This window comes from Ranitomeya imitator, chromosome 2 (genome assembly GCF_032444005.1).
Source record: "Ranitomeya imitator isolate aRanImi1 chromosome 2, aRanImi1.pri, whole genome shotgun sequence".
Taxonomy (NCBI): Eukaryota; Metazoa; Chordata; class Amphibia; order Anura; family Dendrobatidae; genus Ranitomeya; species Ranitomeya imitator.
The window spans coordinates 393925505-393997593 of NC_091283.1; the positions used below are offsets into that span (position 1 = coordinate 393925505).

The window sequence follows — 72089 nt, forward strand, 5'->3', positions numbered from 1 at the left end:
GTTCAGTTTTTGTCCCCTTTTTGAATATTGGCACCACATTTGCTATACGCCAGTCCTGCGGCACAGACCCTGTTATTATGGAGTCTTTAAAGATTAAAAATAATGGTCTATCAATGACTGTACTTAATTCCTGCAGTACTCGAGGGTGTATCTCATCCGGGCCCGGAGATTTGTCAATTTTAGTGATTTTTAGACGCCGACGTACTTCCTGCTGGGTTAAGCAGGTGACATTTAATTGGGAATTTTTATCACTAGTCATTTTGTCTGCCATGGGATTTTCTTGTGTAAATACTGATGAAAAAAAGTCATTTAGCATATTGGCTTTTTCCTCATCCTCATCCACCATCTCACCCAGACTATTTTTAAGGGGGCCAACACACAGCATTGCTACATACACATTGTACATACATGGCTCAGCTACATACACCTCATACACGCACTACTTCGCTCCGTACACCTCGTACACACGGCACTGCTCCATACACACTGTAAACACCTCCGGACCCCACACATAAATTTCCCCTCATCCACCAGCACCATGACAACCAGCAGAGTCCTGCAGACACTGAGAGGCCCCTGATCATGTGATCCCTGACTCCTCCCCTCCAGTGACCTCATCACAGGTCCTGTGCGCACAGAACAGCCATATATGTGGAGTGCGGCTCTGCAGGTGGAGGTAGGTGCTGAAGATTCCCCATTACTGGGCGCAGGGGACATTAACCCCCTCAGTGCTGAGCCTGTGATAAATCTCTGTATGTGACTATAATGGGACTATGTGTTATACCGGGGGCAGGACGGGGCCATGACTGGATGTAGTGATCATGTGACGCCGGTAACAGCTCCGGAGATTTCTTACATGGGATCTTTATGATGTTCCATCATCATCTTCTCCCCATTCAGGTCCCTACAATATCGGATCCTCTCAGTGGAGATCTTCTATATAAGAGAATTCTCCTGAGTGACGCTACAAGGATGGATAGGGACAGGGACAAGATGGCGGAGAGGATATTACACCTCACCCTAGAGATCCTCTTCCGGCTTACTGGAGAGGTGAGAGATTCTGATGACGTCACATTACATCATTCTTATCTATGGGAATAACAGATGGACAGAACTGGAGAGGTGAGGACTCTGGAAATGTCTGTAGTGAGGTTTATTAATGTGTCTCTCCATAACCAGGATTACACAGTAGTGAAGAAGACCTCTAGTGAGCGCTGTCAGGCCCCTGTGTATGAGAGACAGGGAAGACCCCTGAGCCCAATCACGGTGCCTCCACCTCACCCCCTGACACATGAGGACATCAATGACCAGAAGATCCTAGAACTCACCTACAAGATGATTGAGCTGCTGACTGGAGAGGTGACACTGCTGGGAATACTGGGACATTATACAGTAACGCTATGGAGGGATCTGGGGATGACGGTATCATTGTATGTGTCAGGTTCCTATAAGGTGTCAGGATGTCACCGTCTATTTCTCCATGGAGGAGTGGGAGTATTTAGAAGGACACAAAGATCTGTACAAGGACGTCATGATGGAGGTTCCCCAGCCCCTCACATCACCAGGTAATAGACAGCACTAAATACACACGGCCTATAATTATCTGTATGTAAAGAATGAATTCAGTCCTGTATGTGTTTCCTCCAGTTCAATCCAGTGAGAGGACAACACCAGAGAGATGTCCCCGTCCTCTTCTTCTACAGGACCGTAAACAAGAAGATCCCGATGTTCCTCAGGATCATCAGGTAGATGGAGAGAAGGTGTCATGAGATCTTTCCTATGATGTGTAGAAGGCTGCTGTGAAGGTCTTGTGTTCAGTTTTGTTTTATCCAACAGTATTTTACACTGAATGGACAATGTATTAGAGACACCGGCACTTTCCAGATTTGATCTTCATTGTGTGGAATGAGACCTGTGATCCCGCAGTGTAGTATGAATTAAAGTGATGAATTTCTATTAAAACTGGAAGACAGAGTGATCTGAGCGACTTCCAACACGGGCATTGGTGCTGTATTAGCCAGGACCAGTATTTAAAAAACTACCAACCTTGTGGTTATTCTCCTTGCAATGTTATCAAGGCTATACTATGAATATTGTGATTATATATAAACATTCAGCATCAAAATTTAAGGTTGGTGTAGGATACATTAATAATGTGTGAATGATATTTAAAGAAGTTGTCCACTAATTGGACAACCTCTCCTCATACCCCTCGCTTCACCCCCATTACATAGTAAAGCCTATACTCCCGTCACATGGCATCGCCATTCCCGTAGTGTCGGCACCCGCTCTCTCCGGGGCTCTCATGCAGTTTTGCAACACATGACGATAGCGCCCAATCAGTGGTGGCGTCACTGTCCTCACCTTTGTGCGTTTTCAGCCGGAACAGGAAATCGGTGGGGTCTCAGGACCCAGACCGGCACCTATCTGCTCAATATTAAAAGGCTCAAAAAGCATATTAGATGTCCCCAAACGTTAAAAAGTACTCCTAGTATGCATTTCATTTATTAAATGTTTGTGTATATAATAATAATAATTTTTATCTTTATAGCACCAACATATTCCTCAGCACTTTACAATTTTAGGAGAGACTTGTACAGACAATAAAGACCTTACAGAATAAGCATAACTCGGATATCAAAAGGAGTGGGGGCCCTGCTCGCAAAGCTTACAATCTATGAGGAAATAGGGGAGACATGAAAGGTCACTGGTAAAATGCGCTTATACTGTACAATAGAGCCATAGTATACTAAATAGCGTATGCACATAATGCTGCATGAACTGTTCGCCAGCCAATATATGTACAGTACAGACACACAGGGCTATTAAGTGCATTAATTGCAGGGTATAAATATACTCACCACCTGCTGCTCTCTCTGGTGTCCATCGCCGTTCTTCTCTGATTTCCAGTGATGTTAACGTTCTCCAGACTGTCCAAGTCACACTGTGCTCTGCAGGATCCGGAAGTAACCTTTCTCAACAGAAACCTTTGGAGCATCAAAACAAAGCTTCATTAGCTTTCATTGTAAAAGATGCTTTAGGCTCACACATAGAATATATAGTAGTTGCAAGTGCGGTCACTGAGAAGCAGATAATATCGTCATTAGAGTTAGACACCGGAGAAATCAGTAGGTGACTATATTAGTACACTCACACTACATTGCATGCACATATACACACAATTCATGAATAAGAAATGTAGTAGAAGTGCTTCATAGTCTGATGTTGAATGGTAACTACAACTCTCATCATCGCCTTATCATTGTTAAAGGGAACCTGTCACCCCGTTTTTTCGATATGAGATAAAAATATGGTTCAATAGGGCCTGAGCTCAGCTTTGCTGCCAAAATACCTTAGTAATCTCTCTGTTTTCATATGTCAATCACGCCAGTCCGGTCCGATGGGTGGGGCCTAATCGCTGTCTCTTCCCACCGCTCCTCATCGTGTCAGACGTAACTAGATCTGTGAATACCACAGATCCCGGTCAGTTTCTGCAGTTGCGCATTCAATTAGCCTCAGCGCCTGCGCAGTATACTTTGACCAACTGTGGGCAAAGCATGAAATTATTATTGCGCATGCGCCGGCTTCTGACCCTATGCTCTGTGCCCCAGAAGCACAGAAAGACTTCCGGGGCACAGAACGTCAAGGAAAATGAGTTGAATGCTTTGCCCACTGTTGGGCAAAACATACTGCGCACTCGCGAAGAAGATTCGTAGAGCAAAGCCGGAGGTGGGGAGAATTGGCGATTAGACACCGCCCATCGGACTGGAGCGGGGTGATTGACATATGAAAACGGAGAGATTACTAAGGTATTTTGGCAGCAAAGGTGGGGAATCCGGGGATATGAAAGGTACTGATGTAAAGCTGAGCTCTGTCCCTATTGAACCTTATTTTTATTTCATATCGAAAAAACGGGGGTGACAGGTTCCCGTTAAGGACATAATGCGAGTTGCAAGTTCATGCTATGCAATTGTATATGCCGGAGGCTAAGCTGACATTGAATTTGGTTTATGTACTAAGATTGGTGCTATATTCCTGTACTGATCATGATTCCGATGCTGTATTTATGTTCTGACAATGGAAGTGGAGATGCATTAAAATATTGCTCTGTTAATCTAGACATGTACTGATGATGGATCTGGTGATCTATACATGTGCTGCTTGTTGTTCTGATGCTGTATTCATGTACTGATGACTCTCCTGGTTCTGTATTTATATTGTGCTGGTGGTTCTGGTGATGAATGCATGTCCTGATGTTGGTTCTCATCCTGTATTAGTGTTGATTTAGTAATCTTTAAATTACTGATACAAGATCATTATAGGGTCAGTGTGCTGTTCACCGCACACATGAACAATACAAAGACTAAAAATACAACTGTCTGTATGAGGCCAGATATATCAACAGGATCTGTATTCTGCCATCAGATATTATCTACACTGACGTCATCAGTCAGAGGCATCAATACACATTAAACTGTCAGTGATACCCCTTGGAATCAGCAGGTTAGGCCGACATTACTCTAATGTGTATAGGGGACTTTACTACCTAATAAAGGGTATGTGCAGCCTTAGGGTATGTGCTCACGATGTCTTTTAGCCGTCTGCAGACCCGTTTTGCAGATGGGTTCCAGACAGAATTCCCCTTAAAAATACAGTGTATGCACATACCCTTATTCTGACTACCCAGTTGGGAACATGACCATTTAAATTGCTAAAAGGCACTATGATGTCATTTTTGGTTGCCATTTTCATTTACTTTTTTTTAACTCAATTTATGCAACTTCTCTATCTTTCAGGGACTTGTCCAATATTATTTTCAGGGTGAAGATCTGGCCCATATTAATACTACAGAGACATATGTGAGGGGTGATGAGCGGGGTAAGGAGATTCCTACAGATAACCGCACAGGTGAGTAGTGACCATTAAATGCAGAGAAGTCGCTGGATGGTATAATTATCTGTAAAATTTTTCAGGGTCTGTTATAGGTAGGTTTTTTTTATGTGGATTTTACACCTAATGATTTATCACTAGAGATGGGCAGACACCTGGATGTTCGGGTCTGGCGGGTTTGGCCAAACAGTTACAAAAAGTTCATGTTCGGGTGCCAGAACAGTACCCGAACCCAGATCCCATTAACTTGAATGGGGGGCCCGAACATCCAGTGTTTGCGGCTCTGTAATGTGCAAGACAGCGCGCAAACACCACTTCTGATTGGCTTTGAAATCATCCCCGCCGGTCAGAGAGCTGCGGTTCCCACGCTGTCAGAAGACAGCGTGAACGCTCACCTGTGATCGGAGGTATAAAGATTACCTCCTGTCACTGGTGTCAACTGGTGGGACAACTGCTCCCATTATCCTACACCCGCTGCCGCTAATTTCAGCGAGAGCAGGAGCAGCGGATAGGAGTATTCATCAGCCGCTCCTGCGCTGTAAAAAATAATTAAAAAAAAACAGCATGGGTTCCCCTCTGTTTTTGTTAACCAGACAGGCAAAACTCACAGCTGGGGGCTGCAATCCTCAGTTGTCAGCTTCAGCAAAAGGCTAGTTATCAAGAATAGAGGGGTCCCCATGCTGTATTTTTTGATTATTTAAATAAATATTTAAAAATATGGCGTCAGGTCCCCCCCATTAATGACAACCAACCGTGCTAAAGCAGACAACTGGGGTTGGTATTCTCAGGCTGGTAAGGGGCCATGGATATTGACCCCCCCCAGCCTAAAAATAGCAGCCCGCGGCTGCCCAGAAAAGGCACATCTATTAGATGCGCCCATTCTGGCACTTTGCCCGGCTCTTCCCACTTGCCCTGTAGCGGTGGCAAGTGGGGTGATAGTTTGGGGGGTTGATGTCACCTTTGTATTGTCCGGTGACATCAAGCTCCGAGGTTAGTAATGGAGAGGCGTCTATAAGACGCCCCCATTACTAACCCCATAGTCACATTGTAAAAAAACACAGACACCCAATAATTGAAAATATCAAACAGATTCCTTTAATAATCTTAATTAAACCATACTTGCAACCTCGCAAAATTCAACCAAAGCCCTCGTTCTCCTGTAATAGACCAAAACTAATAAAACAACAATATACCATACCTGTCTGTCGTTCTCTCCCACGCCGTAATCTATGTCTGGGGGAAAAACAGTTTTCAACCTGGACGGTGCCAAGATGAGACTGTCCAGGCTGAAAACCACTGGGAAATGAACTGCTGCGAATGCAGCATCAGTGACTAGCGGAACTGCGGTGACCTCTGTGAGATTCCTGTTAGCACTGTGGGGGAAAACTCTCACGGTGTTGGCGTGATGTCAGCAAGGTCACCGCAGTTCAGCCCAGCTGGGAACGGAGCCTCGGTGACTGTAGGTACCCGTGATGGCGTCACTTCCAGTCACTGAGGCTTCGCTCGCAGCAGTTAATTCGGTGGAAGCAGGCAAGGTCGTAAGTATGGTTTAATTGAGATTATTAAAGGAGTCTATGTCATTTTTTCAATTAAAGGATTTTATTCTGGCTGTGTCTTTATTTGCCATATAACTATAGGATTAGTAATGGATAGGTGTCTTATAGATGCTTCTCCATTACTAAGCCGTGAGCTTGAGGTGACATCAATCCCACAAATTTGAACCCCACTTGCCACCGCTAAAGGGCAAGTGGGAAGAGTCGGGCAAAGCGCCAGAATTGGCGCATCTAATAGATGTGCCTTTTCTAGGCAGCTGCAGGCTGCTATTTTAGGCTGGGTGGGGCAATATCTGTGGCCCCTTACCAGTCTGGGAATACCAGCCCTCAGTTGTCTGCTTTAGCAAGCTTGCTTGTCAAAAATGAGGGGGACCCCACACGGTATTTTTAATTATTTATTTAAATAATTAAAAAATACGGTGTGGTGACCCGTCTATTCTTGATAACTAACCTTGCTGATGCTGACAGCTTATGGTTGCAGCCCCCAGCTGTGAGTTTTGCCTGGCTTGTTATCAAAAATAGGGGGAAACCCGCACCATTTTTTTTTTTAAATTTATTTACAGCGCAGGAGCAGCTGATCAATACTCCCATCCGCTGCTCCTGCTCTCGCCGTTATTAGCAGCAGGTTTTGGATGATGGAAGCAGTTGTCCCATCAGCTGATACCTGTGACTGGAGGTAAACTTTATACCTCTGATCACAGCTGAGCGCTCCCGCTGTCTTTTGACAGCGTGGGAACAGTGGCTCTCTGATCGGTGGGGATGATTTCACCGCCGATCAGAAGCGGTGTTTGCCGAGCTGTCATGTACATAACAGCACGACAAACACCCAGTGTTCGGGCAGACGAACTCGAACATTAACACGGACTTCCAGGTGAAGTTCAGTGTCCGTGCCCAAACAGTAGGTGTTTTTTATGGACGATGAACTTTACTGTTCGAGTTCGCCCATCTCTATTTACAGTGGCGTAACTACAAAGTGAGGGGCCTCGATGCGAACTTTCAAATGGGCCCCCCCCCCCCCCCCGCGCCAAAATACTTCCCACCGAAATTCACATTTTCCCTATTCATTTCGCACACTATAGTTGTGTTGCAATGTTGTATAGTCTGCCCTGTAATCGCTGAGAAAAATGATTTTATAACTAACCTGTCCCTATAGTAATATGTCCTCCCTCGCTCTAATTCCAAGCGCACTCCCGGCGTTTGAAATCTGTGTGCTGTTTCTTTCTGGTATGACGCTGTAGTGCATCATTTCCGGACCTGTGCAGTGTGGGGGTGTATTGGGTGTACTGGTTGGCTCCGGAGCATGCGCACTGCACATTCTGACGCTGGCGAGTACACGCAATACTCCCCCACATTGCACATGCTGGGCTCTGCCCACAGCCGTGTACCATTCTTCCCAACTCGGAAATTTACAGCCTGTACACACACGGCTTCGCTCCGAGAACCCGTACACACACGGCTATGCTCCCTACACCTTGCACACACGGCTTCGCTCTGAGAACCCTGTACACACGCGGCTCTGCTCCGTACACCTTGTACACACGCCGCTCTGCTCCGTACACCTTGTACACACGCGGCTCTGCTCCGTACACCTTGTACACACGCGGCTCTGCTCCGTACACCTTGTACACACGCGGCTCTGCTCCGTACACCTTGTACACACGCGGCTCTGCTCCGTACACCTTGTACACACGCGGCTCTGCTCCTTACACCTTGTACACACGTGGCTCTGCACCTTACACCTTGTACACACACGGCTCTGCTCCTTACACCTTGTACACACGCGGCTCGCTCCTTACACCTTGTATACACACGGCTCCGCTCCGTACACACGGTTCTCCGCTCCGTCCACCCCGTACACACGCGGCTCCGCTCCATACACCTCTAAAACACGCAGCACCACTCCATACATACACGAATCCGCTCACCTCTTTCACCCTCGGCTCAGCTTTGTAGACCTCGTACACACCTGACTCCGCTCCGTACACCTCGTACACATTGCTCCACTACACACATACACGGCTCCGCTCTGTACACCTTGTACACACACGGCTCTGTTACATAAACATCCCCTCATTCAGCACCATGACAATCAAGCACAGCAGAGTCCTGCATACACTGAGGCCACTGATCATGTGACCCCTGACTCCTCCCCTCCTGTGACCTCATCACAGGTCCTCTGCGCACAGAACAGGTAGGTGTGTGTGTGGGTGTGTCAGGTGTAAGCAGCACATCAGCACTTTACAGCTGCAACTGCACTTCACTCACCAGCTGCTACCTTCCATCTCTCAAGCTTCAGTCAGTGACACGCCCTTCTGCTAGGTCACATGTCCTTCACGGACATGCCCACTCGCCGCACACTGCTGAAAGTCTGGGGAAGCTGTGGGCGTGGCCAGCAGGATGCGTGCCTGACTTGTCTCCTTTGTTTCCCCTGCTACTTGTTTGCTGGACTGGGCGGGCCCTGAACCGCAGTTATTACGCCCCTGTCTATTGATCACTAAAGCAGAAAAAAGCCTTTTTGCACTAGTTAATATAATTGTCTCTCTTCTTTAGAAAGGAATCTTCTGTGTTCAGAGTCCTGATGTCATGCATCTGGGTTCAAACCCCTGAGCTAGTGTTCAGGGCTGCCACTAGAAATTTCGGGGCCCCATACTGGCAAAATTTTCGGGGCCCCCTTGAGACTCCGCCCAGGCTCCACCCCAGCCCCGCCTCCACACTCCACCCCTCGAACTGTCCACAGACCCACCGCTCTCTCTTGGAAAATCTCCACTTCTCACCTATCACACATTAACAGTTCCCATCACCAGATCACACATATAGCTGCAGCTTTTGTTTTGGTCAAAAGATTTTTTTAAGCCGCCACCATAACACGGTAGACACTTTTGGCCGGGCCCTACTCTGCTGTAACCTATTAAATATTTGTTAAAATATGCAATACAATTTAGGTATATTTTTATTTATTTTTCAATTTTTAAAATGACCAATAATATCACATACAAAGAACAAATACCACTACACCATGACCAGATGACATATTACCACCACAGTGATCGAATAATATCACATACAAGGAACAAATACCACAACACCATGGCCAGACCACATATTACCACCACATAGTGACTGAATACTACAATTCTGATCAGTAATTAAAAAAAAAGCACCATACTATCACCATAAGTGCCATTATACACAGGAGATCTGTACTTGGTATGCAGTGTATGTGTACAGATAATACAGTGATCACTAGTGAAATTATACACAGGAGCTCTGTATATAGTATACAGTGTATAGTGTCAGTGTATAGGAAACACACTGACTCACCAGTGACGTCTCTAGGTGAAGTCCTTCATCCAGCACAGACCGCCATCATTTCATCCAGCCAGGGCTCGTCTCTGCAGGAAATAACACAGTTATCTCGAGCTCCGCTTGTAGAATACATTACTTACTTTTTCACAACTTCTACATTACACCACATGAAGAAAAAGAGGCGACATAGTGTCACTCTATACACTAACAGGACCGCCCCCTCATTTAAAACAGTATACTCAAAAAATAAAATAAATACATCACTGCAGTAATAATATCCCTAAATTAGCCCCTATGGTAATAATATTCCCCATCCTGGCCACCGTGTGTCTCATTCCTGGCGTCAGCCATATGTTCTCCCATCCTGCCCTCATGAGTATCCATTCTACCCCATGTGATCTCTCCATCCGGCCCCATCTGTCTCCATCATATCCATCCTGCCCCATGATCCTGCACGATCTGTCTCGAATCATGCCCCATGTCTCCATTCTGCCCCCTATGTCTCCAACCATGCCCCCGTGTCTGCAATCCTGCCACTTGTCTCCATTCTGCCCCATCTGTCTCCAATCCTCCCCCATCTGTCTCCAGTCATGCCCCCATGTCTTTCATCCTGCCCCGTGTCTCCAATCATGCCCCGTATCTCCATTCTGCTCCATGTCCAGCATTCTGCCCCCGGGTCTCACAGTCTGCCCCTGTGTCCAGCATTCTGCCCCTGTCACTGTGTCCAGCATTCTGCCCCTGTCACTGTGTCCAGCATTCTGCCCCTGCCACTGTGTCCAGCATTCTGCCCCTGCCACTGTGTCCAGCATTCTGCCACTGTGTCCAGCATTCTGCCCCTGCCACTGTGTCCAGCATTCTGCCCCTGCCACTGTGTCCAGCATTCTGCCCCTGCCACTGTGTCCAGTATTCTGCCCCTGCCACTGTGTCCAGCATTCTGCCCCTGCCACTGTGTCCAGCACTCTGCCCCTGCCACTGTGTCCAGCACTCTGCCCCTGCCACTGTGTCCAGCACTCTGCCCCTGCCACTGTGTCCAGCACTCTGCCCCATCTGTGTCCAGCACTCTGCCCCATCTGTGTCCAGCACTCTGCCCCATCTGTGTCCAGCACTCTGCCCCATCTGTGTCCAGCACTCTGCCCCATCTGTGTCCAGCACTCTGCCCCATCTGTGTCCAGCACTCTGCCCCATCTGTGTCCAGCACTCTGCCCCATCTGTGTCCAATCCTGCCTCATCTGTGTCCAGCACTCTGCCCCCCCCCTGTGTCCAGCTTTACTGCCCCCCCCTGTGTCCAGCTTTACTGCCCCCCCGTGTCCAGCTTTACCCCCCCGTGTCCAGCTTTACCCCCCCGTGTCCAGCTTTACCCCCCCGTGTCCAGCTTTACCCCCCCGTGTCCAGCTTTACCCCCCCGTGTCCAGCTTTACCCCCCCGAGGTCCAGCTTTACCCCCCGTGTCCAGCTTTACCCCTCTGTGTCCAGCTTTACTGCCCCCCCGTGTCCAGCTTTACCGCCCCCCCGTGTCCAGCTTTACCCCCCCTGTGTCCAGCTTTACCCCCCGGGTCCAGCTTTAACCCCCCGTGTCCAGCTTTACCCCCCCGTGTCCAGCTTTACTGCCCCCCCGTGTTCAGCTTTACCCCCCCCCCCCCGTGTTCAGCCGTGTCCAGCTTTACCTCCAGCCGTGTCCAGGTTTACCCCCCCACCTGTGTCCAGCCGTGTCCAGCTTTACCCCCCACCTGTGTCCAGCCGTGTCCAGCTTTACCCCCCCACCTGTGTCCAGCCGTGTCCAGCTTTACCCCCCACCTGTGTCCAGCCGTGTCCAGCTTTACCTCCAGCCGTGTCCAGCTTTACCCCCCCACCTGTGTCCAGCCGTGTCCAGCTTTACCCCCCCACCTGTGTCCAGCCGTGTCCAGCTTTACCTCCAGCCGTGTCCAGCTTTACCCCCCACCTGTGTCCAGCCGTGTCCAGCTTTACCCCCCACCTGTGTCCAGCCGTGTCCAGCTTTACCCCCCCACCTGTGTCCAGCCGTGTCCAGCTTTACCCCCCCACCTGTGTCCAGCTTTACCTCCAGCCGTGTCCAGCTTTACCCCCCCGCCTGTGTCCAGCTTTCTGCCCCGGATCGCCGCTCTCGATAAAAAAAAAAAAGGTCTACTTACCTGCCGCGCTCCTGCTCTCTCCAGTCCACGCAGCTGCACGTGCAGTCGCCGGCGACTGACAATGACGTCAGACGCCGGCGACCTGCACGCTGCGGCTGGCGGCTGTTAACTATTGACGTGCGGGCGCGGGCCCGCACGTCAATAGCGTTATACAGCTGTAGCGCCGGCCGCCGCTAAGGGCCCGGTTCAGCCTGCGGCTGCCGGTAGGGGCCCGGTGAGCAGGTAAGAGGGGGCCCGATGCGGGCCCCCTCTGCTCACCGGGCCCCATACGCCAGTCACGGCTGTAGTGCCCTGATGGCGGCCCTGCTAGTGTTCTTGTGATCAAGTTCTCTGGTCACCGAGCCACAGCAGACACACCTGTTCTCTGGGTGTTTTAGTTTCTGTTGTCCTTGTTGCAGTCTTTTTAGGGTAACAGGTGTTTTTGTTTTTTTTTTCTCACTTGTCTGTCCTATCATGTTTTGGGTGCGGCTTTATATATCTTCCCCTTGCTTGTATTTCCTGCTGGTGATAGTCTCATTTGGATATCCAGTCATACTGCTGTAGTTTAGACGATCTCTGCAACTGCAGAACATGAATCCTGTTTGCTTATTCCTAAAATGGAACAGAAAAGAAAACTCGCAAACACAAGTGTGAACACGGCCTGAGGCTGTTAGCTAAAAATGGAGAGGTCTGATTTTCTTTTGATTTGTAGAGTAAACTTTCCCATTTTAGTGAATGTGTCTGTGAGAAAGCTGATAACACTCAGATGTCATCAGTGTTGTCATCTGAGTGCTGTCCGTTTGTCAGGATTCCCCTGACCGCTGCCACCAATTTGTCACGATTCACACCGTGACCGTCACCCCTACGTCACGGGTCGGGGTGACTTTGGGCCAACAGACGGCTATCACATGTGCAGGGGGGCTTATCTTAGTTATCCCTCCACTCCACAATGTGATGAAACAACACACCCAAGGCTATTGACCTCTTAGTTTACAGCAGGGGCTTATTTTAGGTATCCCACTGCTTTTCCATATCCCACGAACTGCAGGGATTTATGTATATCCCGCTTACAGTTCCACTTAACACTTGCAGATCTCTGGCGCCCCCTTACTCTCAGGTCAGATTAGGTACTGCACCCTGGGTAATTAGTCGCCAGAAAGGCTGCCTGCTATGTACTGGCTATTGGGCACGCTGCAGCGACGCGATAAACTACTCCCACTCAGGCAGGAACAATAATTATCAACGCCGTAGTCGCTACAACATAATCCCAAAAGTCAGCACACTATCGCTGCCACCAGCTTCGATTAAACGGGTCCGAAGCTAACCCAACACAACAGTAGCGTATTTCCCTTCAGAAGACTTAGGGTACGTTTAGAGCATGGAGAATGAACTAATATAAATATTATATCCCATAAAAATTAGGCAGTGCTTTATCAAAAATATTTTATAAAGATGTTACAAATGAGACAATTGCAAATATGTACAAGGGTAATTATGAAATAAACAGGGATTAAATGAGAAAAGGTAACACTCACATGTTCAAAGCATGGCAGGCAACCATACGTCCCAGCTCATTGGACGTGCTGCTGGCTTCAGGAGGAGACAAGAAATCAAGCAGAAGTGACTCCTCAGAGCCTGCCAGACACTTAAAACCTTAAGGCTGTGACATCACAGAAAGGCTGGTTTATCCAGACCCTCCTCTCTCTACATTCTGACTAAACTTTAAACTATTCTCTCTAATTTCTATAACTTCGCTACAAAACATGTCGTAGTCATAACAAACCCATCATTCATCTCGGATTCACGTGGGCATTCTAATGAGATCAAATATGTCCTATCTGTGATACATATTTACAGAGAAATCCCTACTTCTTTACCAGATGGAGTTAGAAGCCCGTGTTTCGCGGGATGGGTAGGTCCACCGAGTGCGACCAAGGATATATATTTTCGTGTTCGTAACGTAAACATTGTGCATAATATCTTACAAAAACCAAACAAAGAATCTTTCATGGATCCTAGAAGTTTCTAGTTCACTTATAGCTGGACAAGAGCTTACACGACAGGAAATGCCGGTCGTAAATACCTTTCGGCCATAAAACTCCCCCCAGTACATTGGCAAAGCAGCTCTTGGCTGAGTGAAAGGGAAGGGGGGCTTGTTAGCCCACAGCCTTGAGCAAGAGAGCTACTTATATGATATTTCATACCATATCGTGACACCTCCCCCTTTTGGTGTGCGCTAGGGAGGCAGAACTCCCCGGTATGCCTCCATGGGCACCTCAGTAGGTTCACCCTGGCGGGAGAGTCCATCTGCATTCCCATGCTCTTTGCCCATTTTGTGTTCAATGGTGAAGTCAAACTGCTGAAGGGCAAGGCTCCAGCGTAGCAACCTGCCGTTGGTTCCACACATGGCGTTTAGCCAGCGCAGAGGGTTGTGGTCGGTCACCACAGTGAAGGGGCAACCGTACAAGTAGGGCTGCAAGCGCTGCAGGGCCCAGACTATGGCCAGGCACTCCTTCTCGATGGTGGAGTAGGCCACTTACCTCGGCAAAAGCTTCTGGCTCAGGTATAACACGGGGTGCTCTTGGTCCTCCAAGTCAACCTGGCTGAGCACAGCACCAAGGACAAACTCGCTGGCGTCGGTCTGCACCAAGAACGGTCGACTGCTGTCGACTGCTTTCAACACAGGGGCGTTGCACAGTGCGGTTTTCAACGCCTGGAAGGCCCCCTCACAGCCATCTGTCCAGTTGACGATGTGGGGTAGCTTCTTCCTGGTGAGGTCTGTCAAAGGTTTTGCCAGGCTACTATAGTGCTGTACAAAGCGCCTATAGTACCCTGCAGTGCCCAGGAAGGACATCACCTGTTTCTTGGTCACGGGAGTGGGCCAGTTCACGATCGCGCCCACTTTCTCCGCCTCTGGCTTCAGGGTGTTCCCGCCTACCCGGTGCCCCAGGTAGTGAACCTCCCTCATGCCCATCTGGCACTTTCCCGGCTTGATAGTCAGTCCTGCTTTGTGAATTCGCCTGAGCACCTCCTCGAGATGCTGCAGGTGTTCCTTCCAGGAGGGACTGAAGATGGCAATGTCATCCAAGTACGTCACGGCGCACTTCTCCAGTCCCTGAAGCAGGAGGTTGACCATCCGCTGGAAAGTGGCAGGGGCATTCTTCATGCCGAAGGGCATGACCGTGGACTCGTACAGTCCGAAGGGCGTGATAAAGGCGGACTTCTCCTGCGCCTCGGGGCTCAGGGGAATCTGCCAGTATCCTCTACTCAAATCCATTATTGTCAGGTATTTTGCGCCAGCTAACCTATCCAGCAGCTCCTCGATGCGCGGCATTGGGTGCGCGTCAGAGGCTGTGATGGCATTGAGCCCCCTGTAGTTCACGCAGAACCGGGTGGTCCGGTCCTTCTTTGGCACGAGAACTACAGGTGATGCCCACGCGCTCTTCGACCGTCAACTCACCCCCAGCTGTAACATCTCATCGATCTCTTGGCGCATAATCTGCTGCACCTGGTCAGAGATTCAATAGGGTGTTCGCCGTAGTGGGGCGTGATTCCCGGTGTCCACCTTGTGGACGGCTAACTCAGTCCTCCCAGGTCGGTTGGAGAACACGACCCGGAAGGGTTCCAGTGTGGTTTGCAACTGCAACCGCTGGGGTTCCGTTAAGGAGGCGCTTACCTCCACGTCCTCGATGGACCCATTGGCCTTGGCTTGGGCTAGCATGTCCAGGAGGGTGTCTTCCTCCCCGTCTTCGGGCACGCTGCAGACCGTTAGGACGAAAGGTTCACGTTCGTGATGAGCCTTCATCATGTTGACGTGAAAGGCCTTTCGCCTACCCCGAGCGTGGTCAAGCGTGACCACGTAAGTGACCGGGTTGAGCTGTTGGTGGACGACGTACGGGCCCTCCCAGGCTGCCTGAAGCTTATCCGTTGGTACGGGGACCAGCACCCACACCGTTTGACCCACGTGGTAGGTCCGCTCCCGGGCGTTCTGGTCGTACCAGTGCTTCTGATCAGCCTGAGCCTGCGTCATGTTGTCATGCACCAACTGCGTCAAGGTCTGCATCTTGTCACGGAAGCGCATGACATACTCCACTATGGACACTTCAGAAGGGTTCGGCTCCTCTTCCCAGGATTCTCTTACCAAACCAAGGGGTCCCCGGACTCGCCTGCCATACAGGAGCTCGAAGGGGGAGAATCCAGTCGAGGCCTGCGGAACCTCTCGGTAAGCGAACAGCAGGTGTGGGAGGTACTGCTCCCAGTCACGCCCTTGCGTCTCAACCAGCATGCGTAGCATCTGTTTGAGGGTACCATTGAAGCGTTCACACAAGCCATTGGTCTGTGGGTGATACGCACTCGATACCAGGTGCTTCACCTGCATTCTCTTACAGAGAGCCTCCATTAGGCGAGACATAAATTGGGTCCCTTGATCAGTAAGCATTTCCCTGGGAAATCCTACACGTGAAAAGATGGCCAACAGGGCATCCGCCACCTTATCTGCCCTAGTTGAGGACAGAGCTACTGCCTCTGGGTACCGGGTAGCGTAGTCTACCACAGTAAGGATGTATTGCTTTCCAGAGCTGCTGGGGACGGCCAGCGGGCCCACAATGTCCACCGTGATCCTCTGGAAAGGCTCCTCTATCACTGGCAAAGGGATCAGGGGAGCCTTAATAGCAGGCCCCGCCTTCCCCACTCTTTGACAGGTGACACAGGAGCGGCAGTAGTTTGACACATCTGTCCCCATCTTAGGCCAATAGAAGTGTTGAGACAGCCGGGCCTTAGTTTTGCTGATCCCCAAGTGTCCAGCTAGCGGGATCTCATGGGCAATCCGCAACAACTCACCCCGGAATTGCTGCGGGACGACCAGCTGTCTTTCCCTCAACCACCCCTTTTGTGATTCTCCGGGTACTGTCTCCCGGTACAACCTTCCTCGTTCCCAGAACGCCTTCTCCTCATCAGTCTCGGAGAAGAGCGTCCCAGCAAGTTGTCTCAAACTCTCTAGGCTCGCATCTGTGTGCAGAGCGGCCTGTAACTCCTGGCTAGGGGAAGCCAGCAGTGATGTCAGGGTCCCTTCCCCACGGGAACCCTCTTGGACCTGCTCTGGGTCCAGGTTCAGTCACAGTGATGACTGAGGAGGGTCCGGAAGGCAGACAGTTATCTGCGCTCCGGGCACTCTGACTGCGGGTGACAGCAGCTACGTAGGCTGTCTCCCTGGGGGTTTCTACAGACCCATCAGCCGGCGCTGCTATGGGCTCTACCTCCCCATCCACCCCCAACACTCCAGGGGCAGTGCTACTTATGGGCCAGTTACCTTCCTCGGTGGCACTGGTCACTCTCATGGCGTCACCTTTCTCACGGTTCCCATGCTGCTCCCCACTTCCTGTAGCACCAACACTTGCCCCTGTTAGGGGTTCCTCAGCCGTCTCACTCCGCAGAGCGACGTGGCTGGGCACGCCTGTACCTATGGACACATTAACCTTCACAGAAAAATCATTATCAGGTTCAGCTGGCACAGGTACAACATTTTCACCATCAATCCTAGGAAAAAAATGGTTATTAGATGCATCATTACAAGATAAAGCATGGTCAGGTAACCCATGCGATTTCCCGTCATCATCATCATCATCATCATCAGGGTTAACTTTACCCTCATTAGTAGATTGGGGAGGGGTGTCAGGGACGTAGTATGCAACCATCCTCCCCAAATCAGTCCCCAACAAAACATCAGTGGGCAAATTATCAGACAGCCCCACTTCCTTCACCCCGCTCCCGGCACCCCAATCAATAAAAGCCCAGGCCATCGGTAAGGGACAGCTGATGCCCCCAATCCCAGTGACAGTTAGGGTTTTCCCCGGAATGATTTCTTCAGGGGCCGCCAGTTCGGGTCGGATGAGGGTTCGTTCAGCCCCGGTGTCCTTGAGGCTTGTAGCAACATGGCCTCCCACAGTGACGTGCTGTACGTTGTCACACACCCTCCCAACCACACCACCCACCAAAAGAACTGCTGCATTAGGCCCTGGGGCCTTGGCTGGGGGGTTCTTCGGCCTGTCTGGACAGAAGGTACTGATATGCCCAGGCCGCTTGCAGTAGTAACACTGGCGAGGTTCGGTGGTAGGTCTGGTGTTGTTGGCCACAGGGCCAGGACCTCTGGTGTGTTGGCTGGCAGGGGTACTGGCGTTAGGTGCAGGCTTACCCCCTCTCCAGCTGGTGGTGACTGGCTTCCGCACTTCCGATCTACGGTTGGCCTCATAGGCATCGGCAATCTGCACTGCTTTCGTCACGTCTTTGGGTTCTCTGTCCATCACGAACTGTCGCACCTCAGCTGGGCAAAGATGAAAGAACTGGTCTTTGATCATCAGGTCTCGCAGCTGTGCAAAGGTGGTCACTGACAGTCCTTGGGTCCACTGGTCAAAGTGGGTCCCCAGTCCATGCACCACATCACTGTAACTGTAGTGTGGGCCACGTTGGAGGGTCTGGAACTTTCTACGGTACACCTCGGGTGTAAGCTGGTACTTGGCTATCAGAGCCTGCTTGATGGCCTCATAGTCACCATCTTGTTCTTGAGGGAGGGCAGCAAACGCCTCCAGAGCTTTGCCTTTCAGCCCTGGTGTCAGGTATCGGGCCCATTCTTCTGTAGGCAGCCGGTACTGTCTGCAGGCTTTCTCAAAGGCCCGCAGAAAAGTGTCCAAGTCTCCGTCCTTCTCCATAACAGGGAAGGGATCGGGCCGGGGCTTAGGTATCTGAGCGCTGCTGGGCTCACGGCTGGACTGGGACGACCCCTGCATTTGCAGTCGGGCCATCTGCAGCTGGTACTCCCGCTCCGCTTGGGCCTCTCTCTCGGCTTGCTGGGCCTGGGCCTCTCGCTCGGCTCGGGACTCGGCCTCCTGCTGGTATTGCTGAATCAGCTGCCGACATCCCTCATGGTCGTCAGTGGGGAATTCTTTCAAGGCCGCCTGCAGGTGGGGGTCCAATTCACCCGGATTGCTAACAGGGCCAGCATTCAGTGGTTGGACCTCTGCTGCAGCACCTCTGCTCGTGCTGGCTTCTGCGGCCTCTGAGCTCTGAGAGCGGTCTAGAGCGGCTTCTTATTGCACCAGATATGCGACCAGTTGGGCTTTGTTTTTGCTTGCAAAGTCAATGTGCTGTGTCTTGCATAAGGCAGTAAGGGTGTCTCTGGTCTGCTGCTCATAAAAGGTTTCTCCCAGCACAACCATGGTTGCCAAATAAAAGATAGGACAGAAAAACGAAGAGAAAGGGAGGGGATAATTACCAGTACGCAATTGTCTCAAGACTAATAAAACACTGAGTTCGTTCTCCAAACTTATTTGCGCAGAGTCCTCGCAAGAACTTTCTGCAAGTTTTTAGTGAGAGGAATGATTACTCAAACCAAATCACTAATGCTCTAATATCCCACCGCCTTGCCACCAATTTGTCAGGAATCCCCTGACCGCTGCCATCAATTTGTCACGATTCACACCGTGACCGTCACCCCTACGTCACGAGTCGGGGTGACTTTGGGCCAACAGACGGCTATCACATGTGCAGGGGGGCTTATCTTAGTTATCCCTCCACTCCACAATGTGATGAAACAACACACCCAAGGCTATTGACCTCTTAGTTTACAGCAGGGGCTTATTTTAGGTATCCCACTGCTTTTCCATATCCCACGAACTGCAGGGATTTATGTATATCCCGCTTACAGTTCCACTTAACACTTGCAGATCTCTGGCGCCCCCTTACTCTCAGGTCAGATTAGGTACTGCACCCTGGGTAATTAGTCGCCAGAAAGGCTGCCTGCTATGTACTGGCTATTGGGCACGCTGCAGCGACGCGATAAACTACTCCCACTCAGGCAGGAACAATAATTATCAACGCCGCAGTCGCTACAACATAATCCCAAAAGTCAGCACACTATCGCTGCCACCAGCTTCGATTAAACGGGTCCGAAGCTAACCCAACACAATAGTAGCGTATTTCCCTTCAGAAGACTTAGGGTACGTTTAGAGCATGGAGAATGAACTAATATAAATATTATATCCCATAAAAATTAGGCAGTGCTTTATCAAAAATATTTTATAAAGATGTTACAAATGAGACAATTGCAAATATGTACAAGGGTAATTATGAAATAAACAGGGATTAAATGAGAAAAGGTAACACTCACATGTTCAAAGCATGGCAGGCAACCATACGTCCCAGCTCATTGGACGTGCTGCTGGCTTCAGGAGGAGACAAGAAATCAAGCAGAAGTGACTCCTCAGAGCCTGCCAGACACTTAAAACCTTAAGGCTGTGACATCACAGAAAGGCTGGTTTATCCAGACCCTCCTCTCTCTACATTCTGACTAAACTTTAAACTATTCTCTCTAATTTCTATAACTTCGCTACAAAACATGTCGTAGTCATAACAAACCCATCATTCATCTCGGATTCACGTGGGCATTCTAATGAGATCAAATATGTCCTATCTGTGATACATATTTACAGAGAAATCCCTACTTCTTTACCAGATGGAGTTAGAAGCCCGTGTTTCGCGGGATGGGTAGGTCCACCGAGTGTGACCAAGGATATATATTTTCGTGTTCGTAACGTAAACATTGTGCATAATATCTTACAAAAACCAAACAAAGAATCTTTCATGGATCCTAGAAGTTTCTAGTTCACTTATAGCTGGACAAGAGCTTACACGACAGGAAATGCCGGTCGTAAATACCTTTCGGCCATAAAACTCCCCCCAGTACATTGGCAAAGCAGCTCTTGGCTGAGTGAAAGGGAAGGGGGGCTTGTTAGCCCACAGCCTTGAGCAAGAGAGCTACTTATATGATATTTCATACCATATCGTGACACCTCCCCCTTTTGGTGTGCGCTAGGGAGGCAGAACCCCACGGTATGCCTCCATGGGCACCTCAGTAGGTTCACCCTGGCGGGAGAGTCCATCTGCATTCCCATGCTCTTTGCCCATTTTGTGTTCAATGGTGAAGTCAAACTGCTGAAGGGCAAGGCTCCAGCGTAGCAACCTGCCGTTGGTTCCACACATGGCGTTTAGCCAGCGCAGAGGGTTGTGGTCGGTCACCACAGTGAAGGGGCAACCGTACAAGTAGGGCTGCAAGCGCTGCAGGGCCCAGACTATGGCCAGGCACTCCTTCTCGATGGTGGAGTAGGCCACTTACCTCGGCAAAAGCTTCTGGCTCAGGTATAACACGGGGTGCTCTTTTTCCTCCAAGTCAACCTGGCTGAGCACAGCACCAAGGACAAACTCGCTGGCGTCGGTCTGCACCAAGAACGGTCGACTGCTGTCGACTGCTTTCAACACAGGGGCGTTGCACAGTGCGGTTTTCAACGCCTGGAAGGCCCCCTCACAGCCATCTGTCCAGTTGACGATGTGGGGTAGCTTCTTCCTGGTGAGGTGCGTCAAAGGTTTTGCCAGGCTACTATAGTGCTGTACAAAGCGCCTATAGTACCCTGCAGTGCCCAGGAAGGACATCACCTGTTTCTTGGTCACGGGAGTGGGCCAGTTCACGATCGCGCCCACTTTCTCCGCCTCTGGCTTCAGGGTGTTCCCGCCTACCCGGTGCCCCAGGTAGTGAACCTCCCTCATGCCCATCTGGCACTTTCCCGGCTTGATAGTCAGTCCTGCTTTGTGAATTCGCCTGAGCACCTCCTCGAGATGCTGCAGGTGTTCCTTCCAGGAGGGACTGAAGATGGCAATGTCATCCAAGTACGTCACGGCGCACTTCTCCAGTCCCTGAAGCAGGAGGTTGACCATCCGCTGGAAAGTGGCAGGGGCATTCTTCATGCCGAAGGGCATGACCGTGGACTCGTACAGTCCGAAGGGCGTGATAAAGGCGGACTTCTCCTGCGCCTCGGGGCTCAGGGGAATCTGCCAGTATCCTCTACTCAAATCCATTATTGTCAGGTATTTTGCGCCAGCTAACCTATCCAGCAGCTCCTCGATGCGCGGCATTGGGTGCGCGTCAGAGGCTGTGATGGCATTGAGCCCCCTGTAGTTCACGCAGAACCGGGTGGTCCGGTCCTTCTTTGGCACGAGAACTACAGGTGATGCCCACGCGCTCTTCGACCGTCAACTCACCCCCAGCTGTAACATCTCATCGATCTCTTGGCGCATAATCTGCTGCACCTGGTCAGAGATTCAATAGGGTGTTCGCCGTAGTGGGGCGTGATTCCCGGTGTCCACCTTGTGGACGGCTAACTCAGTCCTCCCAGGTCGGTTGGAGAACACGACCCGGAAGGGTTCCAGTGTGGTTTGCAACTGCAACCGCTGGGGTTCCGTTAAGGAGGCGCTTACCTCCACGTCCTCGATGGACCCATTGGCCTTGGCTTGGGCCAGCATGTCCAGGAGGGTGTCTTCCTCCCCGTCTTCGGGCACGCTGCAGACCGTTAGGACGAAAGGTTCACGTTCGTGATGAGCCTTCATCATGTTGACGTGAAAGGCCTTTCGCCTACCCCGAGCGTGGTCAAGCGTGACCACGTAAGTGACCGGGTTGAGCTGTTGGTGGACGACGTACGGGCCCTCCCAGGCTGCCTGAAGCTTATCCGTTGGTACGGGGACCAGCACCCACACCGTTTGACCCACGTGGTAGGTCCGCTCCCGGGCGTTCTGGTCGTACCAGTGCTTCTGATCAGCCTGAGCCTGCGTCATGTTGTCATGCACCAACTGCGTCAAGGTCTGCATCTTGTCACGGAAGCGCATGACATACTCCACTATGGACACTTCAGAAGGGTTCGGCTCCTCTTCCCAGGATTCTCTTACCAAACCAAGGGGTCCCCGGACTCGCCTGCCATACAGGAGCTCGAAGGGGGAGAATCCAGTCGAGGCCTGCGGAACCTCTCGGTAAGCGAACAGCAGGTGTGGGAGGTACTGCTCCCAGTCACGCCCTTGCGTCTCAACCAGCATGCGTAGCATCTGTTTGAGGGTACCATTGAAGCGTTCACACAAGCCATTGGTCTGTGGGTGATACGCACTCGATACCAGGTGCTTCACCTGCATTCTCTTACAGAGAGCCTCCATTAGGCGAGACATAAATTGGGTCCCTTGATCAGTAAGCATTTCCCTGGGAAATCCTACACGTGAAAAGATGGCCAACAGGGCATCCGCCACCTTATCTGCCCTAGTTGAGGACAGAGCTACTGCCTCTGGGTACCGGGTAGCGTAGTCTACCACAGTAAGGATGTATTGCTTTCCAGAGCTGCTGGGGACGGCCAGCGGGCCCACAATGTCCACCGTGATCCTCTGGAAAGGCTCCTCTATCACTGGCAAAGGGATCAGGGGAGCCTTAATAGCAGGCCCCGCCTTCCCCACTCTTTGACAGGTGACACAGGAGCGGCAGTAGTTTGACACATCTGTCCCCATCTTAGGCCAATAGAAGTGTTGAGACAGCCGGGCCTTAGTTTTGCTGATCCCCAAGTGTCCAGCTAGCGGGATCTCATGGGCAATCCGCAACAACTCACCCCGGAATTGCTGCGGGACGACCAGCTGTCTTTCCCTCAACCACCCCTTTTGTGATTCTCCGGGTACTGTCTCCCGGTACAACCTTCCTCGTTCCCAGAACGCCTTCTCCTCATCAGTCTCGGAGAAGAGCGTCCCAGCAAGTTGTCTCAAACTCTCTAGGCTCGCATCTGTGTGCAGAGCGGCTTGTAACTCCTGGCTAGGGGAAGCCAGCAGTGATGTCAGGGTCCCTTCCCCACGGGAACCCTCTTGGACCTGCTCTGGGTCCAGGTTCAGTCACAGTGATGACTGAGGAGGGTCCGGAAGGCAGACAGTTATCTGCGCTCCGGGCACTCTGACTGCGGGTGACAGCAGCTACGTAGGCTGTCTCCCTGGGGGTTTCTACAGACCCATCAGCCGGCGCTGCTATGGGCTCTACCTCCCCATCCACCCCCAACACTCCAGGGGCAGTGCTACTTATGGGCCAGTTACCTTCCTCGGTGGCACTGGTCACTCTCATGGCGTCACCTTTCTCACGGTTCCCATGCTGCTCCCCACTTCCTGTAGCACCAACACTTGCCCCTGTTAGGGGTTCCTCAGCCGTCTCACTCCGCAGAGCGACGTGGCTGGGCACGCCTTTACCTATGGACACATTAACCTTCACAGAAAAATCATTATCAGGTTCAGCTGGCACAGGTACAACATTTTCACCATCAATCCTAGGAAAAAAATGGTTATTAGATGCATCATTACAAGATAAAGCATGGTCAGGTAACCCATGCGATTTCCCGTCATCATCATCATCATCATCATCAGGGTTAACTTTACCCTCATTAGTAGATTGGGGAGGGGTGTCAGGGACGTAGTATGCAACCATCCTCCCCAAATCAGTCCCCAACAAAACATCAGTGGGCAAATTATCAGACAGCCCCACTTCCTTCACCCCGCTCCCGGCACCCCAATCAATAAAAGCCCAGGCCATCGGTAAGGGACAGCTGATGCCCCCAATCCCAGTGACAGTTAGGGTTTTCCCCGGAATGATTTCTTCAGGGGCCGCCAGTTCGGGTCGGATGAGGGTTCGTTCAGCCCCGGTGTCCTTGAGGCTTGTAGCAACATGGCCTCCCACAGTGACGTGCTGTACGTTGTCACACACCCTCCCAACCACACCACCCACCAAAAGAACTGCTGCATTAGGCCCTGGGGCCTTGGCTGGGGGGTTCTTCGGCCTGTCTGGACAGAAGGTACTGATATGCCCAGGCCGCTTGCAGTAGTAACACTGGCGAGGTTCGGTGGTAGGTCTGGTGTTGTTGGCCACAGGGCCAGGACCTCTGGTGTGTTGGCTGGCAGGGGTACTGGCGTTAGGTGCAGGCTTACCCCCTCTCCAGCTGGTGGTGACTGGCTTCCGCACTTCCGATCTACGGTTGGCCTCATAGGCATCGGCAATCTGCACTGCTTTCGTCACGTCTTTGGGTTCTCTGTCCATCACGAACTGTCGCACCTCAGCTGGGCAAAGATGAAAGAACTGGTCTTTGATCATCAGGTCTCGCAGCTGTGCAAAGGTGGTCACTGACAGTCCTTGGGTCCACTGGTCAAAGTGGGTCCCCAGTCCATGCACCACATCACTGTAACTGTAGTGTGGGCCACGTTGGAGGGTCTGGAACTTTCTACGGTACACCTCGGGTGTAAGCTGGTACTTGGCTATCAGAGCCTGCTTGATGGCCTCATAGTCACCATCTTGTTCTTGAGGGAGGGCAGCAAACGCCTCCAGAGCTTTGCCTTTCAGCCCTGGTGTCAGGTATCGGGCCCATTCTTCTGTAGGCAGCCGGTACTGTCTGCAGGCTTTCTCAAAGACCCGCAGAAAAGTGTCCAAGTCTCCGTCCTTCTCCATAACAGGGAAGGGATCGGGCCGGGGCTTAGGTATCTGAGCGCTGCTGGGCTCACGGCTGGACTGGGACGACCCCTGCATTTGCAGTCGGGCCATCTGCAGCTGGTACTCCCGCTCCGCTTGGGCCTCTCTCTCGGCTTGCTGGGCCTGGGCCTCTCGCTCGGCTCGGGACTCGGCCTCCTGCTGGTATTGCTGAATCAGCTGCCGACATCCCTCATGGTCGTCAGTGGGGAATTCTTTCAAGGCCGCCTGCAGGTGGGGGTCCAATTCACCCGGATTGCTAACAGGGCCAGCATTCAGTGGTTGGACCTCTGCTGCAGCACCTCTGCTCGTGCTGGCTTCTGCGGCCTCTGAGCTCTGAGAGCGGTCAAGAGCGGCTTCTTATTGCACCAGATATGCGACCAGTTGGGCTTTGTTTTTGCTTGCAAAGTCAATGTGCTGTGTCTTGCATAAGGCAGTAAGGGTGTCTCTGGTCTGCTGCTCATAAAAGGTTTCTCCCAGCACAACCATGGTTGCCAAATAAAAGATAGGACAGAAAAACGAAGAGAAAGGGAGGGGATAATTACCAGTACGCAATTGTCTCAAGACTAATAAAACACTGAGTTCGTTCTCCAAACTTATTTGCGCAGAGTCCTCGCAAGAACTTTCTGCAAGTTTTTAGTGAGAGGAATGATTACTCAAACCAAATCACTAATGCTCTAATATCCCACCGCCTTGCCACCAATTTGTCAGGAATCCCCTGACCGCTGCCACCAATTTGTCACGATTCACACCGTGACCGTCACCCCTACGTCACGGGTCGGGGTGACTTTGGGCCAACAGACGGCTATCACATGTGCAGGGGGGCTTATCTTAGTTATCCCTCCACTCCACAATGTGATGAAACAACACACCCAAGGCTATTGACCTCTTAGTTTACAGCAGGGGCTTATTTTAGGTATCCCACTGCTTTTCCATATCCCACGAACTGCAGGGATTTATGTATATCCCGCTTACAGTTCCACTTAACACTTGCAGATCTCTGGCGCCCCCTTACTCTCAGGTCAGATTAGGTACTGCACCCTGGGTAATTAGTCGCCAGAAAGGCTGCCTGCTATGTACTGGCTATTGGGCACGCTGCAGCGACGTGATAAACTACTCCCACTCAGGCAGGAACAATAATTATCAACGCCGCAGTCGCTACAACATAATCCCAAAAGTCAGCACACTATCGCTGCCACCAGCTTCGATTAAACGGGTCCGAAGCTAACCCAACACAACAGTAGCGTATTTCCCTTCAGAAGACTTAGGGTATGTTTAGAGCATGGAGAATGAACTAATATAAATATTATATCCCATAAAAATTAGGCAGTGCTTTATCAAAAATATTTTAGAAAGATGTTACAAATGAGACAATTGCAAATATGTACAAGGGTAATTATGAAATAAACAGGGATTAAATGAGAAAAGGTAACACTCACATGTTCAAAGCATGGCAGGCAACCATACGTCCCAGCTCATTGGACGTGCTGCTGGCTTCAGGAGGAGACAAGAAATCAAGCAGAAGTGACTCCTCAGAGCCTGCCAGACACTTAAAACCTTAAGGCTGTGACATCACAGAAAGGCTGGTTTATCCAGACCCTCCTCTCTCTACATTCTGACTAAACTTTAAACTATTCTCTCTAATTTCTATAACTTCGCTACAAAACATGTCGTAGTCATAACAAACCCATCATTCATCTCGGATTCACGTGGGCATTCTAATGAGATCAAATATGTCCTATCTGTGATACATATTTACAGAGAAATCCCTACTTCTTTACCAGATGGAGTTAGAAGCCCGTGTTTCGCGGGATGGGTAGGTCCACCGAGTGTGACCAAGGATATATATTTTCGTGTTCGTAACGTAAACATTGTGCATAATATCTTACAAAAACCAAACAAAGAATATTTCATGGATCCTAGAAGTTTCTAGTTCACTTATAGCTGGACAAGAGCTTACACGACAGGAAATGCCGGTCGTAAATACCTTTCGGCCATAAAACTCCCCCCAGTACATTGGCAAAGCAGCTCTTGGCTGAGTGAAAGGGAAGGGGGGCTTGTTAGCCCACAGCCTTGAGCAAGAGAGCTACTTATATGATATTTCATACCTTATCGTGACACCTCCCCCTTTTGGTGTGCGCTAGGGAGGCAGAACCCCACGGTATGCCTCCATGGGCACCTCAGTAGGTTCACCCTGGCGGGAGAGTCCATCTGCATTCCCATGCTCTTTGCCCATTTTGTGTTCAATGGTGAAGTCAAACTGCTGAAGGGCAAGGCTCCAGCGTAGCAACCTGCCGTTGGTTCCACACATGGCGTTTAGCCAGCGCAGAGGGTTGTGGTCGGTCACCACAGTGAAGGGGCAACCGTACAAGTAGGGCTGCAAGCGCTGCAGGGCCCAGACTATGGCCAGGCACTCCTTCTCGATGGTGGAGTAGGCCACTTACCTCGGCAAAAGCTTCTGGCTCAGGTATAACACGGGGTGCTCTTGGTCCTCCAAGTCAACCTGGCTGAGCACAGCACCAAGGACAAACTCGCTGGCGTCGGTCTGCACCAAGAACGGTCGACTGCTGTCGACTGCTTTCAACACAGGGGCGTTGCACAGTGCGGTTTTCTACGCCTGGAATGCCCCCTCACAGCCATCTGTCCAGTTGACGATGTGGGGTAGCTTCTTCCTGGTGAGGTCCGTCAAAGGTTTTGCCAGGCTACTATAGTGCTGTACAAAGCGCCTATAGTACCCTGCAGTGCCCAGGAAGGACATCACCTGTTTCTTGGTCACGGGAGTGGGCCAGTTCACGATCGCGCCCACTTTCTCCGCCTCTGGCTTCAGGGTGTTCCCGCCTACCCGGTGCCCCAGGTAGTGAACCTCCCTCATGCCCATCTGGCACTTTCCCGGCTTGATAGTCAGTCCTGCTTTGTGAATTCGCCTGAGCACCTCCTCGAGATGCTGCAGGTGTTCCTTCCAGGAGGGACTGAAGATGGCAATGTCATCCAAGTACGTCACGGCGCACTTCTCCAGTCCCTGAAGCAGGAGGTTGACCATCCGCTGGAAAGTGGCAGGGGCATTCTTCATGCCGAAGGGCATGACCGTGGACTCGTACAGTCCGAAGGGCGTGATAAAGGCGGACTTCTCCTGCGCCTCGGGGCTCAGGGGAATCTGCCAGTATCCTCTACTCAAATCCATTATTGTCAGGTATTTTGCGCCAGCTAACCTATCCAGCAGCTCCTCGATGCGCGGCATTGGGTGCGCGTCAGAGGCTGTGATGGCATTGAGCCCCCTGTAGTTCACGCAGAACCGGGTGGTCCGGTCCTTCTTTGGCACGAGAACTACAGGTGATGCCCACGCGCTCTTCGACCGTCAACTCACCCCCAGCTGTAACATCTCATCGATCTCTTGGCGCATAATCTGCTGCACCTGGTCAGAGATTCAATAGGGTGTTCGCCGTAGTGGGGCGTGATTCCCGGTGTCCACCTTGTGGACGGCTAACTCAGTCCTCCCAGGTCGGTTGGAGAACACGACCCGGAAGGGTTCCAGTGTGGTTTGCAACTGCAACCGCTGGGGTTCCGTTAAGGAGGCGCTTACCTCCACGTCCTCGATGGACCCATTGGCCTTGGCTTGGGCTAGCATGTCCAGGAGGGTGTCTTCCTCCCCGTCTTCGGGCACGCTGCAGACCGTTAGGACGAAAGGTTCACGTTCGTGATGAGCCTTCATCATGTTGACGTGAAAGGCCTTTCGCCTACCCCGAGCGTGGTCAAGCGTGACCACGTAAGTGACCGGGTTGAGCTGTTGGTGGACGACGTACGGGCCCTCCCAGGCTGCCTGAAGCTTATCCGTTGGTACGGGGACCAGCACCCACACCGTTTGACCCACGTGGTAGGTCCGCTCCCGGGCGTTCTGGTCGTACCAGTGCTTCTGATCAGCCTGAGCCTGCGTCATGTTGTCATGCACCAACTGCGTCAAGGTCTGCATCTTGTCACGGAAGCGCATGACATACTCCACTATGGACACTTCAGAAGGGTTCGGCTCCTCTTCCCAGGATTCTCTTACCAAACCAAGGGGTCCCCGGACTCGCCTGCCATACAGGAGCTCGAAGGGGGAGAATCCAGTCGAGGCCTGCGGAACCTCTCGGTAAGCGAACAGCAGGTGTGGGAGGTACCGCTCCCAGTCACGCCCTTGCGTCTCAACCAGCATGCGTAGCATCTGTTTGAGGGTACCATTGAAGCGTTCACACAAGCCATTGGTCTGTGGGTGATACGCACTCGATACCAGGTGCTTCACCTGCATTCTCTTACAGAGAGCCTCCATTAGGCGAGACATAAATTGGGTCCCTTGATCAGTAAGCATTTCCCTGGGAAATCCTACACGTGAAAAGATGGCCAACAGGGCATCCGCCACCTTATCTGCCCTAGTTGAGGACAGAGCTACTGCCTCTGGGTACCGGGTAGCGTAGTCTACCACAGTAAGGATGTATTGCTTTCCAGAGCTGCTGGGGACGGCCAGCGGGCCCACAATGTCCACCGTGATCCTCTGGAAAGGCTCCTCTATCACTGGCAAAGGGATCAGGGGAGCCTTAATAGCAGGCCCCGCCTTCCCCACTCTTTGACAGGTGACACAGGAGCGGCAGTAGTTTGACACATCTGTCCCCATCTTAGGCCAATAGAAGTGTTGAGACAGCCGGGCCTTAGTTTTGCTGATCCCCAAGTGTCCAGCTAGCGGGATCTCATGGGCAATCCGCAACAACTCACCCCGGAATTGCTGCGGGACGACCAGCTGTCTTTCCCTCAACCACCCCTTTTGTGATTCTCCGGGTACTGTCTCCCGGTACAACCTTCCTCGTTCCCAGAACGCCTTCTCCTTATCAGTCTCGGAGAAGAGCGTCCCAGCAAGTTGTCTCAAACTCTCTAGGCTCGCATCTGTGTGCAGAGCGGCCTGTAACTCCTGGCTAGGGGAAGCCAGCAGTGATGTCAGGGTCCCTTCCCCACGGGAACCCTCTTGGACCTGCTCTGGGTCCACCTCTGGTTCAGTCACAGTGATGACTGAGGAGGGTCCGGAAGGCAGACAGTTATCTGCGCTCCGGGCACTCTGACTGCGGGTGACAGCAGCTACGTAGGCTGTCTCCCCGGGGGTTTCTACAGACCCATCAGCCGGCGCTGCTATGGGCTCTACCTCCCCATCCACCCCCAACACTCCAGGGGCAGTGCTACTTATGGGCCAGTTACCTTCCTCGGTGGCACTGGTCACTCTCATGGCGTCACCTTTCTCACGGTTCCCATGCTGCTCCCCACTTCCTGTAGCACCAACACTTGCCCCTGTTAGGGGTTCCTCAGCCGTCTCACTCCGCAGAGCGACGTGGCTGGGCACGCCTGTACCTATGGACACATTAACCTTCACAGAAAAATCATTATCAGGTTCAGCTGGCACAGGTACAACATTTTCACCATCAATCCTAGGAAAAAAATGGTTATTAGATGCATCATTACAAGATAAAGCATGGTCAGGTAACCCATGCGATTTCCCGTCATCATCATCATCATCATCATCAGGGTTAACTTTACCCTCATTAGTAGATTGGGGAGGGGTGTCAGGGACGTAGTATGCAACCATCCTCCCCAAATCAGTCCCCAACAAAACATCAGTGGGCAAATTATCAGACAGCCCCACTTCCTTCACCCCGCTCCCGGCACCCCAATCAATAAAAGCCCAGGCCATCGGTAAGGGACAGCTGATGCCCCCAATCCCAGTGACAGTTAGGGTTTTCCCCGGAATGATTTCTTCAGGGGCCGCCAGTTCGGGTCGGATGAGGGTTCGTTCAGCCCCGGTGTCCTTGAGGCTTGTAGCAACATGGCCTCCCACAGTGACGTGCTGTACGTTGTCACACACCCTCCCAACCACACCACCCACCAAAAGAACTGCTGCATTAGGCCCTGGGGCCTTGGCTGGGGGGTTCTTCGGCCTGTCTGGACAGAAGGTACTGATATGCCCAGGCCGCTTGCAGTAGTAACACTGGCGAGGTTCGGTGGTAGGTCTGGTGTTGTTGGCCACAGGGCCAGGACCTCTGGTGTGTTGGCTGGCAGGGGTACTGGCGTTAGGTGCAGGCTTACCCCCTCTCCAGCTGGTGGTGACTGGCTTCCGCACTTCCGATCTACGGTTGGCCTCATAGGCATCGGCAATCTGCACTGCTTTCGTCACGTCTTTGGGTTCTCTGTCCATCACGAACTGTCGCACCTCAGCTGGGCAAAGATGAAAGAACTGGTCTTTGATCATCAGGTCTCGCAGCTGTGCAAAGGTGGTCACTGACAGTCCTTGGGTCCACTGGTCAAAGTGGGTCCCCAGTCCATGCACCACATCACTGTAACTGTAGTGTGGGCCACGTTGGAGGGTCTGGAACTTTCTACGGTACACCTCGGGTGTAAGCTGGTACTTGGCTATCAGAGCCTGCTTGATGGCCTCATAGTCACCATCTTGTTCTTGAGGGAGGGCAGCAAACGCCTCCAGAGCTTTGCCTTTCAGCCCTGGTGTCAGGTATCGGGCCCATTCTTCTGTAGGCAGCCGGTACTGTCTGCAGGCTTTCTCAAAGGCCCGCAGAAAAGTGTCCAAGTCTCCGTCCTTCTCCATAACAGGGAAGGGATCGGGCCGGGGCTTAGGTATCTGAGCGCTGCTGGGCTCACGGCTGGACTGGGACGACCCCTGCATTTGCAGTCGGGCCATCTGCAGCTGGTACTCCCGCTCCGCTTGGGCCTCTCTCTCGGCTTGCTGGGCCTGGGCCTCTCGCTCGGCTCGGGACTCGGCCTCCTGCTGGTATTGCTGAATCAGCTGCCGACATCCCTCATGGTCGTCAGTGGGGAATTCTTTCAAGGCCGCCTGCAGGTGGGGGTCCAATTCACCCGGATTGCTAACAGGGCCAGCATTCAGTGGTTGGACCTCTGCTGCAGCACCTCTGCTCGTGCTGGCTTCTGCGGCCTCTGAGCTCTGAGAGCGGTCTAGAGCGGCTTCTTATTGCACCAGATCTGCGACCAGTTGGGCTTTGTTTTTGCTTGCAAAGTCAATGTGCTGTGTCTTGCATAAGGCAGTAAGGGTGTCTCTGGTCTGCTGCTCATAAAAGGTTTCTCCCAGCACAACCATGGTTGCCAAATAAAAGATAGGACAGAAAAACGAAGAGAAAGGGAGGGGATAATTACCAGTACGCAATTGTCTCAAGACTAATAAAACACTGAGTTCGTTCTCCAAACTTATTTGCGCAGAGTCCTCGCAAGAACTTTCTGCAAGTTTTTAGTGAGAGGAATGATTACTCAAACCAAATCACTAATGCTCTAATATCCCACCGCCTTGCCACCAATTTGTCAGGAATCCCCTGACCGCTGCCACCAATTTGTCACGATTCACACCGTGACCGTCACCCCTACGTCACGGGTCGGGGTGACTTTGGGCCAACAGACGGCTATCACATGTGCAGGGGGGCTTATCTTAGTTATCCCTCCACTCCACAATGTGATGAAACAACACACCCAAGGCTATTGACCTCTTAGTTTACAGCAGGGGCTTATTTTAGGTATCCCACGAACTGCAGGGATTTATGTATATCCCGCTTACAGTTCCACTTAACACTTGCAGCTCTCTGGCGCCCCTTACTCTCAGGTCAGATTAGGTACTGCACCCTGGGTAATTAGTCGCCAGAAAGGCTGCCTGCTATGTACTGGCTATTGGGCACGCTGCAGCGACGTGATAAACTACTCCCACTCAGGCAGGAACAATAATTATCAACGCCGCAGTCGCTACAACATAATCCCAAAAGTCAGCACACTATCGCTGCCACCAGCTTCGATTAAACGGGTCCGAAGCTAACCCAACACAACAGTAGCGTATTTCCCTTCAGAAGACTTAGGGTACGTTTAGAGCATGGAGAATGAACTAATATAAATATTATATCCCATAAAAATTAGGCAGTGCTTTATCAAAAATATTTTAGAAAGATGTTACAAATGAGACAATTGCAAATATGTACAAGGGTAATTATGAAATAAACAGGGATTAAATGAGAAAAGGTAACACTCACATGTTCAAAGCATGGCAGGCAACCATACGTCCCAGCTCATTGGACGTGCTGCTGGCTTCAGGAGGAGACAAGAAATCAAGCAGAAGTGACTCCTCAGAGCCTGCCAGACACTTAAAACCTTAAGGCTGTGACATCACAGAAAGGCTGGTTTATCCAGACCCTCCTCTCTCTACATTCTGACTAAACTTTAAACTATTCTCTCTAATTTCTATAACTTCGCTACAAAACATGTCGTAGTCATAACAAACCCATCATTCATCTCGGATTCACGTGGGCATTCTAATGAGATCAAATATGTCCTATCTGTGATACATATTTACAGAGAAATCCCTACTTCTTTACCAGATGGAGTTAGAAGCCCGTGTTTCGCGGGATGGGTAGGTCCACCGAGTGCGACCAAGGATATATATTTTCGTGTTCGTAACGTAAACATTGTGCATAATATCTTACAAAAACCAAGCAAAGAATCTTTCATGGATCCTAGAAGTTTCTAGTTCACTTATAGCTGGACAAGAGCTTACACAGCAGGAAATGCCGGTCGTAAATACCTTTCGGCCATAAAACTCCCCCAAGTACATTGGCAAATCAGCTCTTGGCTGAGTGAAAGGGAAGGGGGGCTTGTTAGCCCACAGCCTTGAGCAAAAGAGCTACTTATATGATATTTCATACCATATCGTGACACCGTTCTTCACTGAGAAGTTGATAATAGATGCTTTGACAAACAAAATTACTGGATGACACAGATTGTAAAAAAAGTTTGCAGGGACCAAAAATAGATCCAACACATTGAAATAAAAATTGTATTTTAACTTGTAAACAAATATACAAGCAAAATGAGGTTGCATAATTGAGACCAAAGCCTATATTCACATTCTGAAGTGCACTCTGTCTGGGGGCTACACCTTTATACACAAAAATAGTGTGAAAACGTTCCCTTGAGTTGTCCATCAACCCCTTAAGCAGGGGTGTCAAACTGCATTCCTCGAGGGCTGCAAACAGGTCATGTTTTCAGGATTTCCTTGTACTGCACAGGTGATAATTTAATCACCTACACAAATGATGAGTTGGTGATTAAATTATCACCTGTGCAGTACAAGGAAATCCTGAAAAACATGACCTGCTTGCAGCCCTCGAGGAATGCAGTTTGACACCCCTGCCCTTAAGGACATACCCATTTTTTTAATTAATTTTTTGTATTACTCTTTTATTTATTTTATTACTTATTCCTTTTCAAGAGCCATGTTATTTTCTCCTTCGCCTCATTGGGGGACACAGGACCATGGGTGTTATGCTGCTGCCACTAGGAAGCTGACACTAAGAAAACACAAAAAGATTAGCTCCTCCTCTGCAGTATACACCACACACTGGCTCCAGCCGAACCAGTTCTTGCTTAGTGTCTGTAGGAGGCACATGGGTCTGGTCTTCAAACCACAATTTTTTATTTTCAATTTTTAATTTTTATTCTTAATCTTTTTCAAGGATTACAGGGGGGGACTGATCCCTTTAGGGTTCTGATCTCCCCAAACCTACAACAGGCGGGAATGTGTTGCTTCCATGTACCCTCTCCTGCACCTCTTTTTGTTATAGATAAGTCCTTGAAGCATCAACGTGTTTCTGGTGCGTGACACCCTTAATCTGGAAGCACTCGGACATTTCATACGAATGTGAAAATGTGCCCTAAGGGAGGTTATTTTTACAAATAACAGAATTACAACAAGTCATATATTACAGATACAGAATTATATTTACATCCAGTGACTTAGCGCTCCTGTCTCATCTGATTACAGACATTTTCTGTTGTTTCTTCTCCATCTGGTCAGACCTTCATGTCAACATCTTCCAGCCACCACTTGTCACGATGATCACCCAGCCCTGAACATAACAAGGTCACGTAACTTGTATATATACAAGTGCTTCTCAAAAAATTAGAATATCATGAAAAAGTTAATTTCCAGTTCACCAATCCTGACAGTACCATGGAGAACGTCCTTCTTATCCTCATTGGGACAGGAAACAACGAGAGGTTAAAATGACCCTCCCATCTCCACCCCTCAGTGTTTTTTATGTCCCACTGAGGATAGGAATGACGAGAGAGAAGCTCATATCCCTGGCCGTACTGGGCAGATCGGCGTGGACCAGGGGCCCAGCCTTTCCCTTCCTGCTACCAAGAGATCTGTGGCCGACACCCTCCGGTGGGGGGGTCCCTCAGCCTACCTCAGTGCAGCGCTGCCCCTGAGTTGCGAGCTGCTTCCTCCTGCCTGGGGACTCTCGGCTCGGACGTCTGCTTCCTGCGCTGCAAGCCCTGAGGGCGCACTTCCGGCCTCATCATCTCTGCAGGCCAGGCAGAGCACTTCCGGGTTGCGTCCGGCATGTGTTCCAGCGTGCGTTCCACGGCAACGTCATCTCTGCAGGAAGGGCAGAGCACTTCCGGGTCACGGCCGGCGTGCATTCCAGCGTGCATTCCATGGCAACGTCATCTCTGCAGGCCGGGAAGAGCACTTCTGGGTCACAGTCGGGGTGCGTTCCAGCGTGCTTTTCACGATAGAATGCAGGAAGAGGGTCAGGCGACTTTCAGCCAAACATGGGTATGGTATAAATAGGATCACTGTGTGTGTGTGTGGGCTGCCCTACTGTAAGCTAGGACTGCATACCAGTAAAATCTACATGGAGAATCCCACTAAGACAGACATTGGCTTGGAACAACGCCAGGGGCATGTGAGTAAGCTTGGAGAAGCAACAACCACTTTTAGCCCTTACCCTACACTTAGAAACACAAGGCATATACTCTCTGTATTCTAGGGGGGAACACCTGCCTCTGCAACTTCAAAGAAAGATAACAAGAAGTCAGGGAGAATTAAAAAATGTGCTATTTGTAGCACCAAACTACCAGAGACCTGGCAGAAACACCTATGTGAACCCTGCATTTGAAGGATCATCAGAGAGGAACAGACTTCTTTGCTGGCTGACATGAGGTCCATAATAAGAGAGGAGGTCCAGGCATCCATCTCTGGGATAGTATACTCTCATACCTCACAATCCGAATCCCAGGGAGGGTTCCGTAAATGACCAAGGGAGACAGAAGTGTCCTCTGAAGAAGAGATGTTGGATGAATCTGACCAGGAGTAAGGGGAAGTATTTACTGACCCACCAGAGGGAGGGAAGAGGAACCTCTTTTCCTCCAAGGACACAGATGAACTCCTCCTTACGGTACGAGATACCATGCAGGTGGAGGAAACCCCAAAAACCCACTCTCCATACAAGACGAGATGTTTGGGGGGTTACGATCCCAGAGAAGTAGAGTGTTCCCGGTCAACGTCCACATTCGTTCAATGATCATGGAGGAATGGGAGGATGCGGAAAAAAAGGCTAGTCATTCCAGGAGACTTTAAGCTCTGCATACCCTTTGAGCCAGAAGACGTCAAAGCCTGGGAAGATATCCCCAAGATAGGCGTTCCGCTAGGCAAAGTGGCGAAGAGAACTACCATCCCATTTGAAGCTTCCTCCAGCTTGAAAGAACCCATGGACGGCAGATGGTCTCCTAAAAAGGACCTGGGAAACTTCGGCAGCCATAATCCGAGCCAACACCGCGGCAACCTCGGTGGCTCGGTCCATGCACTTATGGGCTGGTGACTTAAAGGAACATTTAGAGATCTCAGAATCCCAGGGAGACCATCCTAAAATCCCTTCCCTTCCCCTTCTAAAACTGGCAACCGGTTTCATGGCTGACACATCTGCAGAATCTGTACGATTCGCAGCCAGGAATGGGTCTTTGTCCAATACTGCCCAAAGGGCTATCTGGCTAAAGCCTTGGTCGGGGGACACTCAGTCCAAAAATAAGCTCTGTTCCATTCCATTTTCAGGTAGTAAGGTGTTTGTCATCATGCCCCAACCTAGCCTGAAGTCAGGCTATAAGGGGAGAGGGAAAACGGGCAGATGGAGCTACCCCAAGGGAGGTAGGGGTAAGAACTAAATTTTTGGTTCAGGCTCAGGTAAGAAGTGATGCCATGAGAGTAGGGGGACAGCTAGGGCGATTCTTGGGGGGCTGGCAGGAGATCTGAAAAAATGTATGGATCTTAGAGATAGTCTCCCGCAGCTACAAAATAGCGTTCACCCCCGAAAGGTTCATAATAACAAACTCTCGCCTTCAGTCACCCGCTTCCCCCATGTGGACAGATGTCCAGGACCTACTAAAAGTCGGAACTGTAGTCCCGGTCCTCGAGCAGGAAAAGTGCAAGGGCCATTACTCCAGCCTCTTCTCAGTAAAGAAACCCTCAGGAAATAGCAGGACAATAATAAACCTCAAGCCCTTAAACCAATGAATCAGATACAAGCAGTTCAAGATGGAATCCATCAGTTCTGCAATTCCTCTTATAAACAAAAATATGGTGATGTGTACCTTAGATTTGAAGAACGTGTACTATACTACCAATCCATGCTTCTTAGCTGAAATTACTAAGGTTTGCTCTGAGGGTCCAAGGGAGGATCCATCACTACCAGTTCCGATGTATTCTACTTGGCCTAGCCTCGGCACTCAGAATATTCACCAAGCTGGTGGTGGAGGTAGTCGCCTACCTATGGAAACGGGACATCATCATAGTCCCTTTATCTAGACGACTTCCTGATAATGGCCAGTTCTGAGGAACAGCTCAGGGACCATTGCCAGATCTCGATCTCCACGCTTCAGAAGCTGGGATGGGTCATAAATTGGGAGAAGTTGGACCTGGTTCCAGAAACAGGAAAAAAATTTCTAGGGGTCCTACGAGATCCCATTTGAGAACATCTTACTTGCCAGAAGAAAAGCAGCCCGCCATGGTAGAAAGAATCCACTGTATTGTACAACAGTTTTAAACAATATAATTTCATTGTGGATAACTTGAAGTGGTTTAGAACTGTTGGAAGCTGTAGTGCACATAGAACTCATTTCATATGACTTTAAGATTTTAGCACAGAGCGATGGTCAGTTTTGTAAACAAAGATGGCCTTGCTGAGTTATAGCGTGTTTTATGGGAGGAAGAAAGGTATGGCTGTATTTATGTTATACTACCAGTTGCTGAGCTGTACTCTGCAGTTTTAGTTAGTACTATAAATGCTGATTGATAGTACCAGGATCACATGCCGATTGGCGTAGGTTGCCTGCAAAGTATGGGTACACTGTAGTGCACAGTGGATCTAAATGCAGTACAAGTTACTAGTGATGAGCAAGTATAATCGTTGTTCGTTTTTTTCCGAGCATGCTCAGGTGATCTTCGAGTATTTTGGCATGCTCGGAGATTCAGTTTTGTCGACGCAGCTGCATGATTTGCAGCTGCTGCACAGCCTGAATACACATGAGGATTCCCTAACAAACAGGCAACCCCCACATGTATTCAGGCTGTCCAGCAGCCGCAAATCATGCAGCTGTGTCGACAAAAATTAAATCTCCGAGCATGCCAAAATATGCTGAGGACACCCGAGCATGCTCGGGAAAACCCACAGCCTGCAAAGTACATGTATACTGTAGTGCACAGTGGTTTTACTTATGGTTAAATCGATAAGATATCACTGTTGATACGCATGAACAATGTAATTGTTTTTTAATTTTGTTTATTTAAATACACTAAATTATTTATTTCATAAAAATTAATTTTGACATTTAACTTTTACGGATTTATTTATTTTTAATTGTTTCAGCATATCAGCAGTTGGTAGAAAGGACGCTTAAGGCTATTGCGAAGTATTCAGATTTAGACCTAAGTGATGATGACTTTGATGTTGATGCCGATGGTATTCAAGATGAAAGCAGTACAGATGATGACATACAAGATTATGACAAGGATCAGAGGCCATCTACATCAAAGTCTTCAGCAAAACATAATGTATGGAAGAAGAAAAGCTTCGATGCTGTTATTCCTGAAGATGTCGTGGATGATGCAGTTCATGAACGGTCGGCCTGGTCACACATGCAGTATTTCTCGCAGTACATCAGCGATGATTTAATAAAAAGTTCTGTTGTAAGCACAAATCAGATGTCGGTATCTAGAGCTGGAAAAAGTTTGCAAACAACTTTCGAAGAAATAAAGAAATTCTTTGGTGTGTCTATTACAACAGGATGTGTTGGATAGCCACGTTTGAGATTTTACTGGGCGGCCGGATTTCGATTTCCGCTAGTTGCTGACGCAATAAGTCGGGATCGGTATTTTGAGCTGTGCAACAATATCAAATGTGTGTTCGATGATGATATTTCGCACCAAATGAGGAATGAAGCTCTGTTCTGGAAACTTCGTTCACTACTAGATTCGGTACACGATGGATGTCTGAAGCAGCACAGAGGCACTCACCTCTCAATTGATGAACAAATGATCCCCTTTATTGGGGTGTGTAATTTTAAGCAGTATGTACGCAGAAAACCTAAAAATTTTGTGTTGGCATCGCCTTCTGGGGTGATGCTCGACTTCCGAATCTATTCTGGAGGGGAGACATTTAAAGATGTTGATGTTGGAATTGGATTTGCAGGCAAAGCTATCATTTGCCTTTCTCAGTCAGCACCACCCGTCAGTGTAATCTACGCTGATCGATTGTTTTCATCAGTCACTTTAGTAGCTGCTTTGCGAGAAAAGCAGTTATACTATACAGGAACTATTGTAGGAACTATTTTAGCCTGTCGAGCAAAGCATCAATTGACAAAACTTCCATCTGACAACCAGCTGGGAGACAGAGGCAGGGGAAGTGCTGATGAAGTAGTCTCAGCTGATAAAAAAGTGACTATTGTTAAATGGTTTGATACCAAGTCTGTTACGTTGATTTCTTCCAGTAGCTGCATTCAGCCAGAAACCACTTGCAACAGATGGTCAAAGAAAGACAAAACTTACATTGATATCAAATGCCCTGCTGTTGTACAGTCATACAACAACAGCATGGGTGGTGTCGATTTGCATGACAGAATGATTAGTTACTATCACACCAAAAGCTGTTCTAAGAAGTGGACTGTTAGATGTGGCATGCATTTCCTTGATGTTGCAGTGGTAAATTCTTGGCAGCAGTACCGCCAAGACAGAATCTCTTTGGGTGACAACAGGAAAGACAACAAAGATCTATATGACTTCAAATTTGGAATTGGACAGGCCTTGATAGAGTCCAGTGCACCATCAGATGATAGCTCGGAATCTGATCAAGAACAAGACCATCAACCACCAGTCAAGCGTCTGATTCATCCACTCCCATCTGAGCACAAGTGCTACAAAAATGCCCTGCATATTTCAGAAATGATTGCAAGAGACAAGTTCAGTCCTAGGTGTAGAAACCAGGATCTGATAAAAGAACCACAGTGCGATGCATGACTTGTGACACGAAATTATTTTGCTAAATGTCATGAGAAGTAGTGTGTTTAAACTGATGATGATGATGATAATAATAATCACAGTGTATGATTTAATCCTTGCATTCAAGTAATTTTGGTAACTGTTTAAGTTTTTAAGCTGTAAACTTTAGAATAAGTGAATGTTATTATGCTATACATTCAAAAATTGTATCCAAGTAGGACCCACTGTGCACTGTGGTGCACGGTCAAGGTCATGTAAACATTTTATTAAAATTTCAAGACTGTAGATAATGTTACTTGCCCTTGTTCTGTTATATTTTTACATTGTAAGAGAGTAATGGTGTGCACTCAGGTCAGAGGCAAGGAGGTGCTGGCAAAACGGACCGTGCAGTTCAATAAATTTTATAGAGAAAAAATTACCGCACACTCAAAACTGGTACGATGCAAGAAGGTATATGCCAAATTTATTTAAAGTAACAAAAAAAGTTGCCACATAGAGAATAGAAACCCAACGTTTCGACCCTCCTGTGTCTTATTCATGGGGTTACTTGTTTTTTTTAATATATACGCATAAGTGGCAAGAGTAGAGGATGGGCGAGCTGTCTCTTTAGTGTATATCCTTGCTGTATAGCCAGTGAGGGCCTAAATAGAGTGGTCGTCATTTCTGTGGTCAACCTTACATGTCCTGTGTCCCGTGTTGCTGGATCAGCGGCGCTCCCGCGCCCTGCTAGTGACAGGTTCCCTTTAAGAAGAAAACATTCAAAAATTTGGGGGATATTCACAAGGAGTGGACTGCTGCTGGAGTCATTGCTTAAAGAGCCACCACACACACCACAGACGTATCCAGGACATGAGCTACAAATGTTGCATTCCTTATGTCAAGCCACTCATGACCAATAGACAACGCCAGAAGCGTCTTACCTGGGTCAAGGAGAAAAAGAACTGGATTGTTGCTCAGTGGTCCATGGTGTTGTTTTCAGATGAAAGTAAATTTTGCATTTCATTTAGATATCATGGTCCCAGAGTCTGGAGGAAGAGTGGAGAGGCACATAATCTAAGATGCATGAGGTCTAGTGTGAAGTTTCCACAATCAGTGATGGGTTTGAGAGCCATGTCATCTGCTGGTGTAGGTCCACTCTGTTTTATCAAGACCAAACTCAGCACAGCCATCTACCAGGAAATTTTAAAGCACTTCATGCTTCCCTCTGCCGACAAGCTTTTTGGCGAAGGAAATTTAATTCTCCAGCAGGTCTTGGCACCTATCTACACTGCCAAAATTACCAATACCTGGTTGAAAGACAACATTATCACTGTGCTTGATTGACCAGCAAACTCGCCTGACCTTAAGCCCATAGAGAATCTGTTGTATTGTGAAGAGGAAGATGAAAGACACCAGACCCAACAATGCAGCCAAGCTGAAGGCTGCTATGAAAGCAACCTGGGCTTCCTTAACACTTCAGCAGTGCCACAGACTGATTGCCTCCATAACACGCCACATTGATTCAGTAATTGATGCAAAAGGAGCCCTGACCAAGTATTGAGTGCATTCACTGAATATACATTACAGTCGACCAACATTTCAGATTTTAAATTCATTTTTTTCAAGCAGGTGTTATAAAGTATACTAATTTACTGAGATAATGACTTTTGGGTTTTCATTGGCTGTAAGCCATAATCATCCACATTAACAGAAATAAACATTTGAAATAGATCACTGTTTGTAATGACTATATAATATGAGCTTTACTGTTTGTATTGAAGAACTGAAATAAATTAACTTTTTGATGATATTCTAATTTTGTGAGAAGCACTTGTACATTTGTCTCCTAAATAAAAAATCCCCCACACTACTCTCCTGAATACAAATACAGTTGAAACCAGACGTTTACATACACTATATAAAAAGACACATGTGCATGTTTTTCTCATCTGACATGAAATCAGAATAAACCTTTCCCGTTTTAGGTCAATGAAGATTACCATAATTATTAATGTTTGCCAAATGCCAGAATAATGAGAGCTAGAGAGAGAATGGTTTAAGGCATTTTTATTACTTACTGCAAAGTCAAAAGTTTACATACATTTCATTAGTATTTGTTACCGTTACCCTTAAACTGAATGACTCAAACATTTGGGATATCCTTCCACAAGCTTCTCACAATAGTCGGAATTTGGGCCCATTCCTCCTGACATAACTGGTGTAACTGATCCAGGTTTGTAAGTTGCCTTGCTCACACCTTTTCAGCTTTGCCCATACATTTTCAATAGGACTGAATCATGGCTTAGTGATGGCCACTGCAAAACATTGACTTTGTTATCCTTAACCCCTTAGCGACCGCCGATACGCCTTTTAACGGCGGCCGCTAAGGGTACTTAAGCCACAGCGCCGTTAATTAACGGCGCTGTGGAAAAAGTACATAGCGCCCCCCAGAGGCCGATTTTCTCCGGGGTCTCGGCTGCCGGGGGTAGCCGAGACCCCAGAGAACATGATTCGGGGGGTTTTTTACCCACCCCGCTTTTGCGATCGCCGGTAATTAACCGTTTACCGGCGATCGCAAAAAAAAAAAAAAAAAACGCATTAGTATTGTGTTTCTCTCCCCTCTAATGTGATCGGACATTAGAGGGGAGAGAAATAGGGTCCCCTGAGCCCCCCACGGTACCTTATGTACCGGAGAAGGTGCCCCCCCGGTCCCCGACCCTCCTCCTTCATGTCCCGGCTCCAAAATGGCGGGCGCATGTGCAGATGCGCCCGCCAAAACCTTACGTCCCCCGGTGTATTGGGGTCGGTTTTTACCGACCCCCTGGAGTGATCGCAATCCCGGGGGTCTTTACAGACCCCCGGGGTTGCGATCGCTGCAAATAGTTTGTTAAAAAAAAAAAAATGCTTTGCATTTCTCTCCCCTCTGATGTGATCGCACATCAGAAGGGAGAGAAATAGAGCCCCCGAGCCCCCCACCATACCGCTCGTAGTCCTGCTCATGTGCCCCTGTACCCGGGCCATGGTCCCCAGTCCTCAGCCCACGGCTCCTGTCCCCCCTTCTTCTTCTCTGCTGGAAGAAAATGGCGGGCGCATGCGCAGTGCGCCTGCCATGATCTGCCAGCAGAGACCCAGCAACCTATGAGAATTTTCTCATTGGCTGCTGGGTTTTGATTACTGTAATATGTCCAATTACAGTGATCAAAACCCCAAATGTTTGATAAACATGGCACTTGGGCTGTACCTCTCTCTTCTCTCCTTGTAGTTGTTCTAGGAGAGAAGAGAGAGAGACTACAGTTCAAGTGCTGCCCTGTCAGTTATTCACAAAACATAATATCTGCCTCCGCCAGCATCCCATTTACCCACCCCCGTTCTCCGTAATCCCTGCATCATCAGCAGAGGATTATAAAAAAAATTATAATTTTTTATTTTTTTATTTTTTAGGGTTAGGGTTAGGGTAGGAATTAGATAAAATGGCCCACAGAACTTTTAGCGCGGAGCAAGCTTACAGCCTGCTTTGCTCCGGCAGCGAAACAGATTCTGCCCCTGAAGCTGAGCAGCTTTCAGACAGTGATGACTAGGGTTGAGCGAAACGGGTCGTTCATTTTCAAAAGTCGCCGACTTTTGGCAAAGTCGGGTTTCATGAAACCCGATCCGACCCCTGTGCGGGGTCGGCCATGCGGTACGCGACTTTCGTGCCAAAGTCGCGTTTCAATGACGCGAAAAGCGCCATTTCTCAGCCAATGAAGGTAAACGCAGAGTGTGGGCAGCGTGATGACATAGGTCCTGGTCCCCACCATCTTAGAGAAGGGCATTGCAGTGATTGGCTTGCTGTCTGCGGCGTCACAGGGGCTATAAAGGGGCGTTCCCGCCGACCGCCATGTTACTGCTGCTGATCTGAGCCTAGGGAGAGGTTGCTGCCGCTTCGTCAGAAGCAGGGATAGCGTTAGGCAGGGTCATTAACCACCAAACCGCTTGTGCTGTAGCGATTTCCACTGCCCAACACCACCTTCGGTGTGCAGGGACAGTGGAAGCTACATTTTTTTTTTTTCCCTCAGCGCTGTAGCTCATTGGGCTGCCCTAGAAGGCTCCCTGATAGCTGCATTGTGGTGTACGCCGCTGTGCAAACCAACTGCTTTTTTCAAAGCACAAATCCTCTTGTTCCTTCCTTTCTGCACAGCTATCTTTTTTGTTTGTCCACACTTTTTATTTAATTTGTGCATCAGTCCACTCCTTATTGCTGCCTTCCATACCTGGCTGAGATTACTGCAGGGAGATAGTAATTGAAGGACACTCCCTGTTGTTTTTTTTTTTTTTTTTTTTTTGTGGGAGATTAAGATTGACATTTCTGCTAGAGTGCCATCCCTGTGTGTGCCATCTCTCACTCAGTGGGCCATAGAAAGCCTATTTATTTTTTTGCTTGATTTGGGTTATAAAATCTACCTGAAAAAATCACTACATCAATCAGTGGGAGAAAAATATTGGCCTCAGGGCTTGTGTGCCACTCTTGACTCCTGTGTGTGCCATCTCTCAGTCAGTGGGCCATAGAAAGCCTATTTATTTTTTTGCTTGATTTGGGTTCTAAAATCTACCTGAAAAAATCACTGCATCAGTCAGTGGGAGAAAAATATTGGCCTCAGGGCTTGTGTGCCACTCCTGACTCCTGTGTGTGCCATCTCTCAGTCAGTGGGCCATAGAAAGCCTATTTATTTTTTTGCTTGATTTGGGTTCCAAAATCTACCTGAAAAAATCACTACATCAATCAGTGGGAGAAAAATTTTGGCCTCAGGGCTTGTGTGCCACTCTTGACTCCTGTGTGTGCCATCTCTCAGTCAGTGGGCCATAGAAAGCCTATTTATTTTTTTGCTTGATTTGGGTTCTAAAATCTACCTGAAAAAATCACTACATCAATCAGTGGGAGAAAAATATTGGCCTCAGGGCTTGTGTGCCACTCCTGACTCCTGTGTGCATCATCACTCACTCAGTGGGCCATAGAAAGCCCATTTTTTTTTTTTTTGCTTTATTTGGGTTCTAAATTCTACCTGAAAAAATCAATAAATCAATCAGTGGGAGATTAATATTGGCCTTTGGGCTTGTGTGCCAGTCCTAAGCGTGCCATCTCTCTCTCTCAGATAGTGGGCCATAGAAAGCCTATTTATTATTTTTTTTATTGGGTTTATAAATTTTCCCTGGAACAAAAAAAAAAAAGTGGGAGATTAATATTGGCCTCTGGGCTTGTGTGCCAGTCCTGAGCGTGCCATCTCTCTCACAAATAGTGGGCCATAGAAAGCCTATTTATTTTTTTGCTTGATTTGGGTTCTAAAATCTACCTGAAAAAATCACTACATCAATCAGTGGGAGAAAAATATTGGCCTCAGGGCTTGTGTGCCACTCCTGACTCCTGTGTGCATCATCACTCACTCAGTGGGCCATAGAAAGCCTATTTATTATTTTTTTTATTGGGTTTATAAATTTTCCCTGGAACAAAAAAAAAAAAGTGGGAGATTAATATTGGCCTCTGGGCTTGTGTGCCAGTCCTGAGCGTGCCATCTCTCTCACAAATAGTGGGCCATAGAAAGCCTATTTATTTATTTTTTTTTGGTTTTATAAATTCTCCCTGAAAAAAAAAAGGGAGATTAATATTGGCCTTTGGGCTTGTGTGCCAGTCCTAAGCGTGCCATCTCTCTCTCTCTCTCAGATAGTGGGCCATAGAAAGCCTATTTATTATTTTTTTTATTGGGTTTATAAATTTTCCCTGGAACAAAAAAAAAAAGTGGGAGATAAATATTGGCCTCTGGGCTTGTGTGCCACTCCTGACTCCTGTGTGCGTCATCTCTCACTCAGTGGGCCATAGAAAGCCTTTTTTTGTTTTATTTGTTTTCTAAATTCTCCCTGAAAAAATCATTTTATTTTATTTGGTTTCTAAATTCTTCCTGAAAAAATCATTTTATTCTATTATTTTTTTTCCTAAAGTCTCCCTGAAAAAAAAAAACAAAACAAATCAGTGGGAGATTAATATTGCCCTTTCTGCTTGTGTGCCAGTCTTGACTCCTGGGTGTGCCATCTCTCTCTCTCTATCTCCAATTGTGGGCCATAGAAAGCCTATTATTTTTTTAGCTTGATTTGGGTTCCAAAATCTACCTGAAAAAATCACTGCATCAATCAGTGGGAGATAAATATTGGCCTCTGGGCTTATGTGCCACTCCTGACTCCTGTGTGCGTCATCTCTCACTCAGTGGGCCATAGAAAGCCTTTTTTTGTTTTATTTGTTTTCTAAATTCTCCCTGAAAAAATCATTTTATTTTATTTGGTTTCTAAATTCTTCCTGAAAAAATCATTTTATTCTATTTTTTTTTTCCTAAAGTCTCCCTGAAAAAAAAAAAAAAACAAATCAGTGGGAGATTAATATTGCCCTTTCTGCTTGTGTGCCAGTCTTGACTCCTGGGTGTGCCATCTCTCTCTCTCTCTCCAATTGTGGGCCATAGAAAGCCTATTATTTTTTTAGCTTGATTTGGGTTCCAAAATCTACCTGAAAAAATCACTACATCAATCAGTGGGAGATAAATATTGGCCTCTGGGCTTGTGTGCCACTCCTGACTCCTGTGTGCGTCATCTCTCACTCAGTGGGCCATAGAAAGCCTTTTTTTGTTTTATTTGTTTTCTAAATTCTCCCTGAAAAAATCATTTTATTTTATTTGGTTTCTAAATTCTTCCTGAAAAAATCATTTTATTCTATTATTTTTTTTTCCTAAAGTCTCGCTGAGAAAAAAAAAAAAAAAAAATCAGTGGGAGATTAATATTGCCCTTTCTGCTTGTGTGCCAGTCTTGACTCCTGGGTGTGCCATCTCTCTCTCTCTCTCTCCAATTGTGGGCCATAGAAAGCCTATTATTTTTTTAGCTTGATTTGGGTTCCAAAATCCACCTGAAAAAATCACTACATCAATCAGTGGGAGATAAATATTGGCCTCTGGGCTTGTGTGCCAGTCCTGACTCCTGTGTGCGTCATCTCTCACTCAGTGGGCCATAGAAAGCCTTTTTTTGTTTTATTTGTTTTCTAAATTCTCCCTGAAAAAATCATTTTATTTTATTTGGTTTCTAAATTCTTCCTGAAAAAATCATTTTATTCTATTATTTTATTTTCCTAAAGTCTCCCTGAAAAAAAAAAAAAAAAAAATCAGTGGGAGATTAATATTGCCCTTTCTGCTTGTGTGCCAGTCTTGACTCCTGGGTGTGCCATCTCTCTCTCTCTCTCCAATTGTGGGCCATAGAAAGCCTATTATTTTTTTAGCTTGATTTGGGTTCCAAAATCTACCTGAAAAAATCACTACATCAATCAGTGGGAGATAAATATTGGCCTCTGGGCTTGTGTGCCACTCCTGACTCCTGTGTGCGTCATCTCTCACTCAGTGGGCCATAGAAAGCCTTTTTTTGTTTTATTTGTTTTCTAAATTCTCCCTGAAAAGATCATTTTATTTTATTTGGTTTCTAAATTCTTCCTGAAAAAATCTTTTTATTCTATTATTTTTTTTCCTAAAGTCTCCCTGAAAAAAAAAAAAAAATCAAATCAGTGGGAGATTAATATTTACGTTTGTGCTTCAGTGACAGTCCTGCGTGTGTGGCATCTCTCTCATTTGTTGCCACCAACAACAGAGTGTGTAACATTGTGCCTGATTTTCGTTGTGGTCTCACTCACCTGTAAAGGGGTAGCTAAATCATACTGAAGTTATAGCTCACCGTGTAATTTGTGTGACAGCAACAAATACCGTTAGTTTGTTTACGTTTTTAAAACAATGAGGAAGTCTGGTGGAAGAGGTCGTGGCCGGGGGCGTTCATTGTCAGCTGGTAATGAGGGTAGTGGTAGTGGTGGAGCATCAGGTGGTCGTGGGAAAAAAAATATTGCACCTAAGTCTGGAGCTGTGGAGCCAGGTTCGTCGTCTGGCTACACAAGGCCTCGAACGCTCCCTTTTCTGGGAGTAGGAAAACCGCTTTTAAAGCCGGAGCAGCAAGAGCAAGTTTTGGCTTATCTTGCTGACTCAGCCTCTAGCTCTTTTGCCTCCTCTCGTGAAACTGGTAAATGTCAAAGCAGCGCGTCGTTAGTGGATGTTCACGGTCAGGGACAAGTCGCTTCCTTGTCCTCTTCAGCAAAAAAAAACAACAGAGAAGAATGCAGCAGGCGACACAACGGGTTACTCCATGGAGCTCTTTACACATACCATCCCTGGCTTAGAAAGTGAAGCAGTTAACAGTCCATGCCCATTACAAGTTGAATCTGACATGGAGTGCACTGATGCACAGCCACAGCCAGACTACTATGCTGGTCCTTTGACTCAGACCACAACATTGCCCTCGCAGGGTAATGATCAAGAATCAGACCCTGATGAGACTATGTTGCCCCATCACGAACGCTATACCACCGACCGACACGGTGACACAGACAAAGTTGCACACGAGCTACAAGAAGAGGTAATAGATGACCCAGTTCTTGACCCCGATTGGCAGCCATTGGGGGAACAGGGTGCAGGCGGCAGCAGTTCTGAAGCAGAGGAGGAGGGGCCGCAGCAGGCATCAACATCGCAACAGGTTCCATCTGCCGGGCCCGTATCTTGCCCAAAACGCGTGGCAAAGCCAAAACCTGTTGGAGGACAGCGTGGCCATCCGGTTAAAGCTCAGTCTGCAATGCCTGAAAAGGTATCCAATGCTAGAAAGAGTGCAGTCTGGCATTTTTTTAAACAACATCCAATTGATCAGCGCAAAGTCATCTGTCAAAAATGTTCAACTACCTTAAGCAGAGGACAGAATCTGAAAAGTCTCAATACAAGTTGCATGCATAGACATTTAACCACCATGCATTTGCAAGCCTGGACTAACTACCAAACGTCCCTTAAGGTTGTAGCACCCTCGGCCAATGAAGCTAGTCAGCAACGCAACATCCCTTCCGGCAGTGTAGGGCCACCATTTTCCGCACCACCTGCAGTATCTGTGCAGGTTTCTTTGCCAGGCCAAAGCAGTCAGGGTCAGGGAATCACCAGTTTCGTAGTAGGAAACACTGCATCTAGGGCACCGGCAGCAACAATACCATCTCCCACCGTCTCTCAGTCTGCCATGTCCACCGGCACCCCCGCTAGTTCCACGATCTCCAGCTCTCCAGTCCAGCTCACCCTACATGAGACTATGGTTAGAAAAAGGAAGTACTTAGCCTCGCATCCGCGTACACAGGGTTTGAACGCCCACATAGCTAGACTAATCTCGTTAGAGATGATGCCCTACCGGTTAGTTGAAAGCGAAGCTTTCAAAGCCCTGATGGAGTACGCTGAACCACGCTACGAGCTACCCAGTCGACACTTCTTTTCGAGAAAAGCCATCCCAGCCCTGCACCAGCATGTTAAACAGCGCATCGTCCATGCACTCAGGCAATCTGTGAGTACAAAGGTGCACCTGACTACAGATGCATGGACCAGTAGGCATGGCCAGGGACGTTACGTGTCCATCACGGCACACTGGGTGAATGTGGTGGATGCAGGGTCCACAGGGGACATCAATTTCGGGACAGTTGTGCCTAGCCCACGGTCTAGGAAACAGTTGGCTGTAGGCGTTCGCACCCCCTCCTCCTCCTCGTCCTCCTGCAGAAGCGAGAGCTCTTCCACAGACCGCAGTCGCCCAACCACTCCATCGGCAGCTGTCACTGTTGCACACCAGTTGTCCCATTATGGCCCAGCTACTGGCAAGCGTCAGCAGGCTGTATTGGCTATGAAGTGTTTGGGCGACAACAGACACACCGCGGAAGTTCTGTCCGAGTTCTTGCAGCAAGAAACGCAGTCGTGGCTGGGCACAGTAGATCTTGAGGCAGGCAAGGTAGTGAGTGATAACGGAAGGAATTTCATGGCTGCCATCTCCCTTTCCCAACTGAAACACATTCCTTGCCTGGCTCACACCTTAAACCTGGTGGTGCAGTGCTTATTGAAAACTTATCCTGGGTTCTCCGACCTGCTCCTCAAAGTGCGTGGACTTTGCTCACATATCCGCCGTTCGCCTGTACACTCCAGCCGTATGCAGACCTATCAGCGGTCTTTGAACCTTCCCCAGGATCGCCTAATCATAGACGTTGCAACAAGGTGGAACTCAACACTGCACATGCTTCAGAGACTGTGCGAACAGAGGCGGGCTGTTATGTTTTTGTGGGAGGATACACATACGCGGGCAGGCAGTAGGATGGCAGACATGGAGTTGTCAGGTGTGCAGTGGTCGAAGATTTAAGACATGTGTCAAGTCCTTCAGTGTTTTGAGGAATGCACACGGCTGGTTAGTGCAGACAACGCCATAATAAGCATGAGCATCCCCCTAATGCGTCTGCTGATGCAAAGTTTGACGCACATAAAGGATCAGGCGTCTGCAGCTGAGGAAGAGGAAAGCCTTGATGACAGTCAGCCATTGTCTGGCCAGGGCAGTGTACAGGACGAGTTAGCGGGCGAAGAGGAGGAGGAGGACGAGGAGGATGATGGGGATGATTATATTTTTAATGAGGAAGCTTTTCCGGGGCCACTGGAAATTGGTGGCGCGGCAAGGCCGGGTTCTGGTTTTTGGAGGGACACAAGTGACGTGGATTTGCCTGAAACTGCCCCTCAACCAAGCACAACCGGAGATTTGAGAACTGGAACTTTGGCCCACATGGCGGATTATGCCTTACGTATCCTCAAAAGGGACACACGCATTACTAAAATGATGAACGATGACGATTACTGGTTGGCCTGCCTCCTTGATCCTCGCTATAAAGGCAAATTGCAAAATATAATGCCACATGAGAACTTGGAACTAATATTAGCAACCAAACAATCAACTCTTGTTGACCGTTTGCTTCTGGCATTCCCTGCACACAGCGCCCGTGATCGTTCTCAAACGAGCTGCAGGGGCCAGCAGACCAAAGGAGTTAGAGGGGCAGAAATCAGAAGTGGCGTTGGCCAGAGGGGTTTTCTGACCAGGTTGTGGAGTGATTTTGCTATGACCGCAGACAGGACAGGTACTGCAGCATCAATTCAAAGTGACAGGAGACAACATTTGTCCAGTATGGTTACAAACTATTTTTCATCCCTTATCGATGTTCTCCCTCAACCGTCGTTCCCATTTGATTACTGGGCATCAAAATTAGACACCTGGCCAGAATTGGCAGAATATGCATTGCAGGAGCTTGCTTGCCCGGCAGCTAGTGTCCTATCAGAAAGAGTATTCAGTGCTGCAGGTTCAATACTAACAGAAAAAAGGACTCGTCTGGCTACCCAAAATGTAGATGATCTAACCTTCATTAAAATGAACCACAACTGGATTTCGAAATCTTTTGCCCCACCTTGCCCGGCTGACACCTAGCTTTCCTATGTAAAGGTCTTGCCTGTGGACTATTCTGAACGACTTTTCCAATCTCGTAATTTGCAGCACCTGATTGTCCAGCATCCGACATGTTAACACCTCCCTAAATGGCCAAAGTCCCCACACGGGGCCGTGGTATCGCCACTTGGCGCCAGCACCCGTGAGAGTACTGTTTGTCTGAAGAGGTGGGTGTGCCCGCTTTTGGTCGACGGCACTTCCACTAGGTCCCTCATAGTACAATAAAGTGTCTGGCGGTGGTGGTGCGCACCCAACGTCAGACACACCTTTGTAATATGAGGGGCCCTGGGCCTGTACCGCCGGCCACAAGACAGTCCCCCCCCCAGGTCAAACAGTGCTCTACGACTTGCAAAATTTTCTCTCACAGCTCCACCAATGTTTAGTCTATGCGCTGACATCCATCAATGCCTGGCACTGTCAATACCATTGTATTGACATTTTTCTTATGTTAGGCCTTCGAAGCCTGTCTGCGGTCACTCCTTTCACTAGGCCTCCACTGACCTGTCTACTGCTGCCCATGTTCCCCTGGAACCAATTTTAAATTGCCTACAGCCAGCCCAATTTATTATGTTAGGGCTTCGAAGCCTGTCTGCGGTCCCTCCTTCCACTAGGCCTCCACTGACCTGTCTACTGCCGCCCGTGTTCCCCTGGAACCAATTTTAAATTGCCTACAGCCAGCCCAATTTATTATGTTAGGGCTTCGAAGCCTGTCTGCGGTCCCTCCTTCCACTAGGCCTCCACTGACCTGTCTACTGCTGCCCGTGTTCCCCTGGAACCAATTTTAAATTGCCTACAGCCAGCCCAATTTATTATGTTAGGGCTTCGAAGCCTGTCTGCGGTCCCTCCTTCCACTAGGCCTCCACTGACCTGTCTACTGCCGCCCGTGTTCCCCTGGAACCAATTTTAAATTGCCTACAGCCAGCCCAATTTATTATGTTAGGGCTTCGAAGCCTGTCTGCGGTCCCTCCTTCCACTAGACCTCCACTGACCTGTCTACTGCCGCCCGTGTTCCCCTGGAACCAATTTTAAATTGCCTACAGCCAGCCCAATTTATTATGTTAGGGCTTCGAAGCCTGTCTGCGGTCCCTCCTTCCACTAGGCCTCCACTGACCTGTCTACTGCTGCCCGTGTTCCCGTGGAACCAATTTTAAATTGCCTACAGCCAGCCCAATTTATTATGTTAGGGCTTTGAAGCCTGTCTGCGGTTCCTCCTTCCACTAGGCCTCCACTGACCTGTCTACTGCCGCCCGTGTTCTCTGGAACCAATTTTAAATTGCCTACAGCCAGCCCAATTTATTATGTTAGGGCTTCGAAGCCTGTCTGCGGTCCCTCCTTCCACTAGGCCTCCACTGACCTGTCTACTGCTGCCCGTGTTCCCCTGGAACCAATTTTAAATTGCCTACAGCCAGCCCAATTTATTATGTTAGGGCTTCGAAGCCTGTCTGCGGTCCCTCCTTCCACTAGGCCTCCACTGACCTGTCTACTGCTGCCCGTGTTCCCCTGGAAACAATTTTAAATTGCCTACAGCCAGCCCAATTTATTATGTTAGGGCTTCGAAGCCTGTCTGCGGTCCCTCCTTCCACTAGGCCTCCACTGACCTGTCTACTGCTGCCCGTGTTCCCCTGGAACCAATTTTAAATTGCCTACAGCCAGCCCAATTTATTATGTTAGGGCTTCGAAGCCTGTCTGCGGTCCCTCCTTCCACTAGGCCTCCACTGACCTGTCTACTGCCGCCCGTGTTCCCCTGGAACCAATTTTAAATTGCCTACAGCCCAATTTTTGTTATGTTAGGCCTTCGAAGCCTGTCTGCGGCCCATTCTTTCCACTACTACTACACTGACCTGGCTACTGCCGCCCGTGTTCCCCTGGAACCAATTTTAAATTGCCTACAGCCAGCCCAATTTATTATGTTAGGGCTTCGAAGCCTGTCTGCGGTCCCTCCTTCCACTAGGCCTCCACTGACCTGGCTACTGCCACCCGTGTTCCCCTGGAACCAATTTTAAATTGCCTACAGCCAGCCCAATTTATTATGTTAGGGCTTCGAAGCCTGTCTGCGGTCCCTCCTTCCACTAGGCCTCCACTGACCTGTCTACTGCCGCCCGTGTTCCCCTGGAACCAATTTTAAATTGCCTACAGCCAGCCCAATTTATTATGTTAGGGCTTCGAAGCCTGTCTGCGGTCCCTCCTTCCACTAGGCCTCCACTGACCTGTCTACTGCTGCCCGTGTTCCCCTGGAAACAATTTTAAATTGCCTACAGCCAGCCCAATTTATTATGTTAGGGCTTCTAAGCCTGTCTGCGGTCCCTCCTTCCACTAGGCCTCCACTGACCTGTCTACTGCTGCCCGTGTTCCCCTGGAACCAATTTTAAATTGCCTACAGCCAGCCCAATTTATTATGTTAGGGCTTCTAAGCCTGTCTGCGGTCCCTCCTTCCACTAGGCCTCCACTGACCTGTCTACTGCCGCCCGTGTTCCCCTGGAACCAATTTTAAATTGCCTACAGCCCAATTTTTGTTATGTTAGGCCTTCGAAACCTGTCTGCGGCCCATTCTTTCCACTACTACTACACTGACCTGGCTACTGCCGCCCGTGTTCCCCTGGAACCAATTTTAAATTGCCTACAGCCAGCCCAATTTATTATGTTAGGGCTTCGAAGCCTGTCTGCGGTCCCTCCTTCCACTAGGCCTCCACTGACCTGTCTACTGCCGCCCGTGTTCCCCTGGAACCAATTTTAAATTGCCTACAGCCAGCCCAATTTATTATGTTAGGGCTTCGAAGCCTGTCTGCGGTCCCTTCTTCCACTAGGCCTCCACTGACCTGTCTACTGCTGCCCGTGTTCCCGTGGAACCAATTTTAAATTGCCTACAGCCAGCCCAATTTATTATGTTAGGGCTTTGAAGCCTGTCTGCGGTTCCTCCTTCCACTAGGCCTCCACTGACCTGTCTACTGCCGCCCGTGTTCTCTGGAACCAATTTTAAATTGCCTACAGCCAGCCCAATTTATTATGTTAGGGCTTCGAAGCCTGTCTGCGGTCCCTCCTTCCACTAGGCCTCCACTGACCTGTCTACTGCTGCCCGTGTTCCCCTGGAACCAATTTTAAATTGCCTACAGCCAGCCCAATTTATTATGTTAGGGCTTCGAAGCCTGTCTGCGGTCCCTCCTTCCACTAGGCCTCCACTGACCTGTCTACTGCTGCCCGTGTTCCCCTGGAAACAATTTTAAATTGCCTACAGCCAGCCCAATTTATTATGTTAGGGCTTCGAAGCCTGTCTGCGGTCCCTCCTTCCACTAGGCCTCCACTGACCTGTCTACTGCTGCCCGTGTTCCCCTGGAACCAATTTTAAATTGCCTACAGCCAGCCCAATTTATTATGTTAGGGCTTCGAAGCCTGTCTGCGGTCCCTCCTTCCACTAGGCCTCCACTGACCTGTCTACTGCCGCCCGTGTTCCCCTGGAACCAATTTTAAATTGCCTACAGCCCAATTTTTGTTATGTTAGGCCTTCGAAGCCTGTCTGCGGCCCATTCTTTCCACTACTACTACACTGACCTGGCTACTGCCGCCCGTGTTCCCCTGGAACCAATTTTAAATTGCCTACAGCCAGCCCAATTTATTATGTTAGGGCTTCGAAGCCTGTCTGCGGTCCCTCCTTCCACTAGGCCTCCACTGACCTGGCTACTGCCGCCCGTGTTCCCCTGGAACCAATTTTAAATTGCCTACAGCCAGCCCAATTTATTATGTTAGGGCTTCGAAGCCTGTCTGCGGTCCCTCCTTCCACTAGGCCTCCACTGACCTGTCTACTGCCGCCCGTGTTCCCCTGGAACCAATTTTAAATTGCCTACAGCCAGCCCAATTTATTATGTTAGAGCTTCGAAGCCTGTCTGCGGTCCCTCCTTCCACTAGGCCTCCACTGACCTGTCTACTGCTGCCCGTGTTCCCCTGGAAACAATTTTAAATTGCCTACAGCCAGCCCAATTTATTATGTTAGGGCTTCTAAGCCTGTCTGCGGTCCCTCCTTCCACTAGGCCTCCACTGACCTGTCTACTGCTGCCCGTGTACCCCTTGAACCAACATCAGAAAATATAAAAATAAGTATTTTGCTTATAAAAAATAAAATACTGGAGAGATATCAAATGCAGACATTTTAACATTAAAAACAAACACATACAACAAAAATCTGGTACAGTACTAAAACTGGCCACCAGCTACAATAACTTTCTCCTGCAAGTAGTTAACTGAAAGTTTTTTTCAATTTAAAACACAGATATGGCATCCACCGAGTGTTGTCCTGTCGCGTCTTCTTTATATTATTGCCAAGAAGATGCAAAACAATGAAAATAATAAAATCATTATTTACCAAAAAAATAGAGTAAGTCAAAACCACATTGCAAATAAACATTCATTACAAATAAAGAAGCAGGGCGCGTCCGAGGGTGAGTATATACCTAATAAGAATATAATCACCCTCGGACGCGCCATGCTTCTTTCCGACAGCCTTCCTTCCTAAGAATCAGCCCTTCCGTGGTGTAGAGAGAGGGTTTGTTACACTCCAAGGTGTTCCCCAGGTTGCCTTTCCTGAGCTTCGATCTTCATGCTCTCGTTTAGTAGTTGTCGGAAAGTAGGCTGCATTAGGCCTACAAATTGGGTATGGGGTGGAGAGAGATGGTGTGTTACACTCCAAGGTGTTCCCCAGGTTTCCTTGCCATTGCTTCGGTCTTCCGACTCTCGTTTAGTAGTTGTAGAAAACTACACTGCATTAGGCCTACAAATTGGGTATGGGGTGTAGAGAGATGGTGTGTTCCACTCCAAGGTGTTCTCCAGGTTGCCTTTCCTGAGCTTCGATCTTCCGGCTCTCGTTTAGTAGTTCTTGGAAACTACACTGCATTAGGCCTACAAATTGGGTATGGGGTGTAGAGAGATGGTGTGTTCCACTCCAAGGTGTTCTCCAGGTTGCCTTTCCTGAGCTTCGATCTTCCGGCTCTCGTTTAGTAGTTGTTGGAAACTACGCTGCATTAGGCCTACAAATTGGGTATGGGGTGTAGAGAGATGGTGTGTTCCACTCCAAGGTGTTCTCCAGGTTGCCTTTCCTGAGCTTCGATCTTCCGGCTCTCGTTTAGTAGTTCTTGGAAACTACACTGCATTAGGCCTACAAATTGGGTATGGGGTGTAGAGAGATGGTGTGTTCCACTCCAAGGTGTTCTCCAGGTTGCCTTTCCTGAGCTTCGATCTTCCGGCTCTCGTTTAGTAGTTGTTGGAAACTACGCTGCATTAGGCCTACAAATTGGGTATGGGGTGTAAAGAGATGGTGTGTTCCACTCCAAGGTGTTCTCCAGGTTGCCTTTTCTGAGCTTCGATCTTCCGGCTCTCGTTTAGTAGTTCTTGGAAACTACACTGCATTAGGCCTACAAATTGGGTATGGGGTGTAGAGAGATGGTGTGTTCAACTCCAAGGTGTTCTCCAGGTTGCCTTTCCTGAGCTTCGATCTTCCGGCTCTCGTTTAGTAGTTCTTGGAAACTACACTGCATTAGGCCTACAAATTGGGTATGGGGTGTAGAGAGATGGTGTGTTCCACTCCAAGGTGTTCTCCAGGTTGCCTTTCCTGAGCTTCGATCTTCCGGCTCTCGTTTAGTAGTTCTTGGAAACTACACTGCATTAGGCCTACAAATTGGGTATGGGGTGTAGAGAGATGGTGTGTTCAACTCCAAGGTGTTCTCCAGGTTGCCTTTCCTGAGCTTCGATCTTCCGGCTCTCGTTTAGTAGTTCTTGGAAACTACACTGCATTAGGCCTACAAATTGGGTATGGGGTGTAGAGAGATGGTGTGTTCAACTCCAAGGTGTTCTCCAGGTTGCCTTTCCTGAGCTTCGATCTTCCGGCTCTCGTTTAGTAGTTCTTGGAAACTACACTGCATTAGGCCTACAAATTGGGTATGGGGTGTAGAGAGATGGTGTGTTCCACTCCAAGGTGTTCTCCAGGTTGCCTTTCCTGAGCTTCGATCTTCCGGCTCTCGTTTAGTAGTTCTTGGAAACTACACTGCATTAGGCCTACAAATTGGGTATGGGGTGTAGAGAGATGGTGTGTTCCACTCCAAGGTGTTCTCCAGGTTGCCTTTCCTGAGCTTCGATCTTCCGGCTCTCGTTTAGTAGTTGTTGGAAACTACGCTGCATTAGGCCTACAAATTGGGTATGGGGTGTAGAGAGATGGTGTGTTCCACTCCAAGGTGTTCCCCAGGTTTCCTCGCCAATGCTTCGATCTTCATGCTCTCGTTTAGTAGTTGTGGAAACTACGCTGCATTAGGCCTACAAATTGGGTATGGGATGTAGAGAGATGGTGTGTTCCACTCCAAGGTGTTCTCCAGGTTGCCTTTCCTGAGCTTCGATCTTCCGGCTCTCGTTTAGTAGTTCTTGGAAACTACACTGCATTAGGCCTACAAATTGGGTATGGGGTGTAGAGAGATGGTGTGTTCCACTCCAAGGTGTTCTCCAGGTTGCCTTTCCTGAGCTTTGATCTTCCGGCTCTCGTTTAGTAGTTCTTGGAAACTACACTGCATTAGGCCTACAAATTGGGTATGGGGTGTAGAGAGATGGTGTGTTCAACTCCAAGGTATTCTCCAGGTTGCCTTTCCTGAGCTTCGATCTTCCGGCTCTCGTTTAGTAGTTCTTGGAAACTACACTGCATTAGGCCTACAAATTGGGTATGGGGTGTAGAGAGATGGTGTGTTCAACTCCAAGGTGTTCTCCAGGTTGCCTTTCCTGAGCTTCGATCTTCCGGCTCTCGTTTAGTAGTTCTTGGAAACTACACTGCATTAGGCCTACAAATTGGGTATGGGGTGTAGAGAGATGGTGTGTTCCACTCCAAGGTGTTCTCCAGGTTGCCTTTCCTGAGCTTCGATCTTCCGGCTCTCGTTTAGTAGTTGTTGGAAACTACACTGCATTAGGCCTACAAATTGGGTATGGGGTGTAGAGAGATGGTGTGTTCCACTCCAAGGTGTTCTCCAGGTTGCCTTTCCTGAGCTTCGATCTTCCGGCTCTCGTTTAGTAGTTGTTGGAAACTACACTGCATTAGGCCTACAAATTGGGTATGGGGTGTAGAGAGATGGTGTGTTCCACTCCAAGGTGTTCTCCAGGTTGCCTTTCCTGAGCTTCGATCTTCCGGCTCTCGTTTAGTAGTTGTTGGAAACTACACTGCATTAGGCCTACAAATTGGGTATGGGGTGTAGAGAGATGGTGTGTTCCACTCCAAGGTGTTCTCCAGGTTGCCTTTCCTGAGCTTCGATCTTCCGGCTCTCGTTTAGTAGTTCTTGGAAACTACACTGCATTAGGCCTACAAATTGGGTATGGGGTGTAGAGAGATGGTGTGTTCCACTCCAAGGTGTTCCCCAGGTTTCCTCGCCAATGCTTCGATCTTCATGCTCTCGTTTAGTAGTTGTTGGAAACTACACTGCATTAGGCCTACAAATTGGGTATGGGGTGTAGAGAGATGGTGTGTTCCACTCCAAGGTGTTCTCCAGGTTGCCTTTCCTGAGCTTCGATCTTCCGGCTCTCGTTTAGTAGTTCTTGGAAACTACACTGCATTAGGCCTACAAATTGGGTATGGGGTGTAGAGAGATGGTGTGTTCCACTCCAAGGTGTTCTCCAGGTTGCCTTTCCTGAGCTTCGATCTTCCGGCTCTCGTTTAGTAGTTGTTGGAAACTACGCTGCATTAGGCCTACAAATTGGGTATGGGGTGTAGAGAGATGGTGTGTTCCACTCCAAGGTGTTCCCCAGGTTTCCTCGCCAATGCTTCGATCTTCATGCTCTCGTTTAGTAGTTGTTGGAAACTACGCTGCATTAGGCCTACAAATTGGGTATGGGGTGTAGAGAGATGGTGTGTTCCACTCCAAGGTGTTCTCCAGGTTGCCTTTCCTGAGCTTCGATCTTCCGGCTCTCGTTTAGTAGTTCTTGGAAACTACACTGCATTAGGCCTACAAATTGGGTATGGGGTGTAGAGAGATGGTGTGTTCCACTCCAAGGTGTTCTCCAGGTTGCCTTTCCTGAGCTTCGATCTTCCGGCTCTCGTTTAGTAGTTCTTGGAAACTACACTGCATTAGGCCTACAAATTGGGTATGGGGTGTAGAGAGATGGTGTGTTCAACTCCAAGGTGTTCTCCAGGTTGCCTTTCCTGAGCTTCGATCTTCCGGCTCTCGTTTAGTAGTTCTTGGAAACTACACTGCATTAGGCCTATAAATTGGGTATGGGGTGTAGAGAGATGGTGTGTTCAACTCCAAGGTGTTCTCCAGGTTGCCTTTCCTGAGCTTCGATCTTCCGGCTCTCGTTTAGTAGTTCTTGGAAACTACACTGCATTAGGCCTACAAATTGGGTATGGGGTGTAGAGAGATGGTGTGTTCAACTCCAAGGTGTTCTCCAGGTTGCCTTTCCTGAGCTTCGATCTTCCGGCTCTCGTTTAGTAGTTCTTGGAAACTACACTGCATTAGGCCTACAAATTGGGTATGGGGTGTAGAGAGATGGTGTGTTCAACTCCAAGGTGTTCTCCAGGTTGCCTTTCCTGAGCTTCGATCTTCCGGCTCTCGTTTAGTAGTTCTTGGAAACTACACTGCATTAGGCCTACAAATTGGGTATGGGGTGTAGAGAGATGGTGTGTTCAACTCCAAGGTGCTCTCCAGGTTGCCTTTCCTGAGCTTCGATCTTCCGGCTCTCGTTTAGTAGTTCTTGGAAACTACACTGCATTAGGCCTACAAATTGGGTATGGGGTGTAGAGAGATGGTGTGTTCAACTCCAAGGTGTTCTCCAGGTTGCCTTTCCTGAGCTTCGATCTTCCGGCTCTCGTTTAGTAGTTCTTGGAAACTACACTGCATTAGGCCTACAAATTGGGTATGGGGTGTAGAGAGATGGTGTGTTCAACTCCAAGGTGTTCTCCAGGTTGCCTTTCCTGAGCTTCGATCTTCCGGCTCTCGTTTAGTAGTTCTTGGAAACTACACTGCATTAGGCCTACAAATTGGGTATGGGGTGTAGAGAGATGGTGTGTTCAACTCCAAGGTGTTCTCCAGGTTGCCTTTCCTGAGCTTCGATCTTCCGGCTCTCGTTTAGTAGTTCTTGGAAACTACACTGCATTAGGCCTACAAATTGGGTATGGGGTGTAGAGAGATGGTGTGTTCAACTCCAAGGTGTTCTCCAGGTTGCCTTTCCTGAGCTTCGATCTTCCGGCTCTCGTATAGTAGTTCTTGGAAACTACACTGCATTAGGCCTACAAATTGGGTATGGGGTGTAGAGAGATGGTGTGTTCAACTCCAAGGTGTTCTCCAGGTTGCCTTTCCTGAGCTTCGATCTTCCGGCTCTCGTTTAGTAGTTCTTGGAAACTACACTGCATTAGGCCTACAAATTGGGTATGGGGTGTAGAGAGATGGTGTGTTCAACTCCAAGGTGCTCTCCAGGTTGCCTTTCCTGAGCTTCGATCTTCCGGCTCTCGTTTAGTAGTTCTTGGAAACTACACTGCATTAGGCCTACAAATTGGGTATGGGGTGTAGAGAGATGGTGTGTTCAACTCCAAGGTGTTCTCCAGGTTGCCTTTCCTGAGCTTCGATTTTCCGGCTCTCGTTTAGTAGTTCTTGGAAACTACACTGCATTAGGCCTACAAATTGGGTATGGGGTGTAGAGAGATGGTGTGTTCAACTCCAAGGTGTTCTCCAGGTTGCCTTTCCTGAACTTCTATCTTCAGGCTCTCATTAAATTGTGGTTAAACGGAACAACTGCATTTGGCGTACTAGTTGGTTTGGGGCCTACTATCGGTGTCTGCCACTCCTTGCTGTTCTCCTGGTTTCCTGTCCTGAAATTCCATTTTCAGGCGCTCGTTAAGTAGTTGTTAATGTTAGACTGCATTTGGCCTACTAGTTGGGTTGGGGCCTACTATCGGTGTCTGCCACTCCTTGCTGTTCTCCTCCACTGAACAAAGCTGTGCCGCCTGTTTACTACGGTTGCCAATTTTGAACTGCATTTCGACTACTTACTGATTTGGGCCTACTCTCTGTGTCAGCCTCTCATTCCAGTTGTCCTCCACTGCAATGCCCCCTGGTTATTCCTGTGTTACCAATTTTGAACTGCATTTAGCCAACTTTATTCTTTGGGCCTATATCTGTGTTTCCTCCTCATCCTGCCCATTGCCCAGCCAGTGATAGATGAGTCTGCTGGTACATTGACCCATAACGTAACATTCCCCGTGCACGCTACACAACAACATTGTGACCCTGCTGAAAGTCAGGTTGCTCTTCCCGCATACCATACCACCTTACACGGGGACAAAGAGGAAGGTGCAGATGAAAGTGCAGGTTCCTTCATCAGGTGGGGGGAGGAATACTAGTTGGCGACGTCACTGGCACAGGGCCTCTCATAGTACGCAAATGTGTTGCTGCCGGTGGGAGGTGCCCCCGCCGTGCAAACACACCGCTGTACTTTGAGGGGCCCTGTGCCAGTGCCAATGCCAACGAGTGGGCCCCCCCTGCTTGCTCAGGTTCACAGCACTTGCAAAGTTGAAATACTTACCTCTCCCTGCTCCACTGCCGTGACGTGGTCCAGATTTCCTGGGCCCACTAATTACTTGAACCAGCCCTACCCACCACAACTTTAGCCAAATGACCCCCAATTTCAAATGCCTTCCAATTATTATAAGGTAAATTACGCTTGACAAGCTTCATTAAGAAGAATGGATGGTTTTGACATTAAAAATGGGCACTCTAGGTGTTTTCCTGGCCCCCACTCACTGCCGACTATGCTGCCCCATTGACTTGCATTGGGTTTCGTGTTTCGGTCGATCCCGACTTTACGTCATAATCGGCCGATTTCACTCGACCCGACTTTTGAGATAGTCGGGTTTCGCGAAACCCGGCTCGACTCTAAAAAGGTCAAGGTCGCTCAACTCTAGTGATGACGACTCTTCCTCCACTGGATCCCCCAGCCCGGTGGTAGCGGAGTCGGTCGTCACTGCTGAAGCTTCAGAGGCAGGACCAAGTACCGCAGTCCCCCCCCCGCTGTGGTATAATGACACCTCATTTTCCCCCCAAATTCCCCCTTTTTCTGCAGTCCCTGGAATAAAAGTAGATGTCGCCAATTTTACCCCCATTGATTTTTTTGAAATTTTCATTAGCCCCGAAGTCCTGCAATTAATCGTCCACCAAACAAATCTATATGCCCGGCAATATATTTCCCAAAAACCCACTGCCTTTCATTCCCGTTCCTGGATCCCCACAAATGTCCCCGAAATTAAAAAATTCTTAGGCCTCACCCTGAATATGGGTATAGTAAAAAAAACACTCTCCGCTCTTACTGGGCAACAAAAGCTGTCCACTGCACCCCTGTATTTGCAGCCATCATGTCCCGAGCCCGTTACGAAGCCCTGATGAGATTCCTCCACTTCAGTGACAATTCCCAAGCTCTCCCAAGAACTGACCCCAACTACGATCGGCTAAATAAATTAAGACCCCTAATTTCCCTCCTAAAAACTTCCTTTCTAAATTCCTATACCCCAGAGCAAAATGTGGCAGTCGACGAGTCCTGTTGTGAGTTCTGTTTTTGGGCTCCCTCTGGTGGTTACTGATGGTACTGGGTGACTTGGGTTCTCTGCGGTCTCTGGTGTCCACCTGTTCCATCAGGTTATGGGAGTTTCCTATTTAACCTGGCTTTTTTGTCATTTCCTCGCCGGCTATCAATGTAATCAGCGTGTCTTTTTACCTCTGCTCCCTGCGTCTGTTATCTTCAGGACAAGCTAAGTTTTGATTTTCCTGTTCCACGTTTTGCTTAATTTTTGTCTTAGTCCAGCTTGCAGATATGTGATTCCTTGCTGCTGGTTGCTCTAGTGGGCTGAAATTACTCCTCATGTTCCATGAGTTGGCACATGAGTTCAAGTAATTTCAGGATGGTTTTTTGAAGGGTTTTTCGCTGACCGCGCAGTTCACTTTTGTATCCTCTGCTATCTAGCTTTAGCGGGCCTCATTTTTGCTGATTCTATTTTCATAACTACATATGTGCTTTCCTCTCATTTCACCGTTATTACATGTGGGGGGCTGCTATTTCTGTGGGGTGTTTCTCTGGAGGCAAGTGAGGTCTGTGTTTCTTCTAATAGGGGAAGTTAATCCTTCGGCTGGCGCGAGACGTCTAGGAATCATCGTAGGCACGTTCCCCGGCTACTGCTAGTTGTGTGTTTAGGTTCAGGATCGCGGTCAGCTCAGGTTCCATCACCCTAGAGCTTGTTTTGTTTTTGTGCTTGTCCTTTTGTGATCCCCTGCCATTGGGATCATGACAGTATAGCCGGCCAAAAAAAAAAATTGGTCATCGTTTTGGCTGAAGTAGGAGGAAAAGTAGTCTGAGGAAGTTTTTTTTTTTTTTTTTTTTTCCCCTCCTCAGTGTTTGCTGCCTAGCCTTAATTGCAGCTTGGCTGCTTCTTTCCTCCTCTTAATCCATGACTATGGCTATTCAGATTGATCGGCGTAAACGGGAGCGCAAACCTGTGCACCATTTGGCGGTGTCTTCTGAACAGGCACCTGAGATAATGCAATGTGATAGAATTCAGTCCAGAAGTGAACGGCAAAATTATAGGCGGAAAAATGGATTGTGTTTTTATTGTGGTGATTCAGCTCATGTTATATCAGCATGCTCTAAACGCACAAAAAAAGTTGATAAGTCTGTTGCCATTGGTACTTTACAGTCTAAGTTCATTCTGTCTGTGACGCTGATTTGTTCATTATCATCCATTTCCGTCGATGCCTATGTGGATTCAGGCGCTGCCCTGAGTCTTATGGATTGGTCATTTGCCAATCGCTGTGGGTTTAGTCTGGAACCTCTGGAAGTTCCTATTCCTTTGAAAGGAATTGACTCTACACCTTTGGCTATGAATAAACCTCAGTACTGGACACAAGTGACCATGCGTATGACTCCCGTTCATCAGGAGGTGATTCGCTTCCTGGTACTGTATAATTTACATGATGTCTTAGTGCTTGGTCTGCCATGGTTACAAACTCATAACCCAGTCCTGGACTGGAAAACAATGTCTGTGTTAAGCTGGGGATGTCAGGGAGTTCATGATGATGCATCTCCGATTTCTATCGCTTCATCTACTCCTTCTGAGGTTCCGGTATTTTTGTCTGATTATCGGGAGGTTTTTGAGGAGCCTAAGCTTAGTTCGCTTCCTCCTCACAGGGATTGCGATTGTGCTATAGATTTGATTCCTGGCAGTAAATTCCCTAAAGGTCGTTTGTTCAATCTGTCAGTGCCAGAGCATACTGCTATGCGGAATTATGTTAAGGAGTCCTTGGAAAAGGGACATATCCGTCCATCTTCGTCCCCTTTGGGAGCAGGTTTTTTTTTTGTGGCCAAAAAAGATGGTTCCTTGAGGCCTTGCATAGATTATCGTCTTTTGAATAAGATTACAGTCAAATATCAGTATCCTTTGCCATTGTTGACTGATTTGTTCGCTCGCATAAAGGGGGCTAAATGGTTCACTAAGATTGATCTTCGGGGTGCGTATAATCTTGTGCGGATAAGGCAGGGTGGTGAGTGGAAAACCGCATTTTATTCGCCTGAGGGCCATTTCGAGTATTTGGTGATGCCTTTTGGACTTTCTAATGCTCCTTCTGTCTTCCAGTCTTTTATGCACGATATTTTCCGTGAATATCTGGATAAATTTATTATCGTGTATTTGGATGATGTTTTGGTTTTTTCTGATGACTGGGAGTCTCATGTTCAGCAGGTCAGGAAGGTGTTTCAGGTCCTGCGGGCCAATTCTTTGTTTGTAAAAGGTTTTAAATGTCTCTTTGGAGTCCAGAAGATTTCTTTTTTGGGGTATATTTTTTCCCCTTCTACTATTGAGATGGATCCCGTCAAGGTTCAGGCTATTTGTGACTGGACGCAGCCTACATCTCTTAAGAGTCTACAGAAGTTCTTAGGCTTTGCTAATTTTTATCGTCGCTTCATAACTAATTTTTCTAGTGTTGTTAAGCCTTTGACGGATTTGACTAAAAAGGGTGCTGATGTTACTGATTGGTCTCCTGCGGCTGTGGAGGCCTTTCAGGAACTTAAGCGCCGGTTTTCTTCTGCTCCTGTGTTGCGTCAGCCAGATACGTCGATTCCTTGTCAGGTTGAGGTTGATGCTTCCGAGATCGGAGCGGGGGCGGTTTTGTCACAGAGAAGCTCCGATGGCTCAGTGATGAAGCCATGTGCATTCTTTTCTAGAAAATTTTCGCCCGCTGAACGGAATTATGATGTTGGTAATCGGGAGCTTTTGGCCATGAAGTGGGCATTTGAGGAGTGGCGTCATTGGCTTGAGGGTGCTAGACATCGTGTGTTGGTCTTGACTGATCACAAAAATCTGATGTACCTTGAGTCTGCCAAGCGTTTGAATCCTAGACAGGCTCGTTGGTCACTGTTTTTCTCCCGTTTCAATTTTGTGGTTTCATACCTGCCAGGTTCAAAGAATGTGAAGGCGGATGCTCTTTCTAGGAGTTTTGTGCCTGACTCCCCTGGAAATTCTGAGCCCACTGGTATTCTTAGGGATGGGGTGATTTTGTCGGCTGTCTCCCCAGACTTGCGACGTGCTTTGCAGCAGTTTCAGGCGGATAAACCTGATCGTTGTCCGCCGGAAAGACTGTTTGTTCCGGATAATTGGACCAGTAGAGTCATCTCCGAGGTCCATTCTTCTGTGTTGGCAGGTCATCCTGGAATATTTGGTACTAGAGACTTGGTGGCCAGGTCTTTTTGGTGGCCTTCCTTGTCGAGGGATGTGCGTTCTTTCGTGCAGTCTTGTGGAGTTTGCGCTCGGGCTAAGCCTTGCTGTTCTCGGGCCAGTGGATTGTTGTCACCTTTGCCTATCCCGAAGAGGCCTTGGACGCACATTTCCATGGACTTTATTTCGGATCTCCCTGTCTCTCAAAAAATGTCCGTCATATGGGTTGTGTGTGACCGCTTTTCTAAGATGGTTCATCTGGTACCCTTGCCTAAGTTACCTTCCTCCTCTGAGTTGGTCCCTCTGTTTTTTCAAAACGTGGTCCGTTTGCATGATATTCCGGAGAACATCGTTTCTGACAGGGGATCCCAGTTTGTGTCTAGATTTTGGCGGACGTTCTGTGCCAAGATGGGCATTGATTTGTCCTTTTCGTCTGCATTCCATCCCCAGACGAATGGCCAGACGGAACGAACTAATCAGACTTTAGAAACTTATTTAAGGTGTTTTGTTTCTGCTGATCAAGATGACTGGGTTTCCTTTTTGCCGCTTGCCGAGTTTGCCCTTAATAATCGGGCTAGTTCTGCTACCTTGGTTTCTCCTTTCTTTTGTAATTCGGGTTTCATCCTCGTTTTTCCTCTGGTCAGGTGGAGCCTTCTGATTGTCCTGGAGTGGACATGGTGGTGGATAGGTTGCATCGGATTTGGAGTCATGTGGTGGACAATTTGAAGTTGTCCCAGGAGAGGGCTCAGCAGTTTGCTAATCGCCGTCGCCGCGTGGGTCCTCGACTTCTTGTTGGGGACTTGGTGTGGTTGTCTTCTCGTTTTGTTCCTATGAAGGTCTCTTCTCCTAAGTTCAAGCCTCGGTTCATCGGTCCCTATAGGATCTTGGAAATTCTTAACCCTGTGTCGTTTCGTTTGGATCTCCCGGCATTGTTTGCTATTCATAATGTGTTCCATCGGTCGTTGTTGCGGAAGTATGAGGTACCTGTTGTTCCTTCGCTTGAGCCTCCTGCTCCGGTGCTGGTGGAGGGTGAATTGGAGTATGTTGTGGAGAAGATCTTGGATTCTCGTGTTTCCAGACGGAAACTCCAGTATTTGGTCAAGTGGAAGGGTTATGGTCAGGAGGATAATTCTTGGGTGATTGCCTCTGATGTTCATGCTGCCGATTTGGTCCGTGCTTTTCATAGGGCTCATCCTGGTCGCCCTGGTGGTTCTCGTGAGGGTTCAGTGACCCCTCCTCAAGGGGGGGGTACTGTTGTGAGTTCTGTTTTTAGGCTCCCTCTGGTGGTTACTGATGGTACTGGGTGACTTGTGTTCTCTGCGGTCTCTGGTGTCCACCTGTTCCATCAGGTTATGGGAGTTTCCTATTTAACCTGGCTTTTTTGTCATTTCCTCGCCGGCTATCAATGTAATCAGCGTGTCTTTTTACCTCTGCTCCCTGCGTCTGTTATCTTCAGGACAAGCTAAGTTTTGATTTTCCTGTTCCACGTTTTGCTTAATTTTTGTCTTAGTCCAGCTTGCAGATATGTGATTCCTTGCTGCTGGTTGCTCTAGTGGGCTGAAATTACTCCTCATGTTCCATGAGTTGGCACATGAGTTCAAGTAATTTCAGGATGGTTTTTTGAAGGGTTTTTCGCTGACCGCGCAGTTCACTTTTATATCCTCTGCTATCTAGCTTTAGCGGGCCTCATTTTTGCTGATTCTATTTTCATAACTACGTATGTGCTTTCCTCTCATTTCACCGTCATTACATGTGGGGGGCTGCTATTTCTGTGGGGTGTTTCTCTGGAGGCAAGTGAGGTCTGTGTTTCTTCTAATAGGGGAAGTTAATCCTTCGGCTGGCGCGAGACGTCTAGGAATCATCGTAGGCACGTTCCCCGGCTACTGCTAGTTGTGTGTTTAGGTTCAGGATCGCGGTCAGCTCAGGTTCCATCACCCTAGAGCTTGTTTTGTTTTTGTGCTTGTCCTTTTGTGATCCCCTGCCATTGGGATCATGACAGAGTCCTTGATGAGCTACAAGGGCCGTCTGTTATTCCGCCAATTTATTCCCTCCAAGAGAGCCAAATATGGCGTAAAATTATATAAAACTTGCTAGAGCTCATCAGGGTACACGTCCACCTTCCTAATTTATGAAGGTAGGGACCGCCAAATAAACCCCCCAAACTGCCCCCAGACAATTGGTATCCCAGGCAAAATTGTCTGGGAGCTAATGACGCCCTTTCTCAATCAAGGGTACCACGTGTATACCGACAACTATTACACGAGCATCCCCCTATACAAATCCCTCCATGCTGCAAATACAGGGGCCTGTGGGACAGTGAAGAAAAACAGAGTGGGGTTTCCGTCACAGTTGGTGTCCAGACGTTTGGAGAGGGGGGCGCCATTTTCACTTGCAAGCGACCAACTACTTGCAGTGAAGTGGAAAGACAGGAAGGACGTCTATATGCTTTCCACACTGCATATGGACACAACTGTGACGGTCAGAGAGAGGGGTGCCACCAGGGACAAAAAAAAACCTGTCTGCGTCACAGACTATAACAGACATATGGGTGGAGTAGACCTGTCAGACCAGGTTCTGCAACCATACCTGGTGAAGAGGAAGACCAGGGCGTGGTATAAAAAAGTGGCAATCTATCTAATTCAGACTGCCACATATAACAGTTTTGTCCTATATAAAAATTCTCAAGGACCGCTAACTTTCCTGCACTTTCAGGAAAAAGTAGTAGAGAGCCTCATATTTGAGTCCATGGCACCGGGGGAAGCCTTCGACTGAGGATTCCCGGAGACTTTCAGAACGCCATTTTCCTCACCCTGTCCCTGTCACTCCCACCCAAAGGTATCCTCAAAAAAGGTGCCGAGTTTGCAGAAAGCATGGCAGACGGAGTGATTCCCGATTCTATTGCCCCACATGCCCATCCCAACCAGGCCTTTGTATCTCCCCCTGTTTTGAGACCTACCACACCACCTACAATTATTAGTTTGTTTTTTTTCAATAATTTTTATTTTCTGCTTAGTGGCCCCAGTAGTACAATTTGGAACAATTGATAAATAATATTTTAATTAGTAGATCCCATTTTACCCCATTTCACAATTAATTCCAGAACTTGATCAATCCCATACCAAACTACTATCCCAGCAAATTCTCATCCACGTACCCACGTCTGTACGCTCTAGAGTGTGGACCCCACAAATGTTCTTGCAAAGTCAGGTCATCTGAAAATTCTACGACTCGATCAATCCCATACCAAACTACTATTCCAACAAATTCTCATCCACGTACCCACGTCTGTACGCTCTAGAGTGTGGACCCCACAAATGTTCTTGCAAAGTCAGGTCATCTGAAAATTCTACGACTCGATCAATCCCATACCAAACTACTATCCCAACAAATTCTCATCCACGTACCCACGTCTGTACGCTCTAGAGTGTGGACCCCACAAATGTTCTTGCAAAGTCAGGTCATCTGAAAATTCTACGACTCGATCAATCCCATACCAAACTACTATTCCAACAAATTCTCGTCCACGTACCTATGTCAATAAGCGTTAGAATGTGGACCCCAGAAATGATCTTGAAAAGTGAGATTATCTGAAAATGAATTCTAGGACTTGATTACTCACAAACATTTTTAACCATTTATCTAACTTTGACTGTTTTTATAACTGTCTTGCTACACAAAACTTTGGCTTCCATTTATATTACTTATATTTATGTTGATGATACGGGCATGATCATTTTATTGTAGGATTTCTAAAAAATGAGGAAGTTCCGTACTTATACACTATGGGCTTTACTTTATGGTTCTTGCCGAACCTCTGGTACCAGACAATGCTTTCTATAGAGAACTGGTTGTTTTGTGCATATAGCGGTTCTGACCTTGGCGGGTGGGAGCTTGCTATGGTGTACCACGTCTATTGGCACATTCGTCTCTCATATAGGGATTGATGGAGCTAAAAGGACGTTGTACGACCAGTCTCTGAAAGTGTCTGCCATTCTAGCCCTGATGGTGTTCTTTCATCTTTGGAACAAACTCCGCTTTGCCACATAGTTGGCTGCATTTTCCTACACATTTTGCCCTTCATTCCAGTACAGTTTATTCTTCCTGCTACAATATACGCAAATGCGGGACAACTGTTTTGTTAGCAAGACCAATTTTATAGTCAGCCATTGTGTTTTAGGAGCATGCCTCCCTCTGTGAGTAATAATTCCTGGAAGGATTTTCTTTTTTGCTCAATGTCTCTAGAAGCTTTGAATGGGTCCTGGATCTTCAATTTCAAATAAAGCCAAATTTGTCACATTGTGCCCCTTTCTGTCCAAGCCCTGCCATTTGTCCAAACAGAACTTTTTTACTACATATGGGATATCGCTGCACTCATAATAAAGTGGGTAACGAATTGTGGGGTCCACTTTTTTATGTTATTTCTGAAAAAGTGAGACATTCAGGTCTAAAACAAGATTCTCGTGGAAAAAAATGAATTTTTTCAATATGACGACCTAATGTTATCAAACTCTGTGTCATACATGTGGGTTCAAATTGCTCAATATACCCCTGATTAAAATCTTTGAGGGGTGTAGTTTCCAAAACGGGGTCAGTTGTGGGGGGTTTCTGCTGTTAGGCACATCTACAAACCCCAAATGGCGTCCGCTCTCACAATTAAGAGATTAAAAAGTCAAATGGCGCTCCTTCCCTTCTGAGCTCTACTGTGCACCCAAACAGAGGTTTACCCCCACATACGGGGTATCGACATACTCAGGACAAATTGCACAACAACTTTTGGGGTCCATTTTGTCTTGCTACCCTTGGGAAAATAAAAAATTGGGGGTGAAAAGATCATTTTTGTGAAAAAAAATGATTTTTAATTTTTTCGGCTCTACGTTATAAACTTGTGTGAAGCACTTGGGGGTTCAAAGTGTTGACCACACACCTAGATAAGTTCCTTAGGGGGTCTAGTTTCCAAAATGGTGTCACTTGTGGGGGGTTTCCACTGTTTAGGCACATCAGCGGCTCTCCAAACGCGACATGGTGTCCGATCTCAATTCCAGGGAATTCTATGTTGAAAAAGCCAAATGGCGCTCCTTCCCTTCTGAGCTCTACTGTGCACCCAAACAGTGGTCCCTCCCCACATATGGGGTATCGGCATTCTCCGGACAAATTGCACAACAAATTATGTGGTTCATTTTCTTTTTTTACACTTGTGAAAATAAAAAAAATTGGTTCTGAAGTAAAATGTTTGTGAAAAAAAGTAAAATGTTCATTTTTTCCTTCCACATTGCTTCAGTTCCTGTGCAGCAACTGAAGGGTTAATAAACTTCTTTAATGTGGTTTTGCGCACCTTGAGGGGTGCAGTTTTTATAATGGTGTAAATTTTGGGCATTTTCTGCTACATAGACCCCTCAAACTCACTTCAAATGTGAGGTGGTCCCTAAAAAAAATGGTTTTGTAAATTTTGCTGTAAAAATAAGAAA

At 48.4% G+C, this 72089-nt stretch overlaps 1 protein-coding gene across 1 annotated transcript; it reads left to right on the plus strand.

Annotated features, from left to right (window-relative positions):
• The first annotated feature begins 622 nt into the window (after positions 1 to 622).
• LOC138667044 (uncharacterized) lies at positions 623 to 39374 on the plus strand. Its single transcript, XM_069755297.1, has 7 exons — positions 623 to 676; positions 901 to 1050; positions 1180 to 1359; positions 1442 to 1565; positions 1648 to 1745; positions 4797 to 4908; positions 38944 to 39374. Exons 1-7 carry the CDS (start codon positions 650 to 652, stop codon positions 39372 to 39374), a joined length of 1122 nt encoding a protein of 373 aa, XP_069611398.1. The 5' UTR covers positions 623 to 649.
• Positions 39375 to 72089: the final 32715 nt, after the last annotated feature.

What these genes read in the sequence shown, in the direction of transcription:
- LOC138667044 (XM_069755297.1), top strand. Translation starts at nt 650, where the DNA reads ATGTGGAGTGCGGCTCTGCAGGTGGAG. An exon ending in GTGCGGCTCTGCAGGTGGAG is followed by an intron (nt 677 to 900) that starts GTAGGTGCTGAA and finishes CTCCCCATTCAG; the next exon opens with GTCCCTACAATATCGGATCC. An exon ending in TCCTACAGATAACCGCACAG is followed by an intron (nt 4,909 to 38,943) that starts GTGAGTAGTGAC and finishes TAATTGTTTCAG; the next exon opens with CATATCAGCAGTTGGTAGAA.